This window comes from Lepus europaeus, chromosome 22 (assembly GCF_033115175.1).
Source record: "Lepus europaeus isolate LE1 chromosome 22, mLepTim1.pri, whole genome shotgun sequence".
NCBI lineage: Eukaryota > Metazoa > Chordata > Mammalia > Lagomorpha > Leporidae > Lepus > Lepus europaeus.
Window position 1 is genome coordinate 17,045,565 of NC_084848.1, and position 72,089 is coordinate 17,117,653.

Genomic DNA, 72,089 nt, shown 5'->3' on the forward strand with positions numbered 1-72,089 from the left:
GTAACACTCTGACCTCAGAATCAGCCCTTAAGGTTTCCTGGTCTGGTTGAAAAGTCCATGAGAGCATTTCAGTCATGGAAAGCCAAGATATTGTGGCAAAAAATATTCTACATGAAGGATCTCTTTGAGTGAGATCCCAACAGAAAGAAGTGGCCATCAAAGAAGGATGCATTTTTCTCTAAAGGGAGGAGTGAACTTCCACTTTACTTATGGCCTTGTCTAAATTCTAATGGTGTTTGTGGATCCAAAAGGCTTCCATAGCCTAGGCAGCTCATATCAAGAGCCTCAGATGGTCACTGATATCATACATAAGAGTGTTAATTGTTAAATTAGTAAAAACAATCATTGTGCACTAATTCCCTATGCAGGACCTCTATCCTCAATGAGTTCTATTAAGAGAGTTAAATGTGATGCTTGTTCTCAAACAGTTTTTGTGTGTTTGTGCATGTGTGTGCAAATTGATGAAACATTATGTAGTATAGGTTGGTTTTCTGTGTTCAAAGTTAATTGAAAATGAATCTTAATGGAGAATGGGACTGGGAAGGGGAGAGGGAGGATGAGGAGGGGTAGTAGTGTGGTTTGGAAGGCAAGTATGGTGGAAAGAATAACTGTATTCTTAAGGTTATATATTTGAAATTTATATTTCTTAAAAATTAATTAATTAATAAAATTGTCAGTATGATCATACAAGCAACAATGAATTATCCTTGTTGTTTTTCATCTGGTGATGCCATGTTGAACCTGTATCATCAGACAGGAAAATTCCAACTATTTTATGGATACATCTTTGCTAGCATACCAACTTTTAATTAAATGTTTTCTCTTTTTATGTTCAATATGCTGTAAATATATTTCCAGAAGAAATTTGCAGTTGTATCTTTAGCTCATGCAGTTTATAAAACTTATCTATCATGCAATCAGTAAACCAAGTTCTCATTTGCTAGCCAAGTTTTGGGGAAATTTTGACTTCATTTTTCAGTTTAGACAGTGCTATCAATTCATAACCCTGTGACATCAATTTAACTTCAAATTCTAGTTTATGATAAATAATTATATGCAATACGATTTTGCCCTACGTTTGTTCTTTTGATGAACAAGACACGGCTAGTTTCAGTTTCTTCCAGTCTGCTTCTGTCTCAAGGGGCACTCCTTCAAGAATAAGTTTTTCTTTGACTACAGAAAGGAGAAGGAAGAAGAGAGGTAGTTAGAGAAAAATTTCTAGTACTTTCATCACATCACTTTTTAAAGCATTGCTGTATATCTGGTTCCATACCCTTCCACCATTTGTCAGATCCCTCTAACATCGTGTTTTGTCTTTGACACAATAATATATAAGAGACAAACACAAATATCCCAACAAAGTGTCTTTGTTATAGGAAGATTTTGATTCAAGATTTTGCATTCTAATCTGATCCTTTAGTTGTCACATAATTTTATAAATAGCGCAAAGCACCATACTGAGATTTATGTAGTGTGAGATGAACTTTCTCAAAAGGTAAAGATGATTTTGAAGATGGAATAAGACAAAAACTTGCCTGATGCCTTAATGTTCTTAGATCAATTTAAGGAGGACTACATCTGGAAGATCTGTATCTAGAAATTATCCCATTATAAATATTTAAATCTTGGAAAAGTTTTGTGTAGTCCTTAAAAGATACATTGTCTGGAAGGAAGGGTAAATGACTAGTCTAGGGTCCTGATTCTCAACTCACAATTATTTAAACTCCACTACTCCCAATCCCTCATACATTTGACAACGCCTAGAAACACTTTTGTTATTGAAAACCAGTAATAGGAATGCCAACAAAGGTCCTAAAATGCAGAGAAGAACACCCAAAACAAAAAGTTATCTAATCCAAAATGTCAATAGTAACAAGACTGAGAAACCTTATTCTAGATCTTTATTACTGCATGGGAGTTCCAAAGGCCAGTCTCATCATCACCTGGAAATTCAAATCCTGCGGTCCCAGACAACCCATGTTCATGTTAAACTTTGAGAAGTACTAACCTAGGTAAATGCAGCAGGTTGTCCAACAGCACTGAGGTCCAGATTGCAACTATTTCAGATGCACTGTGGGAAATATATACTCCTAAAAGCCTTATTTTTTTTCTTTTAAATATGTAGGTAATGTAAACAGAAAACATCTGTATTAATTAAAAAATAATATTGTTTATGTTCTCATGTACCTTTAAACAATGATAGTAGGTTACATATATAATAAAGCCTTTTTGCGAAGATTAATTACACTTAAAACTAAGACTTCCATTATAACAAAAAAAAAATAGTAGCCTTCAGTTGCATTTTCATTTAAAGACAACATTGAATTTAAAAATTTTAGGAAACTCAAAAGGCAGACATATCAGCCTCACATCCAATTTACGTGTGAATGTTGCTGTTCATTTTGTTTTGGGTGATTTATTTTCTCACCATTTGACACAAGCCCTCATGGCATAGTAATTATTTTACTTTGCTTTTTAATTTAGACCATTTTTTCAGCTAAAGCAAATGAAGAGGGATATAGCATACAACAGTACAATATTGTACATACTGAAGGATGAAATACTAGTTAGAGCCTAATTTACTAACTCATTTTCACTATCTTTCAAACTATTGATAAAAGTCATGAACTTTCTCATGTAAAAATGGCAATTGAGGGCCAGCACTGTGGCTCACTTAGTTAATCCTCTGCCTGCAGTACCGACATCCCATATGGGTGCCGGTTCTAGTCCCAGCTGCCCCTCTTCCAATCCAGCTCTCTGCTGTGGCCCAGGAGGGCAGTGGAGGATGGCCCAAGTGCTTGGGCCCCCGCACCCACATAGGAGACCAGGAGGAGGCACGTGGCTCCTGGCTTTGGATCGGCGTAGTCCGGTAGTGGCCATTTGGGGAGTGAACCAACGGAAGGAAGACCTTTCTCTCTGTCTCTCTCTCTCCCTGTCTATAACTCTACCTGTCAAATAAAAAATAAATAAATAAATGGCAATTGAAAAATAATAATTTCTGCTTATTAAAATGAGCTCTAAATTCTATCAAGCTAATGGTACCTAACTTTTTCTAGAAATGTCTAATATTCTCAGGGTAGCTTTAATCCTTAAAAAAAACACTCTGGTATAATAAAGAATATTACATTTCAGTGAAAACTGTGATTTCTTGAAACACAAAAAAAGTTCAGCCTATTTGTGTTATTGAGCACTTTATAACTCCAGAGCTACAAGTATTTAAGCTTACTTTCTTTGAAAAAATAGCTACCAGTATTTAAGCTTACTTTCTTAGAAAAATTTTAAGTTAAAATAAGTGTTAAATCCATTTAGAAAATATCTTGTAAAAGTATTCTGCAGTGTAGAGATTTTTTGAAAACTTACTTGAAGTCACCTTTGTCTATATTACCTTATTCTTATGCAAAACCTACATCAACTTATACTCAGTCATTGCAATAAATGGTTAACTGCTTTCTTTGTCTATGGGCCCTCTTTTTCTTTCTCCTCCTTGTTTTGTGTGCGCCTTGGCATTACTCTTCTCAGAACTAGTATGTACTCATTTTTTAATACATCTGTGTTTTGTGGTTACAAGTTATTCATCCAGCTTCCTTAATATTGGATGTTTCCACTCTCTTTTGGAACATGCTATCCTATTACTGTAACCATATCTATAACCTTTCCTATAACCTTTGTTTCCTTCCCTTCAGTCTATAATTACTTGCTTTTCCCTTCTGCTGGTCCAAATCCTAGCTATTGGTAAAAGTCTGGCTCATTGTTCTCCATGATACTTTCACTGAGGGATTTCACAAGAGCTCATAATAGGATTCATCTTTGGCAACCTTCTCCAGCAATAAATACCCATATTACCCAACGCATTGCATAAATATAAAAGAAAAAGAAATCTTGTGGGACTTGTGTTGTGGCATAGCATGTTAAGCTTCTACTTGCAATGTCTACATCCAGTATTGCAGTACCAGTTCAAGTGCTATCTTCTCAGCTTCAGATCCAGCTTCCTGCTAACGTACCCGGGACAACAGTCAAAGGTGGCCAAAGTGCATGAGTCCCTGCCTTTCTTGTAGGAAGAGTTGGATGGAGTTCCTGCCTCCTGGCTTTGCTTAGCCCTGACGTAGCTGTCTCTCTCCCTTTCTCTCTGTCACCCTGTCTTTCAAATAAATAAATAAAATAGTTTTCTTTTTTAAGAACTCAATCATTATTTTTGTTAGTCATTTTGGTATATCTGTGGTTAAGTGCATAAGCTCTCAATTGTACCTAGTGTGAAACGCTGTTCTTACAATCAAGGTATATCAAAGGCATTTATGAGAGTGGAAGGCACTAAGTGTAGATTAGATGTTGAGTATCATCATCACCAGCACCACCATCATCATCATCATTTCCCTAATAGAATATAACCTTATAAAATGCAGAGGTCAATTTTTGTTTTTAAATATATGTATTTATTATGGCGCCATGGCTCACTTGGTTAAATATATGTATTTATTTATTTATTTAATTTCATTTATTTGAAAGGCAGAGTGATGGAAAGGAGTGGGGGAGGCAAAGAAAGAAGTATCTTCCATCTACTGTTCCACTCCCAAAATGCTTGAAAGAGCTGGGTCAGGCCATATCCAGGAGCCAGGTGCCCCATTCAGGTCTGCCACATGGGTGACAGGGACTTAAGAACTGAGCCATCATCTGCTTCTTTACAAAGTGGACTTTAGCAAGGAGTTGGATTGTAAGGGACTTGATCCCCTATATTCTGATATGGGATGTGGGTGTCCCAAGTGGTGGTTAAACTCACTATGCCACAATTCCTGTCCTAGGAGGACAAATTTTATATATGTTCTAGATTCCTGCAGAAATTATTAACTAAGGATATTGTGGATTTTAGTAAATACTCAACTATTAATTAATTTTATTCTTTTCAGTCCTAGCTGCTATTCCACAATCTGCTCAGAAATTGTTCGGTTCTTTCCATTTTACTTCAGGTCATATTAGAATATTTATTTTCCCCAAAGACAATAAACAATTTTATCAGGAAAAAATGTGTGCTGGATACTTTGCTTGTGCTCTTATTAGGTCAGATCTTCTGCAGACAGGTATGAGTAGCAAGTTTCATCTTAATCCTTGCAGAATGAAACGTACTTAGAAGAAGCTTCAGAGCATTATAAAATTCATTTCGGAAATATTTTATTTCATGATAACTATAAATATTGCAAGTTAATTCCCTAGGGCTTTTCCAAACCAAACAATTCAATGAAATTAATTGCCAGTATCTGCATTAACTTACATTTACCTTCTTCTATAGCATGTATAGAATACCACTTTTAACAGGTCTAGGGTTTCTATCTCTGTCTTTCCCTCTTTCTGTGTAACTCTGACTTTCAAATAAATAAATAAATCTTTTAAAAATCACTTTATCTTAAATTGAAAAGAATTTTAGAGCCTCTCTAGTCCAGCTCTATCCCTTTAGAAATGTAGAATTTAATAATATCATTTATTTTTCTGAGTCTCAAAGTCATCTTGTAGTTTTAGACTCCAGAGTATATTTTTCCAGTTATATGTTGTTAATAGCAAAATAGTTTAATCTAACCAGAAAAATATAAGTTCCCTCTGACCACATATTATTCTCTGAATTTGATCATGTCTTAAAAAGTAATCCTCTTGCCAGTGTCATAGCTCATTCAACTAAGGTTTAGTTTTGCCTAAGCTGTTTTGATAGAACAGCTGGCATAGTAAAATATGGAAATAAAGAATTTCATGTGGTAAAAATACCAAAGACTTTAGTAGCAGGCGAGCAAGTTGATTAAAACACATAATAATTTTCCAGATGGGGAAGAATTGATCTGCGCGCACACACACACACACACACGTGCTAACTGCTCACTCATACTAGAAAAGAGCTGGGACAAAGATATCTTTGAAAAATCAGTGAAGATGGATATTCTATTTAGATTTTTTCAAAGTGGGAAACAAGAAGATATATAACAAATAAATGACAGAGGTTTAGCAGAGAGACATTACTGAATGTGAAAAAATAAACAACTGTAACTAGAAAGTCAGAACTATATTAGAAACCAGGAACTGTTTTAGGTGTCAGGAAACTAATACAGCTGATTATTTTGAAAGACTGAATGTAATCTGAGGAAAGAAATGGATTGATGTCATTCTAGGAATATTGTCAGAAGAGATTATGAATACTTTAGGTAGGGTTCATCAAGAATTTGATTCAGCATTTTACCCCAACACCAAAATTTGCGTTAGTCAAGATTGTCCAGAGAGGCACAATAATCAATGGGAATCAATGGGAATCAATAATCACTGTGGAGATATCTGAAATGCCCTCTGCGGGAGAATTTCCTCTTCCTTCAGGAAGGTCATCTTTGGTTACTTTTGTGCCTATGACTGATTGAATGAAGCCCATTCATATTATGGAGGGCAATCTGATACTCAAAGTCTGCTTATTTAAATGAAATTACCCTCCCAGGCACCTTCAGAATAATGTTTGACCAATGACACCATGGCCCAGGAAGTTGATGCATACAACTCACCATCACAGGAATGAACCAATGAACAATTTCAGAAGAAATTGTGGATCGTGATTTCAGGGTTCACCAAGAATGGGATTCAGTCCTCTGAATGTTTGCTTCTGTTTTCTACCCCCACTTCGTGTTCATATTCTTTTCTTTTAAGTCATTTTTTTTCTATTATTATACAATTTTTCTTATCAGGATCATATTATTGGGAATTAGAAAAATGATACAATCTCTATGTAAATGAGTTACATAATTTACTGTCAAGTGATGGGACAAATATTAAAAGAAGTGCTCCATACAAGTGTGAACATATCAATACTAAAATCTTCGCCAGAGGATTTAGCTGCATTTTAGTTTCCTGTGACTTCCCTAGTCCATGATCCCATAGCTTTATCTTCTCACTTCTTCATTGTTTCTGAGTCTTCATAATTTTGGTTTACCGTGTCTTCTCATGACCATGAAGCCACCCTGTTATCGTTTTGCTTTCAACTTCAACTACTAGTTGTTTCATTGTCTTTGCATTTTTCATGAAAATCACAAGAGAGAAGTTAGTCAATCTCATCTTTTTGAGCATTGTTAATGCTATGAATTGGGAGCTCTAGGGTCAACTACTGTTAGAGCTAGATGTGTGGTTATTTGGATTTTTGAAGATTTTTTACTTTATGACCAAAATTTATGACAAAGTTATTTAAGGTCAACAGAAATCCTTATAATGAAACTTCTTTGGGACCTGTTTGGGAAACGAGAGAAAGAAATCCCTGTAATTTATTTATGGAATATTCTTAAGCCTAATCTAGAAGCTTCTCTAATAATCTAATAATACTGAATTCAAGTTGAATACGTACATTTAGGTGGATAATAATTGGGGCCAATGTTGCAAACCTGTGTTGTGGAATAGCTGGTTAAGCCACTGCTGATCACGCCTCTCTCAAGTGGTAGGTGAAGGTTCCAATCCTGGCTGCTCCACTTCTGATCTAGCACCCTGCTAGTATACCTGGAAAAACCAGCAGAAGATGGCCCAAATTCTTGGGCCCCAGCCCCACATGAGAAATCTGGATGGAGTTCCATGCTTCTGGCTTTGGCTTGATCCAGCCATTGTGACCAATTAAGAAGTAAATCAGTGGAAGGAAGCTTCTCTCTCTCTTTTTCTTTCTTTCTCTCTCTCTCTCTTTCTCTCCCTCTCTCCTCTCTCCTCTCTCCTCTCTCTATAACTCTGCCCTCAAATAAATACATCTTCTAAATGGATAACAATTGTGAGTCCTATGTTAGCTTCAGAACTTCGTATTTTAAGACGATTATGCTCTGGCATATAAAAACCAGATTAATTACCATGTAGAACGCATCTTTTAATTCTATAGTGGTACGAAAAAGACTATTCTTTCAGTGAAATTTATCTCAGTTTGTCCTTTAATGGGGGTTTGAACGGACAGCTGTGAATAACATCCCTAGTTTGCAAGCAATTTTCTGGTAGTTAATTCCAATGGACACCAACTAAATGTCCTTTAATTCAATTCAGTTCCAACACTACCTGGAGATAGCCTCAGATCCCCCACATTGTGGGCTAAATCATGTAAGACTGTCCCCACAGCAGATGACAGTCACAAGCCCAGCTTGTAACCCATGCATCTCACAAACTAGCTCTGAGTTGGGGATGCCAGGAGCCCCTATTAGGGTTCACTAAATTTCAGGAGAGTTCACAGAAGTCACAGCATGCTTACTTATAGATATTGGGTTATTGTAAAGGATATTACAAAGGACAGAGATGAATAGCCAGATGGAAGAGAGGCTTCGGGGGAGGTGTGAGGGGAGTGACGTGCTGCTTCCATGCCTTCAGGCACCTTCACCCTCCAGAAACCTCCACCTGTTCAGCTAACTGAGGCTCTCAGAACTTAGCCCTTTGGAGTTTTTATGGGAACTTCATTGCATAAGCATGACTGGTTAAATCATGGGTCATTGGTTCATTAACTCAAGCTTCAGCACCTTTTCCCTCCCAGGAGATCAGGTGTGGGACTGCAAGTGCCAGCCCTGTAATCACATGGTTGGTTTTCCTGGCAAATATCCTCCAGCCCAGAGGCTAAGTACAGGTCCCCAGTCACCACTCATCTTATTAGCATAGAAAAGACAGCCCTCTGGAGAGTCCAAGGATTTTTAGAAACTATACATGGGGACAAAGACCAAATATATTTCAAAATATTGTACTATCAAAGCAAAAAATCAGTTTTCTGATGAATTATGAAAAAGAAACAATAACTGGAGTGAATTTGTCATGAAATTCCAGAAAATCCAGTATTTTCTAGATTTAACTCAAATTGCTTTTGTTTACTTTTATTCAAGATTATAGTCATCACTTCATTGCAGATGAATAGGAAACAGTAATATGTTATTATCTCTTTACTCTTTCTAATCCTCAGAACCACTTTGAAATGTGTTGGAATTATTCCCATTTTCTAGAGGAGGGAAATGAAAATCTAATTAACTTTGCCACGATGTACAAATAATAGATTCAGGCACAACTCTAACTTCCAAGTTATATTCCTTCCCTAAATCATGTTATCTTCACTTTTCATGTCTTTAAAATGAAAAAGAAGAAGCACAGGTTGGGGAAATTGATACATATGGTGTGAAGTATGTGTCCACGACAGACTTGAGTTTAACATAAAATTACTTCCTCACTCTTCCATCCCTGCCCCCCCAAATAGGAGAAGAACATATCTTTGTACTTTCCAACTACTATCAGGAAGTATAAGCCTTAAAAAATGTGATTAACATGCACTTGCTGGAAAAAAAAAATCTTGCGATTGCCTGTCTTCTATAGACAAGAATCTTTAAGAAAACTATTTGATGGAAAATGTCCTAAATGAATTCAGGAACTTCAATATGAAGGAAAGATGTGAATAAGAAATGAAAATATGCTCCAAAGGCTTTTTTAAGACTGACTAGGCTTTTCCATTTGTGTACTGTATAAGATTTTACTAGAATGTTCAAAATTAAACCACATTAAAGTAATCAAAGCACTCTCAGAATTGACTCCATAATAATGATTGGGACTTGAAGAGACAGCTGGTTTTGGTTAAAGACTAGCTCTTGAAAATTACTTGAACTAAAATGAAGAGAAAAAAAAAATCTCCTTTTTAATTGTCTATGTTTTAGAACATTAATATTAAGTGTGATCAATCAAGAAATATGATATACAGATAAATGCTGTGGTCTCTTCAGTGTTACCTGGAATTAGCAGCTATTGAAAGGTCCAATAATTTGGCAAAGCTATTTATAGCAACCAAATATTACCAGGTTTTGCTCTCTATATGCCAGCACACTTTGCCCTCATTTTGCTCCTGGCTATTCAGGCAGCCAAATTACATATAATTTCCTTCTCCTCTCCCCTACCCCATTTCTAACCTTTCATTCACTCAGATGGTTTTGTTGACCAAGTTCCAGTTCCCATATGAGGGAAGGTTAGACATTTTATATCATAAATGGACTGGTTTTAAAAAGCTAGGCCTTAAGTCAAGTTGGTCCATGACTGTTTCGCTGAGAAATATACCTATACTGCTCTAAGATTTGCCAGCCTGCTGATGATGATGTTAGCAGATTCTAATGAAGATACTATGCAGTCGGTCAAGAATATTAACTTCACCTTGACCATGAAATTAATGCTATATTGGTTAATGCATTTTATTATATATATGGCATGATTCAGAAAACATCTCAAAACACAGAGATGACTCACTTGGTGTATTCACCCCGATGATGAAGACAACAACAACTAGTGTTTAAAAATCTGCAACATATTAGTTGCAACTTTCTTGAAGTATTTTCCAATTGTTAGGGACAAAATTGAATAAAAAAACAAAATGTCACACCCATTCTTTGTCTTCTTTTTGGACTGACCAATAACTGTAGTTTACCCAAAGCAATGTATCCTTTTTTAAGTATTTGTTCTGTCCTTTCCCTTTAACTGCAAGACTTTTCCTCCCACAACAGCCTACATTCCTTGATCAGAAATCCATGTATGTCAAAATGGATCTATGTTCTCATTCCTGCAGGAGCCTTCAACTTTCTTAATTTCTTGGTGGAAATACTCTCCCCTTCATATTCAATTGCTCAAGTTCACTCTGATCTCTCTCCAACAATCCTTCTCCCTCCTGCTCCATAATGTGATTGCTCTTGATTTGTGAACTTTCATCCTGTGGTATGCCATGTGTTTTGCATGGGGAGGTCAACTTGTTGACTAATGGATGTAATGCATTGAGTGAAACTCTCAGTTGGAGCTTTTCGTTTCCTTTTCCAGATATTGAAACTTTGTGGAAAACTTGTAGAGAATAGAGACCCTGTTTTCTCCATTTGTAATCTGGCACACAATTTGCAAAGGTCCCAAGAAAAGAGCAATTTTTGGATATTTACACCCAAGGAAAGGAATTCCTGTTCAGATTAACATCAAAATTTCTGCCTGAATTGAAATAAAATTGGCATAACTTCAGCTTAATTCCCCATTTATCATTCCTTACTTGATCTAGCATTCTCTCATCATGCTCGCATTCTCTCATCACGCTCAAACATGCTAAAACTATGTAAGAAGATGGGATTCCTATAACTTCTTCAGAATTACAGGTTGGACAGCATTTTGATCTTTCAGCACTTCAGGTTATACTATAATTCCTTAATACTGAATAATGTTTAGATATGGCCTCTCTCTGTCCCTCTCTATGTGTTTGTGTGCTTCTGTTAAGATTGTATGCAAAATTACATTGAGATTTATATTGTGCATATTGTATAAAGACACTCTAAAGAATTATTTGTTATTTCTGTAAAAAAAAAAAAAAAGACCCACAAGAACCATACATTCTTAGATAGCAAGGTGTTAAATGTTCCGACAAAAAGTGGAAAATTAAATTTAATTCACATCTTGAAATATTTCTGAATATCTAGTCATTACAGAACACATAGAATTATATAGTTCATCTGATTTTTCATTTTGTCTCTGAGGATTTTGTCTTGAGTAGATTTCATTCCTCAAAAACCAATTTATGATCTTCATACACATATATTCATTGCTCTTGTATTCTTGGCATTTTCATCATTCTTTTAAGGACAGCATGTGAATAGTAAATGTAGAAAGCAGAGAAGGAATTATAACCTGTGTTATCCAAAGGATTTTTTAATGTTTTGGGTCTTAAAAAGAAAAGGCTATTCTAATATTAGGAGAATAGGTTAATGTGTAAAATATTAAGAACATCACTTACTTGCAATAAAGAACTAGAGGTTTCTTTTTACGTTTAGGTTTTAAAACCAATTTAAAGTATAATTTTCACCTAAAATAAAAATAATAAATTTTCTATTTTCATGAACATCATAAAAATAGGAATGCTAATTACATTTTTGTACTTTCAATTCTACAAAACAGTAATTCTCTTTACTCTGAAGATATGCCAAGACCACAGGAATTTGGATGCCATAGAACACCTGCAAACCAGGCAAAAAGGAAATGACGAATGCCAAAAGTCAAAATTTTCCTTATTTGTCTTTTCTCTCTAAGGAATATGTGAGTAATGTTAGTTTATTTCCTCAAATGGAAACATTTTAAAATGTAAATGCATTAAAATAATTTAAAACTATACATTTTAACTACAAAAACACTAGGATTATGCTAATGTTAAATGTCAGTAAATATAGAATAAAAGATAGAATTATGTGTATATTCTGAGGTCTCTCTTTAAACTGTTGTTTGAAATAAAAAAAGTTCATTTAACTTGTGCATTGTGATAGAAAAGCTTTCAGTGAGTTTTTGGAATAATTCTGCATAGGAAGAATTCTGGTTAAATGCCACAGCTCTGAGAGTAATAGCAGGGGTAAGAATTGGAGCTAAGTATTAATATTTGATTATGTGTGCTTGTGTGTACATACGTGAACACACACAAAAATGAGAAAACAGCAGAGAGGAGTTTTCTTTTTTATAATAATCATTTTGTTAGACATATATTGTCCCTTATCTCATCCCCAAAACTTGGTAAAATAATTTTCCCCTTTTGAGCAGCAATTGTCAATCAAACTAAGAAAATAGGTAAGGGGTCTCAACTGTTAATCAAAGGAAATATTAGCCAATTAATTCCAAGTAATTCACAGGATCTCAGAAGACAATGATAAAAGTAAATCTTTAAAATTCTAGACAATTCACAAGCACTTTAATTCTCAGGCCTGATTATTTCTTGCAAAATGTATATAATAAAATTAGAATTCAACATATGGGTGAAGACTTAACCCCGTGTCTGGTCCACAGTAAGTGCTCCATAATTGATCTCTATTATGACAATTATTCTCACTAGCCAAATGCTGTAACTTTATTCATATCTCCATGTCGTTATTACTTCCAAAGAGATTTTTGAAACACATATTACTTCAAAATATTTGTGGAGGTGCCAGTGTTGTAGCGTGCTTGGTTAAGCTGCTGCTCGTAAAGCTGGCATTCCTTATGTATGTTGATTGGACTCCCGGGTGCTCCACTTCCAATCCAGCTCAATATTGATCTGCCTGGGAAAGCAGCAGGATATGGCCAAAGTCCTTGAGCCCCTGCACCCATGTGGAGACCTGAATGAAACTCCTGGATCTTGGCTTCAGCCTGGCCCAGCCTCTGACTTTGCAGCCATTTGGGGGGTGAACCAGTGGAGGGAATATCTGTTTCTCTCTCTCTCTGTAACTCTGCCTTTTGAATAAATAAGTAAAAGTTTTATAGAATATGGGGTTATAAGGTAATGTTATAAGGTAATACTTTTTCTGAGAGGTTTTTTAAGACTACTGTTTTTTTTTTATTTTGAATGTGAAAAAATGAACACAAGGTGACTTGAACAAAAATTATAAATCTATTCATTATATACTATACTTATAAATTACATTTATTTATTAAAGCATACAAAAATAAAATATAGTTTTTTTGCGTGCAAATTCCATTCCCTGGCTCGATAAATGGGGCTACTGGTTATTTGGCCTTGATGTCAATTTTGAGGCCCTTAGGCTACTGCTACTTAGCATATACCCTCATTCCAGAGTAAACATAACTAGGATCCTGTCAGGAAAGCACATCTCAGGCCCTCCCCACACCTGCCAAATCAATGTTTACATTTTACCAAGGTGTATAGGTAATCCTCATGCATATTAGATTTTGAGAAGTGCTTCTCTAGACCACTTGTTCTCAAACTTGTCTCTAAGTGTATAAGGCAATGTTCTCCAAAATACAAACCAAGACTATACCAATACATATATAAATTTGGATATATATTCATACAGATGTATAGAATGAGATTTATTATAAGGAATAGTCACACAGCAATGGCAGCTGAGGAATCCTGTGGTATGTTCTGCATTACTATCCAGGGGAGTTTGTGATATAGTTTCAAGGCTTAAGAGTTAGAGAACCAATACATAGACTTTGTTTGAAGATCTGAGAAGTACTAGAACTGAGAGCAGAAGATGCTGATGTCCCAACCCAAGTAGTCGGGCAAACAGTGAATTCAAATTTTCTCTACCATATTCATCTATTTACATCCTCAATGGATTGGGTGATACCCAACCACATTGGGGAGGGTCATGTACCTTACTATATGTATTCATTCATGTACTAATCTCACTAGGAATCCCTCACACACATATCCAGAAGTAAAGTTTATCCAGGTATCTAGACATCTTGTCATGGTCAAGTTGATACCACTATAGCTAGGAACTTTTGAAAAAATGCTGAAATTCTGGTTAATTCAGAATGTATGGATATTGGCCAAATTATCAAAAAATTTTAAGAAATCTCCATGGTTGTATATGCAATCATAGCTTTTGCAAATACTTGACATGAAAGAAACCATAAACATGGAAAAGGTGCAGAGAGCTTTTAAGATAATTGTCTATTTAATCGAGATCAGGATTCCAATGTTGCAGGAAAGAATAATAAAAAACTGATATATGAAGTACACAATAAGTAAAGTACAATTACAAAGCTCTGCATGACGAATCTACTCCCCTCTTCTTCATTTCCCAGTGCTCTATTTAGGTTGCATTATGCTCTAAGTATACATGTCTCACCATTCTCTGTTCAGATTATCCAGTCACCTGTGCAGAGGAAATGACCCTGCATCCCCCACAAATCTCAGCCTTACACAGCTAAATGTTACAGCTTTCTCAGCTTCAAAGAGGTTGTCCCTGACCTATTGCACATGTTGTGATCAGCCTCCCTGTCTTACAAAGTGCTTTGTGTTCCTTCAGAACACCTTAATAACTCATTAATTATAAATTTAATCATATAAATTTATAACATATTAAACTAAGATTTCTGTAAGAGCACAGGCAATGTCTTTGTATTCAGTACATTTATTAATCAGAGCCTGACTCTGTCTTACTGGGCTGCTATAAAAGAATGTCATAGTCTGGGGAGCTTAAACAATAGAAACTTACTCCTCACAGTTCAGGTGGCTGGAAAATCCAGGATCTGATGTTTCTTGAAGGCTTGCTTTCTGGTTTGCATATGCCTGCCCTTTTCTAGTTTCCTTGGTGGTCCCTTACCAATGGGAGGAAGCAGAGTATAAGTAAGATCTTTCCTATCTCTTCTTAAAAGAGTACTAATCCCATTGATGAGGCTTTATCTTCATGACCTCCCTCACTCCCAAAGTCCCCATTCATGAATACCAGCATATTGAGGATTAGGATTTCAACAGGTGAATTTGAGGGACATAAATATTTGGCCTGTAGTGAACCTTCGGAATTTATTTTCTCGAGAAGCTGCATAATTTTAAAACAGTTCAATTAGGAACTTGTGATTTGCCAAAGTCCATGGTTCTGATGAAATGCTTTGTTTGGGAGAAAGCATTCTCACCTAGGAAAGGAATTCAAGCTTGTTCATTTCCTTGACAGGCAGTAATGATCTCAAATTAAAAAACTGAAAAATCACTCTTCCTAGAATTGAAGCAAAAATTGGATTATAAATGTACTAATAATTGAGTCCTCTTTAGCATTCATTACCCTTAGATTTGATCTATCAAGAAGGTCTGAGCAGGAAATAGTATGAAGAAATAAAGACAGACATTTAAAACAAGAGCATTATACCATTTCTAAGTCTGGTAGAAATACTGCATTTTATTTTTTTGAGAAAGGAATGATATATAAATATCAGTAAGATTTTCACACTCACCCTTGTCTCCCTAAATGCACACAAACAACACACACACACACAGGCTTAGCAAAAAGATCATTAAAATTCGAATGTAAAATAATTTGAAAAAAATTCAGTTTTAGTTTCTTTTTTTTTTTTTTCTTTTTTTTGACAGGCAGAGTGGACAGTGAGAGAGAGAGACAGAGAGAAAGGTCTTCCTTTTGCCGTTGGCTCACCCTCCAATGGCCGCCGCGGTAGGCGCGCTGCGACCTGCGCATCGCGCTGATCCGATGGCAGGAGCCAGGTGCTTCTCCTGGTCTCCCATGGGGTGCAGGGCCCAAGGACTTGGGCCATCCTCCACTGCACTCCCTGGCCACAGCGAAGAGCTGGCCTGGAAGAGGGGCAACCGGGACAGGATCGGTGCCCCGACCAGGACTAGAACCCGGTGTGCCGGCGCCGCAAGGCGGAGGATTAGCCTAGTGAGCCGCGGCGCCGGCCCAGTTTTAGTTTCAAAACATTTTATATTGACTGTCTATGAAATTATATTAATATTACATGATTATAGGCAAACCATACTAAATATTTAAAAATGAATTATATGAGTAGATGAAATTGCTAAGAAAATCTTCAGTGATTTCCTTTGCATATTTATTGTTACAAAAAATCAATTCCAGGAGTGGGCATTTGGTTCATCCGTAAAGCCATTGCTTGAGAAGTGCATATCCTATATTCAAGTGGTGAGTTTGAGTACTGGAGACTTTGCCCCACCAACCCCATGGGAGACTCAGAAGGAAACCCAGGCACATGGCCTTCACCTGGCCCAGCCTCAGCTGTAATTTTTTTTTTTTTTTTTGACAGGCAGAGTGGACAGTGAGAGAGAGAGACAGAGACAGAGAGAAAGGTCTTCCTTTGCCGTTGGTTCACCCTCCAATGGCCTCTGTGGTAGGCTCGCTGCGGCCAGAGCGCTGCGGCCAGCGCACTGTGCCGATCCAAAGCCAGGAGCCAGGTGCTTATCCTGGTCTCCCATGGGGTGCAGGGCCCAAGCACTTGGGCCATCCTCCACTGCACTCCCTGGCCACAGCAGAGAGCTGGCCTGGAAGAGGGGCAACCTGGACAGAATCCGGCGCCCCGACTGGGACTAGAACCCGCTGTGCCGGCGCCGCAAGGCTGAGGATTAGCCTAGTGAGCCGCAGTGCCGGCCCTCAGCTGTAATTATATGAGCTTTTTGTAGTGAACCACCAGACAAAAAATTATCTCTTTCCATCTCTCCTCTTTGTTTTTATTTCTCTGTTACCTGTCTTTCAAATAAAATCAAATAAATACATATTTTAAAAAATCAATTCCAACCATAAAGTTTAATCTGTCAATCAGTATATTTATCTTCATATGCACACACATACATATTTGAGAAATAGAGACATACATACACAATATGTGTGCTTGTAATTGTTTCCCTATAAGGATTTCTTTAAAATGCCATTATTTTGCAATGGAAAGAACTGAACTTTGAAACAGAGAACTAGCCTCTTCTCTTGGGTCTTGCTAAAAGTTGAAAGGCCACCCTGGAGAAAGCTGTCATCTGTTTTCCTGCTTTTTTTGCCTCATTCACTGGATAATTGAGGGTATAGAATTAAGTGACTCATCAGTTCTGATATTCTCTAGGTTCTCTCCCACCCCACCCCCCCCCCGCCAAAACACACACCCCTTTCTGACTCTTTCTCTCCATAGAGTACATTTAAATTTTTTTTTTTTCCCTCTGCGCTTCAACTTCATTTAGATCTTATGAGAAGGCAGTTTTGCCTATAATTAGTTAAGAGTATTATTCTGTGCTGGATCAACAGAATACCAGAGAGATACCCAACTGTCTTTCATAGATAACCTTCTCTTGTATCTAGACATTTTGATGAGTTAAAGTATAAATGAATCAAAGGTAGACTTTGCATTGCTAAAGACTCACATGGGGATGAATACAGAATCAGATGTGTTTTAGTTTGATATTCTTAAAACATTTAGAAAAATAATATGACATCTGTCAAATATCAAGAGGATCATCATTTGAGTGTGTGTATATATAGACAAGGCTGCATTTATATGCATATATAATAATAAAATTACAAAATGAACTTTTTAACAAAAGTATAAGCAATTTTATGTCCAAGAAATGTTTGATCCCTTAAAGTAGTCACCCTGGGGAGCACAAAACTTATTCCAATCAGGTTGTCATCACACAAAACAGCTCAGGGATTTCTTTTTAGTATTGCTTACAGTGTTTTCTTTTGAATATCCTCAGTGGTGGTAAAGCTTTGTTGCAGAAAATCAATTCCATCCCTAAAGGTTCTCTCAAATATGATTTGAATTGGTGTGAAATTTGGCATAATTCCTTTCTGTTTAGTCCTTCTGAGAAACATCCCTGGCTGCAGAAGTACCTCATTATAAAGCCTCTTCACCTAGAAGATGGGCCCATGGCATGAATCCCAAATGTCATGTTTAGATAAGCCTCATTCGGCACATTGGTAATAAAATTAAATACACTTTATAGCTTGAATATGAAATGGGAATGCAGTGGAATGTGAGAAATAGTTCTTCTAGATTTGGAAAGCAAACTCATCAATCACCCATTAGATAAATGATACATTTACTTTGGGTCTGTCAATAAAAAATCAATTGACATAACCAGTCGTCTCCATAAGAACACAACTGGATGACACATTTTTTTCCTTATTCAAAATTCAGAATTTTCTCTCTTTCCATTCTCATTTTAAGACAAATTTTGATTGATAATTTTGATTGAATCCTGACATTTAAATACATTGTTTCTGACTATTTTTCTGTGTAAATTACTTCTCTTGGCTTGCTTAAAAATGGAATCTGTTATTTTCCATTCCATTTTTGACAGATTTCTCCTGATCTTCTGTTCGTAGTCATGGCAGTAGCACTATTCCAATCAACTAGAGGAGAAAAATCAATCATTTGTCACCCTGTTGCTCTTGTCTTGACATCCAGTCAGTACCCAAATGCGTTTGATTTGACCCAAACAACAGTAGTCAATGCATCCTCCCTGCATTCTTCCCACTGCTGGTGTGTACAGGGTGCCTTTGTCCTGGATCATTACAGTCACTTCCAGTGTACAGCAGGATCTCCAATTCCAGTGCATTTGAATTCTCCAATCTGAAACAATATTTGGGTACCATTATTTCTTATCTTAACGAGGCAATATGATTATTTAGCTCCTATAAAAAACTCAAGTCCTTCTAAACTTGATTAACTAAATTTATCTTGATATTCAAAGCTAGCCACACTGTCATCAGTGTTTCCAATTTTACTTTACCATTGTTCATCTTCAGCTATGCTATGTTCCATGCCAAAAGGCCTTCAAGTATTCCTGATTTCACAGTTTTTCTAACTGCAAACAGGCTTATTATATTTCTATATTTTATTTTATTTCATTTCAATATTTAGAAGTCATGATTACAGAGAGAGGGAGAGACAAAAAGAGTGAGATCTTCCATCTGCTGGTGCACTCCCCAAGTGTTCTCAATAGCCATGGTGGAGCCAGGCCGAACCAGGAGCCAGGAGCTTCTTTCAAGTCTCCCATATGGGTGCAGAGGCCTGAACATTTGAGTCATCTTTCCTTGCCTTTCCCAGGCCACTAGCAGGGAGCTAGATCAGAAGTAGAGCAGCCAGAACTTGGACCAGTGCCCATACGGGATGCTGACATTCCAGGTGGTGACTTTACCTGCAATGCCACAATGCAGGCCCCTACTTTCTATTTTTTAAAACTCAGATGTGATGACTTTTCACAATAAAATTATCTTCCTTAATTGGAGGTTCTCTCTTCCTCCTCTGGTCCCCAGAGTGAATGGATTTGCCTTTTGTTTTTACTCTCTAGTCTACATTATTCTATTTTTCTTTTATGTTTCATGATCTGTTATTTCCCCATCAGAGACTGAGATCTTGTGGAGGGCAGAAACAACTCTTACCCATTATCTTGCTCAGCATGGATTATCAGGCAGTATCTGTCTTATTCACTCAAGTAGATATGTATGAGAAACACAATGATTGTGTTCTTAGCAAGTTACTGAAGTAGTAGTCAATGCCATCAGAGTTCAAAACATGTAGGAAAGAGAATATTTTGGTGCTTAGCCAGTCATACTGCTATCATGGTCATACCCTGAATAGGACTTCTATTCAGTTCTCCAAACTTCACACCTGATCAACATCACCAAACAACCATCATAATATCTCAAGTATCAGTTATTCTTTGGAAAATAGAGATGACAAGAGATACTACATGTACTGTGATTCTACACTGTCTTCTCACAGAGTTCTTGTAAAATTTACGCCAAAAGGGATAACATCCAACAGCAATTTATAAACTTTGAGGTGCTATGCAAATGGAAGACTTTCAAGAAACTGGTAGATAATAAACATCCATCATACCTAATTTATAATATTATAAATGCCAAATGATCTCCTATTAACACCTTGTCTGGTATGATATTGACCATGTATGTCATCATCTCTTCCTCCTCCCCTTCCTTTTTTTCTCATTTTATTGGTAATTTATCTGTCATTGGTAGCATTTTTATGTGTCATAAAGTTTTAAAGGCCATTATCATTTTAAAATGAGACTAAATGGGAAATTTTTTTAGGACAAGTATGCTTCCTTCATACTCATTTTTCCCTCCTAATCAGTGTGAGCTGGAAACACGTCATTTCTCTCCAGATGCCACTGTGTGTCAATCACCAAAGCATGAATTTTATTTGAAGCTATGTCTTTATCCAGAATATAATTTTATTTCATATTTTCCCTTCAGTTTGGCTCCCCAAAGTGGAACTAATAAATAAGCAGAAAGAAAATATTTTAAAAATTAGTGAATTAAAATCCATAAAACAGGGACATGCATTTGACTTAGGGGATAAACTGACAAGATGGTTGTGTCCCACACTGGAGTACAGGCATTCAGATCCCAGCTGCAGCTCCGGATTTCAGCTCATGCTAATGCAGACTCTGTGAGACAGTGGTGACTGAGCTCCTGCCTTCCATTTGGGAGACCTTGATTGAGTCCCTGATTCATGGCTTTGGATCCTGATCATTGTGGCCATTTGGGGAGTGAGCCTGCAGATGGGAGCTTGCTCACACGTGCTCTCTTTCCCTCTCTTTTTTCAAAGAAATAAATGTTTTAAAAACAGCAAAACAAAATATTTAACATTTTTATATTCAGATAGTGTCATTCTTTTTTAGATATTTAGGAGACTCATCCTCAAAAATCTTATCTGGTGGAAAAATAAAGGAAAGGAGATATTTTAAAGACAGTCATTCTATTTAGGAAAGTCTGTTTGCACAAAACTTGTCCAAATTATTTTCAAGGAAATTTCAGCTTCTACTGGTAGAATATTAATATTTTCTATTCATTAAGCAACTGCTAGAAGCCATGCTCTATTTCTCTCCCTTGTCCCTTTTAATGTGGAGCTGGGTCCGAATTTTACAAATTTTGAAGATAAAAAATAGTAGATGAACTAGTTCAGTAAAAGCATGCTCCTGTGGAACACAAAGTATGTCACTTAACCTTTAACAAGAAAGTCCCTGAATTGTCACTAATATTCTTACATGTTCCCAGTCTTATATCTGTTTTCATTTCTAAATATTCTTCTCTTTCTTCTATGTCTTGGGGGATCGTTCCTGCTCACATTTTTCTTCACCTACGCCTAGAAGGAAGGGCTAGAATAGAAAACACCATTCAGCCAAAGCACAGATGTTACTTATAACAATAACATTAATGAGGAGAGTCATGTGCATTTCCATTTTATCCTCTCAGCAATATTGCCCAAGAATGTATATGAAATGCAGCTTATTACTCCTTGGAAAATAGTAATGGGCTGCCACAAATTTCAGTTAGTAGACTGAAACTAAAGAGGAAGAAGGAAACTTTAATTGTTTGTATCTGTCTGTCTTTATCAATCTATGTTTCAGTTTATCTACATTCACACACAAACATTCATAGATTGTTACAGACCTGCATGCACACATATACACACAAATAAAAGATATCACTCACTGGGGCAGCACTTCTATCATTTTATGATTTCCTCATAAAAACCAATCTATGTATTTTATGTTTGTCTTTGCTACAAGAAGTTTCTCTTAAATATGCTGGGTACAAAATCCGTATTTGCAGTGTCATACTTTTGCTCCTATGAGTAGCAAACTCCACAAGATATTTCTTATTGAAACGAATTAGTCAAGATAGATATATTCAGAATAAATAAGATTTACTCATTATAATTTCTCATGACTTTACATGAATATAGATTGATTTCCAGGTTTAAGTTTATGCATAAAGCAATGTCAGATGGTACCAAGTTAGCTTAGCTACTCTCACTAAATTTTCTTAATTCTCTATATTCGCTGAACAAATCTAATTAAGTTAGCTTTTGTTTTTCTGCAATCTATTTCATTCATGTGTTCATTAAAGTAAATATGATGACTAATTACAGATAGTATCCAACTTACAGTGGTTGAAATTACATTTTTTTAACTTTATGATGGTGTGAAAGTGATATTGATTCAGCAGGAATCACACTTTGAATTTTTACTATTTCCCAATCTTCTGATGTCCAGCACTTTACTCACTGGCTAGTCTAGCAACAGCAGCAACCACAGTTCCCAGTCAGCCCTGTTATCATGAAGAGAGAAACCACTGACAAGCTAAGCTATGCTGTTCAGTAGTTGAAGTATAGTCAATGCATATCAGACATGCACAATGTTTTCAACTTTCAATGGCTTTATTCAGCTGTTATGCCACTGTAGTCAAGTCAAGGGGCATGTGTATTTCTTAAAGTACGTTTATAAAAAGGGGAACAGAAGCTCTAGGAAAAGGACATAGAATAAGTGCCTGAGGCAGGTAAATGGGTATGTGGGAGGACAGAAAGAATATAAATTATATCATTAATATTTCAGCCTAGGAAATACAGGCTCTTTCAGTATTTTCAACACATTTGTAGTTCCAGTGCGAATAAATTCTAAACAATAAGACATGGTGAAAATTCTGAGAAACATTTCCACTGCTGTCTCCACCTCTAAATGAGACGGAGAGACAAAGCTGCAAGGGGATGTGTCCTGCACTCTTTGGCTTTCTTCTTCACATGGACATAATTTGTGGAGATAGGTTGTGAAATACTACTGCCATTTTGGACACATGAATAATGGTGGGGAGAGTCAAGAGAACTTGTCACTGCAGGGACAGTGAGCATGCCGGGAAAAGTCTACCTGCAGCTATCTGAAGTTGTGAGAAAAATGTATTATTGGTATCTGCTGTGGGTTTTATATGATTTGTGTGCAATCCACAATAGTTTATATGCTTAAGCAAGAACCTCAATGTGGCAGTTTTGAGGGTTGGTGGAGCTCTATGATGTGGAACTTAGAGGAATATAAGTCGTTGGGGGATGGTAACCTTGGGAGGAATTAACAAAGATCTCACATAGTCCAAATAAGTTCTCATAAGAGCGAGCCAATATAAAGCAAAGGGAACTCATATACTTGCCCCCTTTAGGTATGCAGCCAGTTTCTTCTAAGATTTCTTACAATGTTGTGGCACAGCCAGGGGGCCAATACCATGCTATTTGGGCCTTCCAGCCACCAGATTCACAACGCAAATAAACCTCTTTTCTTTATAAAGTATACATACTCAGGCATTTGGTTATAGCCACAGTGAACACACTAAGACAGTATGCAAGTCATCTTCAGAGTTAGCTATTCTGTTACTACAACCCAAAGCATTCACAATTATTTTTAAAGATAAACTGAGTAATGTATGATTCTATCCTTTGAAATTATTGTTATCTACTTTGTCCAAGTAAGTTAAAGAAATATCTTACTTTCCTCTCCCAGCATAATATATATATATATGTACATATATATATATATATGATTTCTTCAAAATGTTCATAGAAATTAGAATCAAAAGATAAGTTTATTGGGGGCATATAAAACTTGAAGTCTTTGTGTATTTTTTTACAACATGCATTTTCCATAAATTTTAATGCAACACATTTTTATTTTGCAATTACTCTTTGCTACTCATTGGACTAGGAGGTTGAAAAGATGATATTCATGATGATAATGATGGCATGGATAAGAAAGAGCAGAGAGAAGGGGAGGAGGAGGCGTCAGCTGCATAGGAAATGAGAAAGATGTTATCCCTTCTCAAGTCGGCTATTGTTTTGTGAGGACGATAAACACTTGAACAAAGAAACACATTTTCATTCAACATTAAGAGTACTATTAATAGTGATGTATGTAATGAGTATCCTGAGAATATGGATCAACTAACATCACACAAGTTTATTTGCTCTCTTTTCTCCCTACAACACTCTTTTCATTTTTTTCTCTTTATCATAAGTCTTTGAACCAATTCAAGTCAGAGAATGCAAAGTGAGAATATGAAAATGTTATTTTACTTCAGAGATACCAAATAAGCACAAGTATTTTAACCAAATCAATTAAGTTAAATTTGGAAGCAAGCTTGGCATTCTTTAAAACCACCATTAGTATAAAAATGCCATGATCAAATTTTAAAGATTTATGATATAACAATGTCACTCATTATAGAAATTCCATTAAATGTCTTATTATTTGAAGGAAAGAGAAAGAGAGGGAAAGGAAGAGAGAGAGATCCCATCAGCTTGTTCACTATCAAAATGCCTGCAACTACCAGTGCTGAGTCAGGCAAAACCCAAGAAACCAGGAACTCCATTTGGATTAAGAGTCCAAGTACTTGCGCCATCACCTGCTGCTCCCAGGGTGTGTATTAGCAGGAAGCTAGATCTGAAGTGGAGGCAAGGTTCTATCCCAGACTTACTGATGATCACTCCGGATGAGAGCAGCCCACATGGAGGCATTTTTCCACATTGCCATAAGGCCTGACACTGAAAACTGTGCTAAAAAAAATCTTAAAAATAAAACTGTTTTATTAATAAAAAGTTGAAGGCATATACATAACAATAGAGAAGATAGCTAGAAAACCTTCAAAGCTACAAAGCAGGTGGATGAATGACAACTATCTTAGTACAACAGCAATAGGAACAGAATAGTGGCAACCTGAGTTATTGAGTTACCTGAGTTGGCGGTTTCAGTTTTCTTAGAAAGATGTTTTAAAGATAAGACTGGTGCTTTAAATAAGTCGGCTGAAAGTCAACTTGAGAAGCAATTTGACCTGGGAAAAAGACTAGGGGCTTTTTCCTTTGGAGAAAGTAAAGCAGAGTTTCCCAAGAAACACAGCTGAGGATGGATTAAACACAGAAATCATGGGAATTAATTAAATGTTAAAATTTTGAAAGATCAAAAAACCCAGGCTTATTTTCCCACTTGACTATAGACCATACAAATGGGTTAAAAAAAAAAAAAACTTGATATAATCTAAATAATTTTTTTTAAAATTCCTAACGATATTAACTTCAGAGATTCAGTACAGAACTACATGCGTGCTCATCCCTCCAGAGTGGGCACTGCTAGGGCCAGCCCACTTATATGCAGTGAGCTTCCCATCAGCATCTTACTGATCCTTCCTTAAACATAAGCACACAGCCAAGGATCAAATTCCCTTGGAGAAAATCTTAAAACATCATACAAAAAAATTTAAAAATAGATAGACAAGAATTTCTGAGAAAAGTAAAGATTTCATCAATATACCTCTGAAAAACATATGATAACTTGTGGAAAAGAACAATGAGAGGAATGTTTAGGAGGCCAATGTTTTGGCACAGTGAGCTAAGCTACTACGGCCTGCAATGCCGGTGACCCATTTAAATACTGATTCAAGTCCAGGCTGCATTACTTCTTGTCTAGCTCCCTGTTAATGTGCTTGGGAAAGCAGCAGAAGATGGCCCAAATACTTGGGCCCCTGACACCCACATGGGAGACATGGATGGAATTCCAGGTTCTTGACTTTCATCTGTCTCAGGCCCAGCCAGTGTGGCCATTTGAGTACTGAACCAGTGGATGGAAGATTCTCTCTCTCTCTCTCTCTTGCTCTCACTCTCTGTGTTTGTGTGTAAGTGTGTGTGTGTTTCCCTCTGTCTCTGTAACTCTGCCTTTGAAATAAAAAAAAATCTTTAAAAAAAAGAAAAAAAATTAAAAAGCTTACAAAAACCCAAAACATGGTAGCAGAAATAAAAACCTTGAAAACTGTTGAAGATAAGGTTGAGAAAATATAGAATACTTAGTATAAGAGTACATAAAGAGATATAAATTGGCTATAAATGCTTTAAAAAAAGCAGATAAACAGGAATCCTGTCGCAGGAGATTTAATATTGAAATGGAAAAAAATTCACCAAAAGAAAGATCAGTGAATGAAATTGAAAAATAAAAATGGACTAAGATCTGAAGATCATACATTTTCAGACTAAAAAGAGACTGGGAATCCTAAATCCAATAGATGAAAATCAATTTAAATGAAGACAATCATGAAAATGTATAGCATTAGGTCTAGAGGAAAGAGCTTCTAGTTTCTGGAGGTGAGAAAAAGTTACACACAAAGATAAGAAGTAGTATTGATAGGTGGACATATAGCAGACCTTCAAATATTTATAGGAAGAGCTATTTTCAAAATGGAATTTTATGTCACAAACACAAACAACTAAATATAAGGTTAAAATTAAGATACTGTAGATGTTCAGAGACTGTGATAATGAATGTGCCATGCATTATTTTTCAAAAACACTGTTGAGGCATCTATTCTAGCAAAATCAGATTGTAGACTAAGAAACAAAACAAAGACCTTAAGCACTGAAAATAGGAGATTTTAAAGAGGATAGAATTGAAGGGATTAACATACTCAAAGGACAAGCAGTGAGACAAGTTTGGAAAAGAGTTAGCACGTAAATTTGGGATTTTTTTTTTTCTAAAGGGATAAAATTAATGTGTTGTCCAATGTGAAGTAATGCTATAACTAGTACTGAAACAGTATTTTTACACTTTGTGTTTCTGTGTGGGTGCAAACTGATGAAATCTTTACTTAGTATATACTGAATCGATCTTCAGTATATAAAGATAATTGAAAATGAAAAAAAACAAACTTGGTTTTAAATTGGACATTGCATAGAAAATTAATCAATTTTTAAAAAATATCATGTAGGATCTCTGTCCTTAATGTGCTGTACATTGTGATTTAATGCTATAACTAGTACTCCAACAGTATTTTTCTTTTTGTGTTGCTATGTGGGGGCAAATTGTTGAAATCTTTACTTGATATATACTAAACTGATCTTCTGTATATAAAGAGAATTGAAAATGAATCTTGATGTGAATGGAAGGGGAGAGGGAGTGGGAAAGGGGAGGGTTGCGGGTAGGAGGAAAGTTATGGTGGAGGGGAAGCCATTGTAATCCATAAGTTGTACTTTGGTAATTTATATTCATTAAATAAAAGTTTAAAAAAATTGGTAGCATTCATAATGTGTTGGAGCATGTTAAGAGATCTGGACAATTCCATAAAGTTTGACATAAGGATGAAAAAAAAGAATGGAATAAATAAGAAAATTATTTACTCTAGGGAAAATAGAATGTTGTGCATGGATAAAACAATGGTGAATGATTTTAAATATTCATAATAGAAGAATACTGAGTATAGTCCATAATTACTATAATTGTTATAATGGAAGTTATTGGACAGGAAAGTGCATGTATGATGACAATCAGGAAGCTCCTTCTTGTAGTAGAAAATTGACAGTTTCCTGAATTGAGAGAAAGAGATAGGGAGAGAGATGAGGAAGGAAGGGAGGGGGAGGGAGAGAAGAGTATTCTCATCTACTGGTTGACTCTTCAAATCCCTGAAACAGCCAGAGTGCACCAGGCTGAAAGCAGGAGCCAGCAATTCAGCCCAGGACTTACTGATGTGTGGCAGAAACTCAAACATTTGAGCCATCTCCACTGCCTTCTGGGTTCTGCGTGAATAGGAAACTGGAGTTAGGAGCTAGAGCTGGGCGTTGGATTTAGGTACTCAAATGGAGGAAGTAGGGGTCTTATCCAGAACCTTAACCATGTGGCTCAATGCCAAACCTAAAAAGAAATCTTGAGCAATTATTTTTAGATGACCCATGTACATTCACTTCATTATGAAGGTGTAGTTCTTATCTCTTGAGAATTTGCATGACCATTAAGTGATGAAAATTAATAATTACCGAGTTTCAGTCCTATAATACATGCAGCATAAACAAGCCAATGTGTGAACCAATGAAAGACATTCCACGGATACTCAGTCCCAGAAAGTGAGTATGTAAATAACTGAATGAGAATCCCAGGACATACAGTATCACTGACAAAATATTATGTATTTAATTTCAGGAAAATAGTCATTTCCAGCCAGTGATATTGATCATTCTCTCCCTCCCCTTTGTTTTCACTTTGCCCCCTCCCGCTCCCCTTCAACTCCATCTCTCTGACTTCACATCTAATATACATAAAGCCTTTCAGGCTGTAGGATTCTTAAGTGGGTAAGTTGTTGAGCTCAGTAAAACTGTGGAAAGAATTGTTGAAATATTTATTGCCAAATTGGTTCAGCTTGTAAGCAATAAGAGACAGTGGATAGTTTCTGGAGTGCTGAGTAGATCATTACGTCTTACACATGCATCATTTATTACTGGGAGAATCTGATGAAGTCTACTCTGATGAAGGCACAAAGAGGGATTTAATGACAGACTCACCCAACAGTATTTCCTATGGACAAAATGCCCCTATTCCAAGTTAGACAAGAGCCTAGGTGATAGAACTTTGTCATTTTAATCTTTATTTTGAATTCAAGGAGAAATTGTGAATCAAAATTTTGGGCATAGAATTTCACCCATTCCCTTTATTTCATGCTTAATGTGTTTTGCTCATTTAGGCAAAGGGTTTTCTGTTTAAATTCTAAGTATTTTGGACAAATATCATGTGGGATAAAGCTGACAGTTGGTTCAGAAATTTCAAAATTAAGATCTTTTGTCTTAAGTTGAATTCATAGTTGGCATATTTCTATGTGTTTTTAAATACAAGATCCTAGCCATCAATGGAAAAAAAATGACACTGCTGATCTATTAATTTTTAAAGATTTATCTTATTTTAGTGGGAAAGAGAGTACTCTGATTCCACTGGTTCACTCCTAAAATGCCTGCAATGGCTGAGAATGGGCCACAACTGGAGCTAAGAGCAGGGAACTCAATGCAAGTCCCCTCTGTGGGAGACAGGAACACAATAACATGAACCATCACTGTTGCCTCCCAGAGTCTGCATCAGTCCGGAATCAACAACTGGAGGTGTATGATGAAGACACTTCTGGTATGGGATGTCAATCATTAGGCAAAACTCATCCTGCTGACCTGTTATAAATGTCTGAGATTCTGCTAGTAAATACTCTACCCTTCCCTACATTTAGAGGGTGGAGGGTGAATCAAAATTGCTGAGAGGGTAGGTGAATTATAAAATATACTGATGACATAAGACAGGTGATACCTGTAAGTTCTTGTTTTTCAATATCTTTATTAGCATTAATATAATTAGTAATGAAATATGTAATAAAAAGAGCATAGTATCTGCAAAGAGATCTATATATACTGCTTTGATTTCCCTTTTTTAGCTGTGGAATCTTAAAATAATTTACTGTTGGGGTTGGCGCTGTGGCGTAGCAGGTTAATACTCTACCCGTTGTGCCGGAATCCCATGTGGGTGTCCGTTCTAGTCCCAGCTGCTCCTTTTCCAATCCACCTCTCTGCTGTAGCTTGGGAAAGTGGTGGATGATGGCCCAGGTGCTTGGGCCCCTGCACCCACATGTGAGACCAGGAAGAAGCACCTGGCTCCTGGCTTCGGATCAGCACAGCTCTGGCCATTGCAGCCTGTTGGGGAGTGAATCAACGGAAGGAAGACCTTTCTCTGTGTCTATCCTTCTCACCATCTGTAACTCTACCTGTCAGATAAATAAAAAATTAAAAAATAATTTACTCTTTTGGGGGCCAGCACTGTGGTACAGTGGGTTAAAGCCCCAGCCTGCAGTGCCCACATCACATATGGGCGCTGGTTCTAGTCCTGGCTGTTCCACTTTGGATCCAACTCAGCTATGGCCTGGGAAAGCAGTGGGAAATGGCCCAACTTCTTAGGCCCCTGCACCCACATGGGAGACCTGGAATAAGCTCCTGGCTCCTGGCTTCAAATCAGAACAGCCCTGGCCACCATTGGGGTCATTTGGGGAGTGAACCAGCAGAATAGAAGACTTCTCTCTCTCTCTCTCTCTCTCTCTCTCTCTCTCTCTCTCTCTGGCTCTACCGCTCTCTGTAACTCTATCTATCAAATAAATAAAATAAATCTTTAAAAAATGTACCTTTTATGAACATTTTTAACCTAATCTAAGGATAATAATGGCCACTCACAAATCTATGCAGGTATTATATGCATTAGAAGAGTAAAGATGGGGGTCTGCATTGTGGTGTAGCAGGTTAAGTCTCCACCTATAAAGCCTCATTAGAGGTGCCAGTTTGAGACCCAGCTGCCCCACTTCTGATCCAGCTCCCTGCTAATGTGCCTGGGAAAGCATCAGAAAATGACCCAAGTGCTTAGGCCCCTGCCCCCACATAGGAGACCTGGATGGAGCTCCTGGTTCTTGGCTACAGCTTAGCCCAGCCCTGGCCATTGCAGCCATATGGGAAGTGAACTAGTGAACGGAAGATCTGTCTCTCCTCTTCTGTCTGTAACTTCGCCTTTAAAATAAATAAAAAATAAATATTAAAAATGAAAAACAGAGATAAAATTTTCAGATTTAGAAATTTTAACACAAGGGTAGTTACTTTCTTCCGTAAAGAGCAATGGAAAAGGTAAATTTGAAATATCCATGGGGCATGCATTTGGTGCAGTAGTTAAGATGCTGCTGGAGATGCTTGCATCTCCTTTTGAAGTGGCTGTCTTTGAGTCTTAGCCCCCTTCCTACTCATCCAGCTTTGCTGATTTACATCAGGGGAGGCAGCAGATGATAGCTGAAGTACCTGGGTCTCTATCACCCACACAGAAGATTCAGATGGAGTTCTAGGCTCTTGACTTCAGGATCATCTGGCCATGATTGTTGTGAGCATTTGAGGAGTGAACCAGCAGGTGGAAGATCTCTCTCTTTCTCCTCTCTCTTCTCCCCCCCCTCTCTCTTTCTCTCTTTCTCATCTCTCTCTCCTGTCTCCATTTTAAATAAAGGAAAAAGTAAATAAATAGTGGCTGACGTTGTGTCACAGTTGGTTAGTGATGCTAGCATTTGATTTCACAGTACTAGTTGTGACACCAGCATCTGATTTCAGAGTGCCAGTGGGAGTCCTGGTTATTTTGCTTCTGATCCAGCTTCTTGAGTGTGTGTCTGGTAAAGCAGCAGATAATAGCTCAAGCACTTGGGCCCCTGCCACCCATGTCAGAGACCAAAATGGAATTCCTGGCATCTGGCTTCCGACTGGTCCATACCTGACTCCAGTAGCCATTTGTAAAGTGAACCAGCAGATGGAAGATACATCTGTCTCTCTGTCTCTCTCTGTCACTCTGCCTTTTAAATAAATTAATCATTTTTTTAAAAAATAGAAAATAAGATAAAATAAAGATGCAAATGTGGGAAAAAAAAAAAACATTGTGGGGCCAGTGCTGTAGTGCAGCAGGTTAACGCCCTGGCCTGAAGCGCCAGCATCCCATATGGGCTCTGGGAAAGCACTGGAAGATGGCCCAAGACCCTGGGCCCCTGCACCTACGTGGGAGACCCGGAAGAAGTTCCTAGCTTCTGGCTTTGGATTGTCACAGCTCCGGCCGGTTGCTGCCAATTGAGGAGTGAACCAGCAGATGGAATCTCTCTCTCTCTCTCTCTCTCTCTCTCTCTCTCTCTCTTTGCTTCTCCACTCTGTGTAACTCTGACTTTCAAATAAATAAATAAAATCTTTTAAAAAAATCCATTGTATGTGATGGGAAGTATCAAAAGAAGGAAGATTGATGGAACCATCCAAGGAAGGGAAGCCTGCTGTGGGTTTCCCATTCCAGGATAGAGGTGATGTTCCATAGTTAAAAATAAACAGTGAAAAATTTTGTGATTTTATCTGTGATCATCCTCAGAGTCCTTCTCATTTTCTAAATGGTAAAGAAAATATGGTGGTTTCTTTCTATTTTTAAAAGATTTATTTTACTGTTTGAAAGGCAGAGTGACACAGCAAGGAGAGAGAGAGAGAGAGAGAGAGAGAGAGAGAGAGAGAGAGAGAGAGAGAGATTTTCCATCTACTGTTTTACTCCTCAGTTGGTCATAATGTTTGCAGTGGCTGCAACTGGGCCAAACCAAATACGGGAGTTTTGAACTCCATTCCAGTTTCCCACATGGGTGGCAAGGGGCCCAGGTACTTGGGCCACCTTGTGTTGATTTCCCAGGTGAATTAGCAGGGAGCTGGATCAGTAATGGAGCAGTTGGGACTCACACCGGTACTCTGATGAGAGCCAATGTCATGGATGGAAGCTTAACCCCCTGAACAACAATGCTGACCTCAAAATTCAGGTACTACTTTTGGTGGCCTGTGTACTAAGGAGGAATTTCTAAGAGAATGGATGCTAAACATCATATATACTATCTTATATTAGATCTGCATATATTTCTCTTTTTATGCTTTTTTTTTAAAACTTTTATTTGATGAATATAAATTTCCAAAGTACAACTTATGGATTACAATGGCTTCCCCCCCACCATAACTTCCCTCCCACCCACAACCCTCCCCTTTCCCGCTCCCTCTCCCCTTCCATTCACATCAAGATTCATTTTCAATTCTCTTTATATACAGAAGATCAGTTTAGTATAAATTAAGTAAAGATTTCAACAGTTTGCCCCACATAGCAACACAAAGTGAAAAAATACTGTTGGAGTACTAGTTATAGCATTAAATAACAGTGTACAGCACATTAAAGACAGAGATCCTACATGATATTTTTATGTACCCAATTCACTTTAAATTTCAAAATTATTGACTATGATTAATTTTCAGAAACCTGTTCCTATGAGATGGAATACAGGGTAAGACTCTAGGAATTGGTAATCCATTAATATCAGTGGAAGAAGTCTAAATAGAACTGGAAAACCATGAGCTAATTTGGAGTAACATGGCTATGGGGTAAAAATGGGGGCATCGTTAAGGAATGAGGAAATCTATCAATGGAGGAATTCTCAATACCAGGGTTATGCCTTAATACCATCAATACTCACCATTAGCTAATGTCATTGTCCTGCAAATGTAATTCTACATCAAGAATTTAATTCATTTGCTTAAAAGTAAATTTTATCTCAACTCTTTTCATTTAACACACACATTTTAGTTGTAGGTGAATGTGTGAAATTTTATAATACTTTATTTTTATATAATTTTTAAATATAGGAAACATAACCTGAAGCTAAAAAATAGGTACAATAAACTTGACATTAGTATTAGAGGTTTACATTAAAACCAGAACAAAAATATATGAAATGGAAATAAAGAAAGTGGGGGGACTGCTGTGTAACAGTTTATATTTCTTTTCATTTTTTATGTATTTATAAAAAATGACTTGTGGGGGTCAGAGTTGTGGCAGAACAGGCAAAGCTGCCACCTATGATGCTAAAAAACATTATCAAAATGTTATGGGTGCCAGTTGGAGTCCTGGCTGCTTCATTTCTGATCCAACTCCCTGCTACCATGCCTAAGATTTCACTGGAACATGGTCCAAGTGCTTGGATCCCTGCCACCTACATAGAAGACCTGTAAGAAGCTCCTGTTTCCTTCAGCCTGGCCCAGTCCTAGCTGTTGCAGCCATTTAGAGTGAACCAGCATATGGAAGATTTTCTCTTTCTGTTACTTGGCTTTTCAAATAAATAAATAAATGTTTAAAAAATGACTTATGAACAATGGATTTCCTCCATTGATAATGTTTTTACCATGCTATATAATCAAATAATTTTCTAATTATTAATTAATAAGTATGAAGAGGGCAGGTATTTGGGCTTTTGGTTAGGATATCCACTTCTCATATCAGAGTGCTTGGGTTTGATTCTTGTCTCAAGCTCCTGACTCCAGTTCCTGCTATTGCAAAGTCTGGATAACAGTGGTGATGGCTTAAGTAAATGGATACTGCTACCCATGTAGGGAATGTGGGTTGAGTTCTTGACTCCTGGCTTTGGCCTGGAACATCCGTGACTGTTGCTGGCAATTGGGGACTGAACTAGCAGATTGAATTTGTGTGTGTGTGTATGTGTGTGTTGCTACGCCTTACAAATGACAAATAAATAATATCATAAAATGTAAAATGAATAGTTGAATGAAGTAATTTAAATCAATTAAATAGATAAATCATTTCCAACAAAATAGTTAATCTGGGAGTCGTTGAATGAATATTTCATGGAAAGCAAGCTTTCATATTTAAACCAGAACACTGCTATACACCTTTTGTGGTTCCAAGTTGTAATTTTCTTTTGTCTCTCTTTTCTCCTTAGCCTGAGTAAATTAGATCATTGATCAAATATATCTTAGGTATATCACTATTTATGTAATCAATGAACTAGAATCTCACTTGATAGACAATAGATATTCCCCTCAGGATACCTCATAATCAACATTCAAAAATTCAGCTGGAGACAATGCTGTAAACATTGTTGACTTCTTCAAGGGAGCAGGCTATTTTACAGCAGCTTGTTGAATAACAGGAACTTTATTATTTTTCTTTTTTCTTCTTGTATTCATTGACTGTTAGAAAGTAAAACATGCAGAACATTAATGTTTGTACATTTTCAGTCTCTTCTGAAACATACTGAGTCAGATTTCAGGAGCAAGCCCTATGGGCATTTCTGAGTCTGTGTGCTCTATTCTGATAGTGTTAGAACCCCTGCAGCCGTGCATAAGCATATCCCCAAATTTTACCCATGAAAACAACTGTGGTCCTTTCACTATCAAGTGCCTAAACTGTCAACACCTTCCAAAGAATGTCCTGAATCACCAGGCATCCAGTCCTCCCTCAACATCCTGTTCAAAACTTATCTGTTTTGAGTGCTGTGGCTTCAGAGCTAATTTTGACAAATTATGCCATAGTGTCATATTTTGGCCCACTTATGTTTGTATTTTATCTTTGTGAAAATCATTTATTTTAAGTGAGTCTCTTGAGAACATAGAGTATTATAACCCCAAGGGCTCTTAATTCAAAGATGGATATTAAACCTCTTGGCTTGTTTTATTTCTTTTCATTTTTATCTACTTGTAAGTCTGAATAGTCAGGATAGAAGTATGGGAAGGAGACAGATGGAGGTGGAGAGGAAGAGGGAGAGAAGAATAGGGAAGAGACGGGGTGGAGAGAGAGGGAGAGAGGGAGAGTGGGAGAAGGGGAGGGAGATAGGCAAAGGAAGACAGGGAGAGGGAGAGAGGGGGGAGGTGGGGGAAAAGGAGAGAGAGCGGGAAACAGATCTTCCATCTGCTGGTTTGCTCTCCAAATGTCAACAGCCAGGGATGACTAGGCCAAAGCCAGGAGCCTAAAACTCCATGTGTTTCTCCCGCATGGCTGTCAGGTGTCCAGTGTCCGGGTCATCACCTGCTGTCTCCCAGGATGTATCAGTAGAAAGGTGGATTGGACGTAGAGTAGCCAAGGGTTCATTCTGCACTCCAATATGAACTACAGACTTTGGAAGAGGAGGCTTAACTATCTCTGCCACAATTCCTGTCCAGGACTATTTTAGATTGTTCTCTATGCTTTGGGCCAAATATACATAACCTACCACTTTTGTGAGTTGTTACATGTATTAATATTAAGAAATGTTTCTCAAACTGAAAAATTCAATAAATCTTCAAGGAATTTGGAAAAAATATGATATCTTCCTAGAAACTATTAATCTGAAATTTCACAGGGCACAAAGGTTTGATACAGTTGTAATATAGTAGACAAAAATATATCCTGGCAGGGAAGTGAATGTTTTCATGAATCTCTAAAGTTAAGTCTAAGTTGTTGCAGAGATATCTGAACAGGTTTGTGGATATAGATTTTTCTCTTCCATAGGTGTAATGGAATTCAAAAGTTCTAGAAAACCTCATGGGCTTGGATTAGATGTTCTGCAAGGCCCCCTTTAATTTGGACCATAGAATTCCATTTTGCAGAAGCAGGGACTGTGTTGAATGACTAACAGGGACTGAAGAGAATAGATGTCATAAAGAAGAATTTACCGTTTACAAAAGGGGAGATGGGAAGCTAGATTTCAGTGAAATTCTTTCAGAGAAGTATATTAAGATTTATACAATGCATTTTGTTACCACAGAGGAAATACCATTTAGAGATCTCTAAAGACTCCCAAGTAAGAAGACAGAATGTGAAGCGTCTTCAGTTCAGCTCATGGAAAATGCATACAATGAACAAACCACACATGAATTTCAATTCTTTTTTGTACGAAAATAAGCTTATCTTTTAATTCCATTTTCCACAAATTTTTGAGATGCCACTGTGCATGTCTATACTTTTTCTTTGAAATTTCTTCTGTGAAATGTAGTAAATCAAAGAAGACGAATTAAAATGAATTTTCAATCAAAATACAAAATGAAAGGAAAAGCCAAATTTATTGCTAAGCTCGTTTCTGCATTGGACCCAGATGGTGCACTGCTGTGGTCAGTGGCTTTGGTTGTCATTCTTGACAGGAGGAGTTATTGATAAGGTTTGATTTCTCTAGCAACAGGTGCTAGGAATTCCAGCTGGTGGCTCGCTCTCATTGAAACAGTTATAATTTAACCTGAAAGCTAGCTGCTATTGAATATGCATCTGGGTAGCAATGGGCTAATGAGCTCCTAACTTGTTTTATTTTTTTTGGAATGAATTGAGTGTGAACAATTAGAGACGAAGTCTGACCTGTCACATAACCTAAAAAAAAAAAAAAAAAAAAAAAGCAAGACTTAGAATACTAAAGCTTCAATATAGACTACTTTTTACATGCAAATACTGTGAAAAGGCTCAATATATAATATACAAGATATAATATACAAGCTAATAAAGAACTACTCAGAAATCACTTAATTAAAGGTGCAGTACTAGTATTTGTTTGCTATTGAAGTGGTAATCAATGGGAAAGTTTAAAAGCACAAATGTATTATCACATGATAGAGGAAGGTAGAAACCCACCATCCATCTCACAGAGCTAAAATCAAGATGTCAGCAGATAGTTTCTTTGACTCAGGATCCTTTTCTGTACTTTGACAACCAGCAACCTTTCTCTCACTCTCATTCTCTGTCTCTCTGTCTCTGTCTCTGTCTCTGTCTCTCTCTGTCTCTCTCTCTTTCTTTGTTGTGAAGTGATGTTTCCTCTGACTTTTCCTCTGCATTTATGTTAGGAACATCTGTAAGTGCATGAGATGGATCCTAATATTAAAGGACAAGCTCTGCATAACAAAGTCCCTGCCTCTAGTCACATCTGCAAAGTCCATTTTGCTATATGAGGCAGCATTTCACGGACTCCAAGGATCAGACATGGATGTTGTTTTGAACATCAGACATGTCTATACAGACATTGATGGAACTGTCAGAGTTTTTAATCTGCTTTACTCCCCTATTATTTGCCTCTTGTTGACAGCTCGGCTCTTATAAATATGAAAACATTTATTTTGCCTTTTTATTTTTTAGATAATGTAAATAAATTATTTAACTTAATGATAATTTTATATTAAATATATTTCTCATTCAAATGACCATATTGAAGCAATAGCATTATTTATAGTATAATTAATGCATTTCATTAATTTACATTGTTATTTTTAATTGGCACAAACATGTTAGACAAATTTCCCCCCTTATATTCAATAATGAGTAATAAATGACTAGGGCCTTGGATAAAAGATAATCCCACCCCTCACTGCATAGCTTATGAAATGCACTCAATATCCTTGAATAAATGGCATTTCTTCTACATGTACAAGACCACTGATTTCCAGGCACATGCTCTGTCTACTGTTTTATAGGCTCTCTCTGGTCCTAGACAATGTTTCTTTGTTGAAATACTATGTGTCTTTTAAAAATTTGAGCTAACAATAAAAATTGATGACTCTACCTACGGTGCTCCATCTGTCTTTCTAGATAGCCACATCATCTACCGCAGCTCCATCATTAACAGCAAGCTTGTGAGTAGGGGTGAAAGGCAAATCCCTATCAGCATGTCTCTAAAGATCTGACCAAGCAGATGAAAAGCTTGCTTCCCACAACCAGTATGGCCACACCAGCATTTTCTGACTTCACTGTGGTTGACTTAAGCACAGAAGGGCTTACTGCAAAGTTAAAGTAGCACCTGGTCACTGGGAGACTACAAAAACAGGCTTGGAGACTGAAGGAACCAAATGATCTTGGAAGGGCTAAGTGACAGAAGAATAGTGTGTTTAGAGGCCAGCTTCCTGGCTGATGCAAAGTTTAGCACAGGGGAACCCAGCCCCACCATTTTCAAGTTACCAATACTCAGATATTGTGAGTTCAAAAGTGTAGAAAAGGAGCATCCAGTTGCTCCATCACCTCCTGCCAGGAGAGCACAAGTTCCCCTAAAGGAGATCAAAGTGCAGCTCTAAGGGGGATTAGGTCCTGAATAGGAACAAAATGACACATTTTTATTTCTGTTCAATATAATGAAAGACATAGTACATCAGAGCTAGTCTTGAAACTTAAAACTTAAGTTTTACATGTCATGCTCTTTCCCTTGCACTTTGATTTCTAGTAGTCTATTCTGTAAGAACTGTAGAATGAATATAAATGTGCATGTGTGTGTGAGTATATATGAATATATGTATAAATATGAATATTCATACTGCTTTACCTACAAGATGAGGGGGGAAGAAAGAAAAAGAACTAACATTGCAAGTGATTGTTTTTTTTTAAGCACCCATGGTTAGCTGTGTGGCTTTAAATACCAGAGAATTTCAGAGAAAGGGTCATCAAGATAGATGAGAAGGCAGTATATTACAAATAGAAATTGGATGCCAGAAATACCTAGACCACATTTCCAACTTTGTGCAACAACTATGTGTGTTAATGACAAGTCAATTTACCTATTTTAACCTCAGGCCTGATATCTTTCAAGTAAGGATATTCATATAAAGTAACTCACAGGATTAAGTTATGTTATATGCAACATGATGAACATAGTGCCTGGTATATGATAGATACTCAAAACTGAGTGCTGTTTTCATTAATATTAAGTGTTGTTAGTAGTAGTATGGTTTAGGCAATGAAGTTCAGTTGCAGCAAAAATTTCCCAAGAGCTGCCACAAAAATAGCCCAGAAATAATCAGCAGAGTACCTCTGTACTAATGGTAATTGGTGCTGTGGGAAATTGCAAACAGGAAACCTCAAACTCATTATAGTATGTTGTTTCTCAGTACTGAACATGGAAAACGGTGAGCTCTCTAATCTGGAATAAAAACAATTTGACCTTCAGTTTCTAGTGCAATCTTTGTTACAGTTGCTCAAAGTCTCTTCTCCATAGTAGTTGCTACGGGAAATGTTCCTTTGTTTGCAAGTAAGCTGAGAGAGATAGCATTACTTAGTCAACCCATTTCATATTTTATGACTTGTCACCCAAAGTGTTCAGGTTCAATGCCCCAAATTAGGAAGGTGGAAAGGAAATTCAGCAGAGACTAAGAATGGTACCTTCCCATTATTAGTTCCCTGAAATGCCATCGTTCAGCTTAATGACAGAAAACTTACTTTGATGAAAACCAGGAGACATTTCATAGAAATATTTAAATGTAACTTCCATTGGATTTGAAATGGGAATTTTAAAGAAAAAAATTTTAAGCATTCCTTGTGAAGATGATCATTTTGGAAACAATTATACAACAGCTTTTCTTTTTCTGAAGACAAATTCCTTCATCTTGAAATGTTTTTAATGTCATGACCTTCCATGACCATTTAACTTTATCTGGAAAAGATCTACATTTACTAGATTTTGTGTTAGCCCACCTTTTCCTCTGCAATGCTGAATGTTTCATTAAGTATGTACTGAGTACAGCACATGCAGGACAAGGGTAGAGGCACATAAAGATATAAAAAACCGAAATTCACACTCTGTTTATTAAATGACTTCTAAATATTGTAGAGGTTTTTTTTTTTTTTTCCCCAGAGGTTTTCTTTTCTGGATATTTACAAACATCTTTCTGCAAGTAGCAAATCCATAATAGGAAAATAATATTTATTCTTTAGTTTTATATCTTAAAATAAAGTTGTAGGGTTTTTTTTCTGTAGTAAATCATGATAATTTAAAATACATTTTCTTCAGCTAATTGCTTCATAAATTTCATCTAGGAGTTTTTGGTGTGCACAGTATTATTTTCCCAGAAAATATTCTCGTAGAACTTTCTTACGTTTTCCTCACCTTCTAAAATATGCATCTCATTGAAAATCAAGTTTCTTTCTCTTGGAAATCAGTAAAGGCTTTGGCAAAAAACAAATTTAGAAGATTAATTCTCAGTGGAAGATTAATTCTCAGTTTCTCTTTTACCCCTGTATAATTTAACAGGGAATATACCTTGTTATTATTCACTTTTAAAATTGCAAATTGCTTTCCATTTTTCTTGAATATTATTCAACAAGCAAAATAAAGATGGACAGGGACTGTTTCTGATTAGAGATAATGCATAAAATGAAAAGGTATGTAAAATTTATTTCTTGTAGATCAGAGCTTTGTGATTAAAAAAAATCTGTCTTGCCAGTATGATGGTAATAAGTTTGATTTCTAAGAGGTAATTTACAATTAAGTACATTCTAAAAATATAATTCTACAAAAAAATCTTTGAAAACATCACCATTCCTACAATAATAAGACTCCATTGAAAGACACCTGTCAGCACTTCTCAAAGAGATTGTGCAAATATATTAAAGTTTTGTGAGGCATTTTTTAAATAGAACTGCAATATTTCTGAGTTCTGTTCTCCTGAGATTTCTTTTAACACTTTAAATTCTTGTTCATAAATGCCAGGTTGAGATTTCAAGTTCTAAAAATTGTTATATCTACTCAGTGCCACCAAAGGAGACTAAAAGTTTCCTCAGCAATGAAGACAAAGAAAAGTCTAGTGTGCAAATCATCCAGTATTAGCATGAAGAGCTGGAAGGTTGTATCAGTTGAATTAATCCCATCAACCACATCTTTTGCATTTGTCAACTTTATTTGTATTGTTCCCATGGTTTTTACCAAGATACTCTACTACCACTGTACTATTTGATACAGTTGTTTTATGCATTAATATTTTAACTTAAAATTTTTATTAAATGCTTATATTTTTAATTAAAAAGGTATCATAAAAGATTTTAAAATGAGTTAAAAGATAAAAAACTAAGAAATAAAAATTAGAAAAATGAAATGAATATAAAATTGAATATACAGATACCTACTTTATTCCTTAGTAGATGTGTAGTTTTAGGATGTGTAGTTTTAGGAATATCTTTTAATCTACTCCAAATCTCTGTCTTCTGCATACTATCCAATACTGAGAATTGTAGGGAATCACTGAAATAAAGGTATCATATAGCAGAGAGCACATAATATACTAAACCAATGTTCTATGATATTCCCCTTGTCCCTTATATTAGGAAAGCAAATCTGGGTGATACAATTTGCCATTTTAAATGGGAGGAAATACAGTAGTTGTGAACAAAATGCAATTCAGAGGGATATGATATGAACCTAAAGGCTGTTTCATCTGGGGTATAAGATGGTAATACACAGAAATAGAAACAATCAGTATACAATACCTCTTCTTTTCCTTCATCAAATTCAGCAAAATGATGATAAAATATCATCTTTTTTTAGAGTTTTTTAACTTTTATTTAATAAATATAGATTTCCAAAGTACAGCTTTTGGATTACAGTGACTTTTTCCCCCCCATAACCTCCTTCCTACCCGCAAGCATCCCATCTCCTGCTCCCTCTCCCATCCCATTCACATCAAGATTCATTTTCAATTATCTTTATATACAGAAGCTCAATTTAGTATATACTAAGTAAAGATTTCAACAGTTTGCACCCACACAGAAACACAAAGTATAAAGTACTGTTTGAATACTACTTATACCATTAATTCACATAGTACAACACATTAAGGACAGAGATCCTACATGGGGAGTAAGTGCACAGTGACTCCTGTTGTTGATTTAACAATTTGACACTCTTGTTTATGGCATCAGTAATCACCCTATGCTCTTGTTATGAGTTGCCAAGCCTATGGAAGCCTTTTGAGTTTGCCGACTCTGATCATATTTAGACAAGGTCATAGTCAAAGTGGAAGTTCTCTCTTCCCTTCAGAGAAAGGTACCTCCTTTTTTGATGACCCCTTTTTTCCACTGGGATTTCACTCACAGAGATCTTTCATTTAGTTGGGTTTTTTTGTTTGTTTGTTTTTTTGTTTTGTTTTGTTTTGTTTTTTTCCAGAGTGTCTTGGCTTTCCATGCCTGAAATACGCTAATGGATTTTTAGCCAGGTCTGAATGCCTTAAGGGCTGATTCTGAGGCCAGAGTGCTGTCTGGGACATCTGTCATTCAGAACTAGAGATTTTTAACAAAAATAAATAATAAGCTTGGAAGAGAAGACAGTAACATTCCCTTTAAGATACAAGATATTTTCTAAATACTTAAGATGCTGAAAGCAGAAGCATTAAGTCAGTGCAATGGTGATTTAGAGAAACAAGCATAAGGAGAAGCCCAGAAAAAGATACTGTTTTATGTAGAAGTTTAAATCTGAAAAATTAGCAAAATGAAGCAGTACATATTTTTCAACTTTGCATGGTGAAAGCATTTTTTACAACATTTAAACAAGCAAATATTTAATTATCAAAAAATCCAAAATGCTACTTAATAAATCTCACAAACAAATCAGAAAAATAAATCTGGCTATAATATTTAAAGTTGTAATGATTAATAATTACTATTCTTAATATTTCAACTATTGTAAGTATAAAAAAATTAAAACTTCTAAAAGCTTCTTAGCTAAGTGTATAAGATACAAATAAGAAAAACAAACAACTAGGTAGCATATGGAAAATGTCTGATCTCAACTGGAATAAAAGAACTTCAAATTAAAACAACCAATCATTTTTATCTACGAAGTTAGCACAATTACAGGCAGATGAACATTTGTACACTTTTAGGGGGCATATGATTTGACGTGAAAATATCATCTTTTCATTCCTTGTTTTCTTTTTTAATGGACTTATTTATTTATCGGAAAGGCAGAGTGGTAGAGAGAGAGAGAGAGAGAGAAATAGAGATGTTCCATCCTCTTGTTTATTCTCCAAGTCTTTACAAGTGGCAACAGCCAGAGCTAGTCACAGCAAAGACAGGAGCCCAAGTCTCCAATGTGGATGGCAGGGGCCCAGGGATATTTTCCACTGTTTTCCCAGGCACATTAGCAGGGAGCTGGATCAGAAGCAAAGCAGCCAGGACTGAAGAAGTGCTCTGGTATGGGATGATAGTGTTGCAATGGAGGGTTTAATCTGTCATGCCAGAGCGCTGCCCTTCCTTCCTTTCCTTTTCCAGACTATTTTTTTTTTTAGATGATTTCATAGAAGTACAGCTGTGAGTAGGCGGAAGGAACAGGATGTGGAAGGCATATAACTCGTTTTGTTTGACTTCCCTGGTCTCCTGCCAAAGGCCCGTAGCAGTGTCCCAGTAGGAAAGTTTTGTTTGGGGCCAGCATTACAGCGTGGTGGGCAAAGATGCTGCCTGTGATGCCAGCATTCCACACGGGCACCAGTTTGAGTCCTGGATATTTCACTTCCTATCCATCCAGCTGCTAATGTGCCTGGAAAAGCAGTGGAAGATGGCACAAGTTCTTGGGTCCCTACACCCACATGGAAGATCCAGATGAAGCTCCTGGCTCCTAGGTTCAGCTTGGCCTCGCCCTGGCTAATGAGGCCATTTGGGGAGTGAACCAATGGATGGAAGAGCTCTCTTTCTTTGTTGCTTTCTCTCTTTGTGGCTCTGACTTTCAAATAAATAAACAATAAAATTTAAAAAAAAAAGAAATAAAAAGAAATTCTTCTTCCTGGTCTGGGCATTTGTTGCAATAGTAAGACACCCTTTGCAATGCTTGCATTCCACTTCAGAGTACCCTGGTTCAATTCCTGAGTCTGTGCCTTATTCTAACTTCTCGCTATGTGCTCCTTGGGAGGCAGCACTTGATGGCCATGTGGGAAAGGCAGATTGAGTTCTGGACTCTTGGTTTTGTCCTGGCCTAGCATCGGCTGTTGCAAGCATTTGGGGAGAGAATGGTTGGGAGATCTCTAGCTGTCTGTCTGTCTTCCAAATAAATCAAATAAATACAATAATAATAATAATAATAACAATAAAAAATTGTTCTTCCTCAAGAGATTTATTTGGGAAGGCGGCAATGATGGTCAATTATCAAATGTCAGTTCATTAATTCATGTAGCCATACATTACATGTGTATTTGTCATTAATTCACATACATATGCATTAAACTTGAAGCACCTATTCTTTCCATGTCCTGTCCTGTAGGTTGGAAACATAATGATGAAAAAAGATGTAGACTGATTCTTTCCTTCAGACTCCTGCAATACAGAGGAGGAAGTAAAAGATTCATGGTGGCAAAGATAAGGCGAAAAACAGTAGCAGTACCATGGGGGCACCTGAGGGTCATCTCACTCAGAGCTGGGAAGGAAGCAGAGTGTTCCACTGCAGTGACAACCTAGAAAATGCCAACTTACGAAGGCAAAGGTACTTCAAAGACAGGAAGCAACTCTGTAATGGCTTTGAAGATATATTTGGGAAATTCCAGAGACTTGCTGTGACTGGAGTGTATATTCCAGCATGATTTTGAGGAAGTATGATTCTAGAAATTGGTCAGGAGTAAGATAATACGAGCCTGCATTTGCAAATGCAGAAAGAAATGGCTTAGAGTGAAAGATACCTAGCATACATGCAAAATTACAGTACTTTATTTGGAAAAGGAAATTTTCAGAGTAAAGAGCTCATGGAAATTCAAATGTTTTAAATCAATATTTTAATTTTTAAAATTTTATCTATTTTTATTTATTTAAAAGGTGAACACATACAAATAAAGAAACAAGATAGACACAGAGACACAGGGAGTTTCCATCTGCTGCTTCACTGCCTAAAAACCTGTAATCGCTGAACCAGGATGCATTCAGGAGCCCAGAACTCCATCCAGGCCTCCCACATGAATGTTAAAGGCACCAAAATTTGAACTATCACAGACTACTTCCAGTATATATGCCTTAGCAAGAATCTGGAGTTGAAAGTGGAGCCAGGCACTCTGATATGGAATACAGGCATCTCAAGAGGTGACTTAACTGCTCTGACAAACACACAACCTGATATACTCAAGTTCTGTAGTTTAGATACTGATAGATAAGCAAAATAAACCCTCCACTAAGAATTTAAGGTTGATAAATACCTAGATCACACAAATGCTGGTTGTAAACAAGTATTCTATAAAAAGCAATACATTAATAGCAATATATCTTCACTGTGATCATTTTGCTTGTTTGACAGTTTGTTAAAGTATGCAGTTTTCTAAATACTGAGTTACTATTTCATCTTCTCTCTTAACCAGATTAGGTGTTTTCAAATGAATGTTTTATTTTAAGTATAATACATTTTTAAAAATTCTTAATAACTGTAATAATATTTTGTTTGTTTTTGCTACCTCATTTGAGGCTTTGGTTTTCCCTGACATGTTCTCTGATGAAACTGGAAGGACTAAAGATATGCAGAATGGATATTGATACCACTTCCCATGGATCAGTAGCCTTACTATCAACTGGGAGCTTATTATAAATGCATGTCTTCAGCTTCAAACCCAAATTCACTGCATTAGAATTTCTAGGGATAGAAAGTTAGTCTTTCAAGAAATGATACTGAATATGTTGAGGTCTAGGAAGTCATGGTCCATAAACTACTTTAAAAATGCCTTCTCAGGAGTATGTATTTGGTCAGCAGTAAAGACATTGCTTGGACACTTGTATCCCCCATATCAGAGTACCTGGTTTGAGTCCCAGCTCTGCCTTTAATACAAATTCCTGCTAATGAGCATCCTGGGATACAGCAATGACACCAATCTGGGAGACCCAAACTGAGTTCCCCTGGAATGGCTCAGTCTTGGCTGCTCTGAGTATCTGGGTATAAACTGGCAGATGTCATATCTTAAAACCCTCCTATTTCAATGATCAAATGATTAAATAAAAATTCTTTATATTAGAGGGATAAAACTACTAACAGTGAAAAGCACTTGATTGGACCCTATAACCATACTCATGAAAGAAAAGATTGAAAAATTGATTCCACCAAAGTAAAAAAAAAAAAAAAAAAAAAAAGTTTGCTTTCCAAAACCCCGTATGAAAAATGAAAAGGATGGGAAGATAAGGAAACAAGGTACACATTGAGAGAAAAATGTCAGACAAAGGTCTAGTATCTAGAACATAGAAAGAAATCTCAAAATTCACATTTTTAAAAGGCCGGCGCCGCAGCTCAATAGGCTAATCCTCCACCTGTGGCGCCGGCACACCGGGTTCTAGTCCCCATCGGGGTGCCGGATTCTGTCCCGGTTGCCCCTCTTCCAGGCCAGCTCTCTGCTGTGGCCCGGAAGTGCAGTGGAGGATGGCCCAAGTGCTTGGGCCCTGCACCCCATAGGAGACCAGGAGAAGCACCTGGCTCTTGCCTTCAGATCAGTGCGGTGTGTCGGCCGCAGCGCGCCGGCCGTAGCGGCCATTGTGGGGTGAACCAACAGAAAAAGAAGACCTTTCCTTTCTCTCTGTCTCTCTCTCACTGTCCACTCTGCCTGTCAAAAAAAAAAGTTCATTTAGAAATGTGACAAAAGATTGCACGGATATTTTACTGAAAGAATTACAGATGGCAAACACACTTGTGAAAATATATCAGTGACATTAACTGCCAGGTCTGTGTGAAAACCAAATACAGCAACATATGCATCTCCAGAATGGTTAAAATTAAAAAACAAAAATGATAGCATCAGTTGCTGATGAGGATGAGGAGAGACCATTCCACTCATGCCTTCCTGATGGGATTGCAAACTGTTACAGCCACTCTGGAAACTGGACAATTTCTTATTTAACTAACTATACAAATATCATGGAACCCAGTAACTATACATTTGAGTAGTTATCCCAGAAAAATAAAGCTATATTTATGTAAACACCTGTGCATGGATGTTCACAGCAACTGTTTTTGAAATAACCAAAAACTGGAAACAAGCCAAAGTACTTCAATAGGTAAATTATTAAACTATGGTATAGATATTCCATGTAATATTACTCCATGAAATAACAGGAAATTATTGATACCTAAAATGTTTTGCATTAAATTCTAGGAAGTTACATTGAATGAAAAAATATATTACCCAAAGTGTAATATTGCATAATCCCACTTGTAGAATATTCTTGAAATTACATTTTAAGAATGGAGAATGAATTAGTGGCTGCCTTAAATTATAGGTGTTGGAAGGTGTTTGTCAAAGGAACATGGCTATTGCCATACAAGGACAGTATGGGGGAGTATTGTATTGGAATTTTTCAGTATCCTGACTTGGTGATGAATTCATGTGATAATACAAAAATGTGACAAATTTGTACATAACATAATTTACACATATAAACAAAAGTAAATATTAAAACTGGAGAAATCTAAATGAGGATCAGTATATCACTAATATCATGTTTATGTAAAGTGTAAATGGATATCTATATTGTTTCTGACAGCTGCATGTGAAGGTAGGACTATCTCAGCAAATCAATTAAAAATTAAAAGTGCTTATTATTGCTCTTCAATTATCTCAAAGGCTTCCTCTTCACTTTGCCATAAAATTTTATGAACATAACTGTTATATGGATTGCGTTCCAGCCATCTCATCAATTTATTGAGTTGTTGTGCATGTTTCTATGTAATTACTGTTATCTAATTGATCATAGAGCTATGAAAATTCATCAAATCCTTTTATGTAAGTTAAACACTTAGATGCATCCTAAATCTTTCAGATAATATTATCATACTGTACAATAACAGTCACTGAATCATTATGAACATCCCCACCTTAAATTTTGGTTGAGCTCATCTAATATAATTGCAAGTTAATTGGTCCTGGTGATTGATGCATTCCTTTTGGTCTCTGTTTTTTATATCACTTAATAGATAAACTATGCTCAACTCTGATCATAAATCATAAAGATAAGAATTTAATGTTATATGTAGAAAAGTGAAGATATTAATCTTAGATTCCAGGAGAGAATAGTTAATCTTCACTTATGTATGATTCTGTGAATTATCATTTTCATGTTATTGTCTTTCTTATTATGATAACATGAACTGATAGCAATGAATAATTCATTAGCAAAAATGTTATCTGTACATATAATACTCCTAACAATCACTAAGGAAATATAAGACTGGATAATCATATTGTTAATTAGAGTGATATAGAAAATTATATGAGTGGTTTACTACATAAATAACTCATTTATAGAAATTGCAAAAAAAATAATTCAAATATCAGAACAAAATATCCAGAAATATTTTTGTCTTCATCTTATTTACTGATACTTCATTTTTTTCAAAAATTATTGCTTTGGGGCAGGCATTCAGAGCAGCAGTAAAGGTATACCTTGGGTCCCCACATTCCATATTGTAGTGCCTGGGTTCAAGTACCCAATTTCCAGTCCAGCTCCCTACCAATGAGCATCCTGAGAGGCAGTATGTTATTGTTTAAGTACTTGGGTTCCTGATTCCCATGTAGGAGACCTGGTTTTAGCTCAGTTCCTTATCTTTAGCTTTCACTACCCCAGCTCTTGCCAGCATTTGTGAAGTGAACCAGCAGAGGGGACATATCTGTCTGTCTCTCATATATATATATAATATATATATATATATATATCCCTCTGCCTTTAACATAAATAAAAACAAGTAAATAAATCTTAAAAGATATTGATTTCATTGAAATTAGCAGTTTTCTTGTTAATCAACAAAACTTACACACGATAATAATGTTTAAGCATAGATGGACAAAAATTGATTCTGTTCTTTTTCTCTGAAGTAATATTTGAATTTAAGGAAAATACCTTGCCACGGTATTGGTAGGAGTAGTTGAAAAGGTAATCTGAAACATCCCATAAGTCAATATTAATCAGATCCAATGAAATTTGTAGTTCACTTTTTCCTTAACCCACCAAAATTGATTGCTTTTATTTTCTGGCTAATGTTAAATGTAATTTGAATGTCAATCAACATTTTGTCTTCTAATTACTTTTTTGCATGTAGCATTGCATGAAACTTAAAGGTGGCAAAAGCTGAAACTTAAAGGTGGCAAAAACTAAAAGATGACAAAAGGCAGAAAAAGGCTGTTGTGTTTCCACTTAAAATATCTTGTCTGCTGACTCTAAAAGGGCTCACTCAGTGGAAGACACTTTGTCTCAAAGAATAAATGGATCACGTGTTTTTCTTGACATTCTGAATACTTCATCCTTGCCTTGTATATGGATCAGTCGAGAGGACGCAAGATTGGTGATTGATTTGGTATCTTGTTAACTGGCAAAAGTTACCACATGAGTACTTGGCAGACAAAACAGATGACATGACATCCAACAAATAAACCAAAAAGGCACTGTGCATACGCCAAAACATTTCATGATACTTAGCATGTTGAATTCACCCTGTGAAATATTTTCTATGGAACTCTATTGTCAATATTGTGAGATAGGACTTAATGATAAATTTCTTGCTAAAAAAAGAAATACATACAAAGGAATGTTTTCTAATGATGAAGATTTATGAATGAAAAAAAAAGTTCTTGGCATCTTAAACTATCCTCAATGATGTTTTATTCAGCATATATGTTGAATGTCACTCCCACTGAGAGGTTGAGGCTGAGTTTACCTTGCTTTTTCCATTAAACAAGTATGAGGACTGTGAGAACATTAAAGTAAAAGCTGCCCAATAAAAGAAAAGAAAAGCTTAAGAATTGGGGACAGTACAGCCAAAATCTTATAGAAGTTGGTTTCTTGCTTTGGGTACATATACTGATTTTTTATTTTATCTGTAAGAACTCCAGTTTCATCTGAATATAACAACAGAATCTTTATCATAGTATATTAAAATCTTGAGAGAAAACTTTTTATGGCCCCAGGGATGGGAGACTAGTGTGAGGAACTTACTAGAACAAGTTTTTCATATTCATGTGGATTCAGAAGACTGAAGATCATAATGTATTAAATGAGTTTGGTTAAAGACCAAAGGTAATATGAACATGAACTGGAGTTGATCATATTGAAGACAGTTTCCATACTGAATCTAGGCTTGGTACCTTGGGCAACTTTCATTATTCTCCCTGAACTGAAAGAGTAGCTGAAATATCCCAAGGCAATTTGCTCCATTCTCCCCTAAAACCCTGGACATCAATCAAATCAGCAACTCCAATCTCAAACAGTAGCCATTAGCAAATACAACTCTGGGCATTTTTCTTAGGCCTAAAGGACTATTCCCACTTAGGAATTATACTAGAATCTCATTTAAATTCATTTAACTTTTACCACATTATATAGTAGTCAAAGTTTTGAGATATGGACACCAACACAATGGGATAGACTCTTTAGTTCGGCATCCAGCCTTAAACCAACTAGAGCATAATATTCTACAGGTTACAGCAAATTTTTCAGGGTCAAATTTTGATCACCTAGATATAAGGGAGTTTTCCTAAGAATTTTGTTTCCTCTTTTATGTGAGAAAGTCACATTCCAGGATGGCCTTTTTTCCTCTGGTTACTTCAAGCACACATTTGTTCCTAGAATTGTTAAAATAATTTCATCTAAGAAGCCAACAGTACTTATCGAGGAGCCAAGAGAGCTGCATAAAAAAATTTTGTTCTAGATTATTTCAACTCTGAAGCCTTCCCTGCTCTGAATGTTCCATTATTGGGATATTGCCTTTTTGTTTATTTTTTATTTATTTATTTATTTGAGAGGCAGAGGCAGAGAGAGAGAGAGAGAGAGAGAGAGAGAGAGAGACTCTTCCATCTGCTGGTTTACTTCCCAGATAGCCGCAATGGCCAGGGTTGTGCTGATCTGAAGCCAGGAGCCTGGAGCTTCTTCCTGGTCTCCCACAAAGGTGCAGGAGTCCAAGGGGCCATCTTCCCTGCTTTCCCAGGCCATAGCAGACAGCTAGATCAGAAGTGGAGCAGCCAGGACTCCAACCGGCGGCCATAAGGAATTCTGGCCTGCAGGCGGTGACTTCACCTGCTAGAACACGGCACTGACCCTACCTTTTTGTTTAAAGGCTTTGGTTTTGGTTTTCTGTTAATTGCAACCAAAGTCATTGCAACTAATAAATTTTCTTATTCATTCTTCAAAGTTCAAGTCAACTAGGCACCTTTATATTAATAAGCACTAACATTTATGGAATTTTTTTGAAACACCACATACTGTTCTGAGTACTTTCTATGTATTAACCAATTAAATTCATTATCCTTGTGAAATCATTCTATTGAAGTCTAAAATTTGTAAGATCACAGAGTTAAGTAACTTATCTAATTGCCCACAAGAAGTAGGAATAATAAGCAATGCTCACACACCATTGCTCCAGAAGTCTCATCTTCAGCCACTATGTATGTGCTTTACTATGTGCCTATGCATATATTAGTGCTATTTCAACTTTCTGTTTTGGATTGTTTTGTACTATCTGAATTTTCATAATTAATACCTGCTATTAAATCATCCTGGGATTTCCCATTCTGCAATTTCTAAATTATTTTATGCATATTATTTTATATATTACTTTTACCCCAGTTCCTTTGAAAAGGTTGTGGTTTTCAATTATCTCATATTTTACAATGTTTTATATAAGCGCAAGGAATTTTATATTCATAGCAATATTTATACAATCTCAAAATTATAACAAGGTTTTTGTTACATTGCTGTGTACTTAAATCATGGAATAATATTGGAACAACTGTCTTCTATGCAACCTCCTCTCATTTGATGTTCCTACATAGTCACTGAATTCCCATAAAGCTTTGGGAATCATATAATAAAACTTTCTTCAATATTGTCATTTCCTCTAATTATTATCTAAATTCAACTATCCTAACCATCCTTGTGTCCTTGCATTCATTTTGTATAAAGCAAATCCTTCAGTCTTTGCTGTTTCTCATCCCTTCTTGGCTGTCAGATAACCTTGGCTCATTGACTCTCCCTCTTTTTTTTCTTATATATTCAGCTTATTTCTCCTGGTGAACAATGTTTTAACCCCATCTTGTGAAAACTAAAAGGTGCACTGTATCCTATAGTACACGCCCAATTCACTCAGCTTCCTTTGTACAGCTCATCTCCTTTTATAGCCAAGTTCCTTGAAAATGTCTTCTTTCTCATTTTCCATTCACATTATTTCTGAATATAACCCAAAGAAAACTAGGTCATTGTTGCTGAAGTCAATGCAGTATCTTTTAAAATGACTGGGATTTTGACTTCATTTATTTCTGTTAACTGTTTCTCCTGGAGTTTTCCTTTGCCTTTCAACATTCCTCCTATTTCTTATTGACGTTCTGTTCATCTACTTCAAGATATAACTCATAGTATTCTCTCCCTTTATCAATACTTTAAATGCTAGTGTTTCTCATGTTGTATCTAGAGGTTTCATTTATTTTCACTTCATGTTCAGATTTTGTTGCTAATCAGTAGTGGTGTTTTTTTCATCCCTCCAATGTAGGCCTTTACATGATTCTTAGCTAACTGATACCTGAAATTTCAACATTAGTGCTAGACTAATGAACAAAATATTCTGAATTCTGTAAGGATAAAAAATACTCTTTAATTTGCCCTCCAATAAAAAATAGTTCTGAGAAATTAGAGCTCTCTGTGATGAATATTGGAATAGTGAAGAAAGGAGATTGCAAAATTATATATTAGGGGTGAGAGGGGCATTTCTCACATTCTGAGTAATTTTGTTGAGGATTTTTACTATCCAAATAATAATAAATGTTTCTATCACAGATGTCTCAAGTTGACTTTTCAATGTGTACACTTAGGCTAAATCCAAGTAATGCTAGCTAGCTAAAAGTTCAAGATTTCCTGGTTCGATGTAAAGTATTATATACTATGATACTTGATAAAAATTTTAAAAAAGATTTAGAAAGTTTGATGAGCATTCACATTGCTACCTGTGTTGTCATATATACTCTGATTTTGCATTTGGACCATTAAAATGACTATAAATGATATGTGAGGGAAGGAAAAATGCAGAAAAGAAAGAGTGAGGGAGAAGGGAGAAAGGGAGAAAGAGAGTTATAGGAGGAGGTAGAGAAGAAAAGAAGAAAGAAAGAAAAAATAAAATACACACATGGGAGTTTAAATGTCTTTAATGGTCTTACCTTAGAAGCCTACAAGAGGGTAAAAGAAAGATGGAGAGAAAAAAATGTTATTCATTTAAAGTGGAGTAACAAGTGTTTGTTTATTGTACAAAAGGAATCCAAATTACCTTTAAGTTATGCCTTTCCCATGGCCTAAGTTGTTTAACTTTGCACTGCATTTAATCAAGTTTGATGGGCTGCATAACAAAATAAGAATTTCACATAGTATTTACTCTCATACTTTTATTCCCTAAGCAGGGACATGGAAAAGGCAAAAACAAGTATCTAAGGAATGAAGAAATTCCATCATAGTATGGTAAACTCTAGTGCAAACTCCTTCCACGTGAAACCATTGATGTTATAAAAAGGTTAACATCATTAATTCCATGATATCTTGTTTTGGCAGCCAAGATGAATCTATTTTCTTAAGCATTCTATCTCATTTCCTTAATAGAGATCATATCCACTGTCATGGCAGAGAGTCAGTTAATACAATTTTTGGAAGGAGATAGATAGATAGATAGGTAAATTTAATGATGATATATATCATTAATTTGATAGAATATCAAAGGCATTAATAATGTCTTTATAATATTTTATAAATATCTGCCAGAAATGCCAAGTCTTGTCCTATGTATATATCTAATTTGAAATCTCTCAGAAATCATTAATAGGAGAATCATTGTAAAATATCATACAAAGAGAACCACAATGAAAAAGGAGCTGTATTCTCCTCATGATTCAGTGTAAATTTAAAAATTGTTTCTGGATTGATTGTAACCTTGGATGAGTATGTTTTCACTTCTAGAGCTATCCAGATGTGAAGAGCTAATGAACTCTTACATCGTTTAGCTAAACAGCTAGGTGTCTATAACTGTGAGCACCAATAATACTTTATTAAATGATTTCTTACAGCTATAGAACTCAAGAGGTCATTTCCCAAAGATCAGGAGGAATTAGATGGTAAGGAGGGATGGACTGTGAATTGAATGCCCCCTCATTTTATTGGCGTGTCTAGATCTAGTTCAGATATTGAGGGGCATAAAAAAAGAATGCATTTAAATCCATGAGCTAAAGGTTTCTTGGAAAGACAGGCTATAAAACCCAGATATAGGGGCCGGCGCCGTGGCTCACTTGGTTAATCCTCCGCCTGTAGCACCACCATCCCATATGGGCACCGGGTTCTAGTCCCGGTTGCGCCTCTTCCAGTCCAGCTCTCTGCTGCGGCCTGGTAAGGCAGTGGAGGATGGCCCAAGTGCTTGGGCCCCTGCACCTGCATGGGAGACCAAGAGGAAGCACCTGGTTCCTGGCTTCAGATCGTGTAGCTCCGGGCGTAGTGGCCATTTTGGGGGTAAACCAAAGGAAGGAAGACCTTTCTCTCTGTCTCTCTCTCGCTAACTCTATCTGTCAAATTAAAAAAAAAAAAACCTCAGATATAGATATATAGAAAAAGATACAATCTATGACGCAAAGAAGAGGTGAGGGCATCTAAAATGGACTACATGCATTTTCTAATTTAATATAAGGTCAATCCCAATGTAAAAACATATTTCCTTGAAAAAATTCAAATCACATACCAACTTTTGAAATCTAGCTTCAGATTCTCAGCCAGTTTAATTTTTTTTTTAAGATTTGTTTTGTTTCTTTGAAAGGCAGAGATATATGGGGGGGGGTAGAATGCGAGAGAGAAATAGAGAGAGAGAGAGAGAGAGAGAGAGAGAGAGAGATGGATCTTCTATCCACTGTTTTATTCCCTGAATGGCCAAGCTGCAACAGCCAAGGCTGGGCCAGGTCGAAGCCAGGAACCAGGAGCTACTTCCAGGTCTCCCATGTGGGTTCAGGGCCCCAGGTCTTGGGCCATCCCCTGCTACTTTTCCCAGGTCTATTAGCAGGGAGCTGGGTTGGTAGTGGAGCAGCTACGACTTGAACCACTGCTCACATGGGATGCTGTCGTCGCAGGCGGCAACTTTAACTGCTTGCCACAATGCTGGCCCCTCAACCACAGATTTAATCAGAGCAAGCCTGGGTTTTCCTCTACTTTGGTGTTAGATTCTCTTAACTAACTAGAGAAAAGATATTTCCAAACTCCTGTTTTACCACCTTCATAAAGAGGGATTAAAAAGCCAAATAGTTTTCTTTTCCGTGAATCTTTTCTGATGTTGTAATTAATCCAGTTCCAGCCTCTGAGAAATAAGCAGAACTCTGCTGATGAAGGATTGGTTTAAAAAACATTGTTTTCCTAATAACAAAAGGCATGGTAGCTTTTCTGCATTTATCTATTCTTATGCTTTCAGAATATTGGTATATCCATATGGGCTGCTTGTCTGTAGAGCCGCAAGGAAATAGGCAAGTGGGGAAAGGTTTCATTGTGATAAAGCCGGAAGACAGGAAGAGCCAACAACTCTGATTCAATTCTTAATTACTCAATTGACATCCAGGATAAACCACTCCAAGATTAGTTAAATACACAATGTAACTCATATTTGTGTAAGCCACTGTATTCTACCTCCCCTTCCCTCCCCCCACTTCCCTTCGCTTCCCTTCCCTTCCTTTCCCTTCCCTTCCCTTCCTTTCCCTTCCCTTCCCTTCCCTTCCCTTCCCTTCCCTTCCCTTCCCTTCCCTTCCCTTCCCTCCTCTCACCTCCCCTTCCTTCCCCTCCCTCCCCATCCCCTCTGCTTTTCTGTGTTCTACATTTGTGAGACAGAGAAAAAGAGAGAAAGCACACTCATTCATTTTTTTACTCCCCTAAAACCCAGGATGGCATGGGTGGCAGGGACCCAAGTACCAGCACCAACATTGCTACTTTCCAGAGTCTACATTAGGAGGAACCTGAAATCAGGAGCCAGAGCCAAGTACTTAATTGAGGCACATAGGCATCTTACTCATCATCTTAACTGGTAGGTCAAACTCAAACCCCTGTGGTCTGATTTTCTATTTTTTTAAAAGATTTATTTATTTATTTGAAAGAGTTACACGGCGAGAGAAGAGAGAAAAAGAGAGAGATCTTCCATCCATTGGTTCATTCCCCAGTTGGCCCCGCAACAGCCGGAGCTGTGCTGACCCTAAGCCAGGAGCCAGGACCCAGGAGCCTCTTCCGGGTCTCCCACGAGGGTGCACTGGCCAAGGACTTGAGCTATCCTCTACTGCTTTCCCAGGCCATAGCAGAGAGCTGGATGGGAGGTGGAGCAGTCAGGTCTCAAACCAGTGCCCGAATGGGATGCTGGCACTTCAGGCCAGGACATCAAACCTCTGCACCACAGCACCAGCCCCCTGCCTTTCTAATTTTTAAAGTTCAATATATGATGCTGTCTTCAGTAACTTCCTAGAAATCGCACATTATGTGACTTGATCAGCTCTTGTCCTGACTGTTGATGTACAATGTAATACTTTATCCATTTTAGTATTTTTGTTTTGTTTTGTTCTAGTACTATTGGTTGAACTCTGTAATTAACACACAATTATTCTTAGGTGTTTAAATTTTAACTGAAAAGTGATCCTTGTTAAATATAAGAGTGGGAATAAGAGAGGGAGGAGATGTACAATTTGGGACATGCTCAATCAGACTTGCCCCAAATGGTGGAGTTAGAAACGTGCCAGGGGATTCCAATACAATCCCATCAAGGTGGCATGTACCAATGCCATCTCACTAGTCCAAGTGATCAATTTCAGTTCACAATTGATCACACTGATAGGTCTATGAGTCAAAGGGATCACACAAACAAGACCAGTGTCTGCTAATATTAACTGACAGAATCAAAAAGGGAGAGAATGATCCATCATGGGAAGCGGGATACACAGCAGACTCATAGAATGGCAGATGTCCTAAATAGTACTCTGGCCTCAGAATCAGCCCTTAAGGCATTTGGATCTGGCTGAAGAGCCCATGAGAGTATTTTAGGCATGGAAAGCCAAGACACTCTGGAAAAAAAAAAAAAAAAAAACTAAATGAAACATCTCTGCGAGTGAGTTCCCAGTGGAAAGAATGGGGCCATCAAAGAAGGAGGTACCTTTCTCTGAAGGGAGGAGAGAACTTCCACTTTGACTATGACCCTGTCAGAATAAGATCAAAGTTGGCGAATTCAAAAGGCTTCCATAGCCTTGGCAACTCATGACTAGAGCCTAGGGAGATTACTAACGTCATAAACAAGAGTGTCAAATTGTTAAGTCACTGTGTACTTACGTCTCATGTGCGATCTGTCCTTAATGTGTTGTCCAATGTGAAGTAATGCTATAGCTAGTACTGAAACAGTATTTTTACATTTTGTGTTTCTGTGTGGGTGCAAACTGATGCAATCTTTACTTAATATATACTAAATCGATCTTCTGTATATAAAGATAACTGAAAATGTATCTTGATGTGAATGGAATGGGAGAGGGAGCGGGAGATGGGAGGGGTGCAAGTGGGAGGGAAATTATGGGAGGTGAAGCCATTGTAATCCATAAACTGTACTTTGGAAATCTATATTTACTAAATAAAAAAAAAAGATGTTAAAAAAAAAAGAAATTGCACATTATGAAAAGTTTATGCATGGATTGGATTTCTTTTCTTTTTCTTTTTTTCTTTTCATTTTTTTTTTTTTTTTTTTGGATAGGCAGAATAGACATTGAGAGAGAGAGAAAGGTCTTCCTTTTCTGTTGGTTCACCCCACAATGGCCAGCGCACCGCACTGATCCGAAGCCAGGAGCCAGGCGCTTCTCCTGGTCTCCCATGCAGGTGCAGGGCTCAAGGACTTGGCCATCCTCCACTGCACTCCTGGGCTACAGCAGAGAGCTAGACTGGAAGAGGAGCAACCGGGACAGAATCTGGTGCCCCGACTGACACTAGAACCCGGGGTGCTGGCGCCACAGGTGGAGGATTAGCCTATTGAGCTGTAGCCCTGGCCATGCGTGGATTTCAAACATATTTTGCACCTGAAACTTGAAGTTTTAATTCTATTTTCACAAACTTTCTGAAGTACCTCTCATCTATTTCATTCCCTATATTTTCCAAAGATGTATCTTTAGTAGTTAATAAACTATAAGCATATCTGGTTTTATTAGTAGAAAACTCTACAAAATATACTTTTTGATAGAATTGTCTAACTAATCCTATTTTCAAGAGTCTAGGATATTTGAAAGCATTTAGGAATCTCCTGTTATACAATTAAAACATTTTTATCCTGTTAACACAGATTCAACTCTGGTGGAGTTTTATTTATCTTCCGTTTGTGTGTTGTCTCACATATTACCCATTTTATCAATTCTTTAGCTTCACTGTGTAAGCCTCTTTGCTCTCCCATCATTCCCAGTAGTGATAATAAAAGGACATTGCATGTTTCATGAGTTGTACCACAAGAAAAGGCAAGTAGAATTTTAAAAAGTGTGACTCCAAATTGTCATGCAATAAATCATTTTAATGAGGATATTTTTTATGGCCCAGCATTTGATAGACATCTACAATTATACAGTGTCAGCACCCATGGCCAGCTCAACTTTTTTTCACTGCTCTTGTGGCAAATCGATGAAGCACAGCCCAATGCAATAAAACGAACATGACAGTGTGAAATGTGAGTTTCAAATCTGTATTATCTCCTATGTTACTTCAGATAGTTTTATTATTCTATGCTTAACTTCATCCTGTAACACAAGGATAATCTTGTGTGTTCTTGTTTCACAAGTAAATAAGAATCTTAAAAATGTCCTACTGTAAAATTTGGCAGGTGTGATTATTATGTGTTCAGGATAACTTCTTGACTTTCTTTACTTCAATAATGTATTTATTTTGTTGCTGTGCTGTATGTTGGGCACTCTCTTATGACTACATGTGGATTATTTTTGTTTAAACCTTTTAAAAGCGCTGTGCGCTTACTACTATTTTGATATTAAAGATTGTGCAAATGAAGGTTGAGTGATTCAGAAACTTTTCAGTCTTTCCCAAAATCCAACAGCTCATCAGTGGTAAAGTTTGGTGGTTTTGGGATTTGAATAAAAAATCTCTGTAAGTATAGTTTCAAAACTGCAATTCTCCTTCGTATCTTGTCTTAAGGAGGGTTGATAACATACAATTGGTTGAATGCCAGAAAATTGAGAAAATTCTTGCTATTCCACAGCAATTTTATTTTTTTAACTACAACTACCCATTTTCATATTCTTTTCACTCTCTTAATCCTCACAAGTAGGTGATTACATCATTTTATGATCCATACAGTACCTAAATTAATTTCTAAAGAAATATTTAAAATGTAACAATTTTGATAGATTTAAAATTCAAGATGCAACCTTTAATTCAGCAGTTTTTACACTGTGTCAGAATTTAGGATCAGATCAATAGATCAATCTACCAAGAAACAGCAAAGCTGGAAATCAGAATTATGTTCTGCTGACTTTAAATAAATATTTTATTCCACATACTCAGGGATTTTCATAAGTGACAAAAATTTAGATAAATTACTTAGCTTTGTTTATTCATATCCTTAGGAGATAAACATAAGCAGATTTAAAGTATTGCTTAACTTTTAATGTATTTTTCATAAAAGATGTGAATTGTGAGTAGGCTGTTTAAAGGAACCTTATTAATCACCTAACTGTCCCACTATTGGCATGTCTTAGAGTCATTACGTATAATTCGTTAATGGTATATTTATTCTCACATTATTGGATCAGCTCCAGGGATAATCACTGATGAGTTTCAAAACTCCAGGAGGATCTCTGTGCAAAGGTAAATGAATTAAAACACAAGATAAAACTAATTACTTTTATTTAAATTCAATTTGGGGGGTAATCATTCTGTCTTGGGGGTCTTGTAGCAGTTTTCAGAAGTGATAAATTTGCTTTAGGTTTTCTAACTTGCATTCCTCTAGAGCTGAAAATTAAATCATTGGGATGAAAACCAGAAAAGAAGTCAATCAAACTAAGTTTCATAGTAAAAGATCCTACCTTAACTCCTCATATTTTCCTCCTTTTAATTAACTTGGCCTTTGGAAGTTAGATAAGTAGGAAAAAAATAACAACACTTACAGAACCAAAATCAAACTCACCTCACATGAAGGAGTTAGGATGTCCAGAAATTTTAACACAATTGAAAGAGGTTCTTATATATGTTGATGAAGGCATTTGTAGTACTGGAAAAGATCCAGATAATACATATTATTTAGAACTATAGTTTGCATGTAAAACTACTGGATACAGCTAAGTGATTTTTAAAAAATCAAAGATTTTTTAAATTCTATATTCATTTTGGTTGGATTAGCATTTTTAAGTGTCCAATATGACGCTGTTAGACTATGTGCTTTGACATAAGGCTGAATTTTTTTACCATGGAATTGTGACTTTCCTTGAATTAGATCCATAAACTAAATATTATGCCTAATGTAAGCTTTATGAGATAAGTAGAAGCTTTCCTGACATATGACCTATGACCTAGTATGAGGGAAGTGTTGCAGTGAGAAAAGAATGACATAAAGCTTTGGTGAATGTATCAATTAAAACCGATTCAACTACCTTTAAAAGAAGACCTAAATCAAAGCGATTGAACAAGAAGTAACTTCTCTCACAAGAGAACTATGCAATTACACTGCAAGGTGTTGCCAAGTTTGTGTACTCTATCATCATTACAGATCAAGGGATTTTCTCTTTTTCTGTTTATATACTTGCTCCTTCCTCTTTTTCTTCACCTCACGTATCTGTTGAAGCAATAAATATCACTGATTGAAGGAGTGTAGGAAACGACATGAAGAATTAATTTTGAGAACTATTGTTGTTATAACTATAATCATTGTTACATGACACTGTTATATGATAACTCTTGTTATCATATTCACGATGAGTTTGGCACAGCTGTTGAGATACCATTTGTGATGCTTACATACCATCTTACAATACCTGAGTTCAAGATCTAGCTCTGTTCCTTATTCCAGCTTCCTGATGATGTGCACTTCTGGCAGGCAGCAATTATGGCTCAAGTGTTTGTTCCCTGCTACCCAATGTGGTGGAAAATCTGGACTGGGGTTACTGGCTCCTGGTTTCAGCCCCAGTCCTGTCATGGCTGTTGTGGACAATTGCAAAGTGAACTGATGGATGAAAACTCTCTATGAAATAAAAGTATATAAAGAAATAAAACTTTATTTAACTATTGGTATGTAGTAGCAGCCTTGAAAAGCCAAACCCCTTGATCTCATAATGGTCAACCAGAACATGGAATAAGGCCTACATGAGAAACAACAGAGAGATTGTTAGAATTTCAGGAAGCTCTGGGCACCTGGAAACTTTACTGTAAATTCATTTCTTTATCATTAGAAGATAAAGTTTAAGTTTCATCATCATCAGTGTTTATAAGCTACTGTTTGTTTTATACCTTGATGTGTACTCTAGGCAACAAAAAGACTGGTTACAACAAAAGAATCTAGGTTACAACAAAACCACATCTAATCTTTACATATCTGCCTTCTTAGGGATCGTATGACTGCTGAATAATGAAAATCCTTTGATTTTTCTTCCTTTCTGTCAAAAGGTGTTAATGTAAATGAAATACATTTTTAAAAAATGTGTGTACCATATGAGAATGACTTATGATCTTGCCCTCTTTGAAAAGCCCAACTATGTGAAGATCAGATATAGTATGGAGGTGCAAGATCAAGAATGGCATACTCCTTTGAAATCCTATGTAAATTTCTTTTCTTTTTTTTATGATTCCTGTAGAGAGTAAAAAAAAAAAAGCAAATATTTTGAAAAGATGCCAATTCCTGGGTCTTTTAGTTTGTTTTATTCATGGTTCTACTTTGGAACTTGATAAGCTATAACTTATCTATAAGCTTTATAGTTAGAGACCTTACTTTAGTTAGTGGCAGAGAAATGATTCACAAGTCATGGCTGTAGAAATGGGCAGATGGTAAAAGGTCAAGAGAACTTTCTGTTTGGATTTATAATAAGTTTACTATCCACTGAAATCACCGTTGCCATTAAGGTCAGAGGGACAGAAAGGATAGATAAAGAGAACTATAGAAGAGCACTATGACCATTATGCCTACTATTTCTCACATTCCTTAATTTTATCTTGGGAAATAGATGACTGGAAGATATAGTGGGGTACCTTTCCTTTTGGTCCTACCTATTTAGAAAGATTATTAAGCTTTATTATGAATAAATATCATCTATAGAACCTGAAAAATAGTTTCCTACTCAAATGAATCTGATTCAGCTTGTCTGGAATGAAGCTCAAAAAATTATGTTTACAACAACACCCACAGAGTATTTTCATATAGACACTTCTTGCAATACATTTTGGAAAACACTTGTATAGGGGAATATAAATATTTTCATTTTTTATAATTTGAGTGTAGAAGTTCATTAAATTTGCATGTTGATAATGAAACAATAGATTGTCAATCTTATCCCACATGGCCTGCAAAGTCCCATATACAAAGGCTTAAATGCTAACTTGCTATAATGTGGCATGAGTTTATGAGAAATTCATTCTTTAAATGCATTTGTAATGAAATTTCTAAGGAATGTACACTAATAATATTATTTCACTGCAGGCAGTCTGGAAGTACTACTTTTCTGATTGTTTTCTGCTTTGGTTCCCACTGAATGTTTGAATAAATTTACTGGCTTTTAAAATACCTACAAAATAAATACAACTGATATCAAGATATCTAAATGTAGTACATCTACATCCTTTGCCATGTTTACTCTCATTATTTTGAGTAATCATTCACGAATAACTTCAGAAATTTAGTTGATGTTTATTCTCTCCAGGGGTTCAGTGTAAATGGGAAAGCTAAGTTTCAATCCCAGGTTTTATCAGTGATAACTTAAATCACTAGAGTTGAGTACATTCTAGAGCAATACTTCCCATAGGAACACAAGGCAGTCTTTTTCAGGCTCCCACACTCCCCATGTACTGCCATTCATAGGAACTGGCCTTTAACCTGAACTGTGCTTTCACCAAAGCAGCTCCCCTGGCTCCATCCAATCACATCCATTTTCACGTATAGAACAATTTCGTTTCTAGCTCCAATTTCCAGTCTCACATCCTTCAACTAACAATTTGTTTACATATTTTAAATATGTACATGTTTAAAATTTCACACAGAAAAGATGAAAAATATAACCAATATTTTGATAGAAAGCCAGCTGTCATTTTTTATTATCCTGAAAAAAGTCTCAAGGTCAAGGAAAAAGATAAGGTCATGAAGAGCTGAGGTGGATCCTCTAGGACAGGCTTCTAGTTTAATACAAAAAAGCATTCTTAGGGTCCAGCAAAATCAGATGCTGAGTTTTTTCATCAGATTATCCCAGGTTTGAATCCTGATCTTTTCACATACAGGCTGGATGGCCTTTGACAAGTTATTTTAGTTTTCTAGATCAGTTATCTCATTTGTTAAAAAGTGGATTATTATGGATATTGTTAGACTTTACATGTAAAATAATAATTGTCGTGAAACTTAGCTATGTATATATATACATATATATATAAAAAAAACTTATATTCCAGTTTTTGACATATTTGTATTAGCAGAAATTGAAATCAGAAGCATAGCTGGGACTTGAACCTGGGCTCTCCAGTATGGGATGTGGGCATCTCAAGCTGGGTCTTTACCACTATGCCACGTACCCACCCCCTATTTTCCGTTTTCATGTAGAATCTTTCAGACAAGGTATATAATGAGATCAGAAATGAAAATCATTAGTAATATTTGTAGCGTGAGAGGAAATTTCAAACTGCAAGAAAATATTTAAAGTAATCAAAAATAGTTTTGTAAATTGTCAGGCATGTCCACATGCAAGGAAAAAGGCAAGATAAAAACTTGCTATGACCGTACTCAAGTTTCTAACACACTTGACAATACATCCACATCTGTCTGTCTCTGTTGCACAAATGCACAAATATCCCCACCACACAGCCCATAGAAAAGCTTTTCAGCATGTCAGGAGGTTGTTCTACCTATCTGGATAGGTGTGTGTGTGTGTGTGTGCTATACAATATAGTAGCTACCTCATGGAATTCTCAGAATACCTGCCAGATACCCTGAGGAGTTTTCTCACGTCCTCCTGAGAATCATTAAGTAGGAAAACAATTCTTGTGACACGTGGTCTGAGATGTTTATAGTCCCCATTAAAATTAGCAGCCATAGGAGTGATTTGTAGGCCTGTGAAATCCATGCTTGTCAAGGAACAGAATGTGTTATCGTGGGTCTGCCACAGTCTACTCAGAGTCTAGGAGCTGAAGTTCATGTTATATTTGATTCATTTTCCTTGGTTTACTACAATAGAATGCTTATGGGAGGATAGAAAAAAAAGCAGCTTGTGTCATAAGAATAAATTATGTCATCAAGACCAGGCCATATTTTTTACATTCACGTAATTATTTGTGGTTCTGTTACAGGGAAGTAAGCTCTAAAACTAGTTACTGCTTCCAGCAGGGAAGACAAATTTGCAGATTCACAAATCACTTATGTTACACTTTTGTTGAAAAAGATATTAATTTGTTGGCTTAAGTAAAACATTTAATCTTAAGTATGGATGCTGGTATGTAAGAGTAGGACTGCTATCACTTATTGTTCATGCTTCTAATTATGCCATACTTGCTATCAGCCACTGATAGAACTAACAGAATATGAAGTATTGAAGTACTTATTACAATTTTATGAAATCAGGTTGTATTGTTAAGCAAATAAGAACATGTGTTTTTACATAAATATTTACCTTAAATAGGATACTAAGCTGTTAATATAATTTCTATTCTTTCATGTCAAAATTGAATGTCATGGCCACATTGACAATAGACAATATTGTCATGCTTGTATTGGATGCTCATGTATTTCCTGCCTTCTGCATCTCTGTTCTGGGTGTCATGGTTAGAGGTATGAGAACATCTTGTGATGACTGCAGATAACCCAAGAATCTTCTACTTTGTGTTAGGATGCAGTGCTGGTTGGCCAGCGCCGCGGCTCACTAGGCTAATCCTCCACCTTGTGGCGCCGGCACACCGGGTTCTAGTCCTGGTCGGGGCACCGATCCTGTCCCGGTTGCCCCTCTTCCAGGCCAGCTCTCTGCTGTGGCCAGGGAGTGCAGTGGAGGATGGCCCAAGTCCTTGGGCCCTGCACCCCATGGGAGACCAGGAGAAGCACCTGGCTCCTGCCATCGGATCAGCACAGCGCGCCTACCGCGGCGGCCATTGGAGGGTGAACCAATGGCAAAAGGAAGACCTTTCTCTCTGTCTCTCTCTCACTGTCCACTCTGCCTGTCAAAAAAAAAAAAAAAAAAAATCAAGGATGCAGTGCTGGCAACACAGGGCAGGGAGAGGAAGTTAGATTCCATGTGCCATTTTGTATCCCATCTCTACCTGGCAAGTGGCTGTGAAGTTTGAATACAGTAGTTTATAAAAAAAAAAAAAAAATACAGACAGTGCATCTGGAACAGAAGAATCCATATCTGTTAGTCCTCTCATTTTGAAAATAATGGTATGTGATTTCTGAATCAGCAGTTAAAAATAAAACATTCCATGTATTTTACTTTTCTCTCATTTTTTTTATTTATTTTTTTTTTTTTTGACAGGCAGAGTGGACAGTGAGAGAGAGACAGAGAGAAAGGTCTTCCTTTGCCGTTGGTTCATCCTCCAATGGCCGCCGCGGTAGGCGTGCTGCGGCCGGCGCACCGCGCTGATCCGATGGCAGGAGCCAGGTACTTATCCTGGTCTCCCATGGGGTGCAGGGCCCAAGGACTTGGGCCATCCTCCACTGCACTCCCTGGCCACAGCAGAGAGCTGGCCTGGAAGAGGGGCAACCGGGACAGGATCGGTGCCCTACTTTTCTCTCATTTTTAAAAGAAGATTCTATTTGTGCATGTATATGGTTACAAAATATGTGCGTGCACACACACACACCCGTGACATTTTATCTAAAATACAATTCAGTAGGATTCTGTTTCCTAACCTAATCATTGATTGGACTACATGGAATTATCTCTGAAGTTCCCTTATAGGTCTAAAAATCTACTACCCTTCTAAAATAAATCTCTAGTAATATGTGAAAAAAATTTTAAAAACCTGGATAAAGAAAAAACAGTAAGTTTAAGAGGAGAGTGTTGGGACAGGGTTAAGACGATGCTTATGATGCCTACATCTCATACTGGTGTTCATGGGATTGTGTCCGATATCTGCTCCCGATTCCAGCTCTCTGCTAATGCACGCTCAGGGAGACAACTCAAATAACTTGGTGTCTAACACAAACATGGGAGATGTGGTTTGAGTTCCAGCCTCCATCTTGATGTTTGCTGGCATATAGGGAGTGGACTTACAAAAGGAATCCCACTCTCTGTATCTGTCTCTGTTTCTCTTTTTTTTTCTCTCCATTTCTCTGTCACATAAATAAACTTTAAATAAAAATAGCTATAATGAGACAATATTTTTAAAAAGGAATAGAATTTGAATTTTTATGATACTTACTCTCCTACCATTACCATTTAACTGAAGTTTTTGTTTCTCTCACAAGTCATTGAATGAAAGAGAGTGTGAATCTGTGACTGAACTATTCTGACAATATTTGTCTTGCCAGTTTAGATAGTTCAAAGCTTGCCACTTAAATGTAAATGTACTGATTAGCTTTCTCTGTTCCCTAATTCCTCCAAACCTTAGTAACTTAAGACAACAAACTTTATTATCTACCATGATTCTATGTATTCTTTGGGCAGTTTTTTTTTTCCCCTCTGGGATAAGTCATGTGATCTTTGTCATTAAGACAGTGATTGTATTGTTTTCTTCACAGGTTATAAGCTGGCATGAAGTCAACTCAGACATTATCAATGACTTGTCCAACTGTCTCTCATCATCCAACAGGCTAGCTTGAGCTCCTTCCCTGTTGGTGGTCCAACAGAAATAAAAAAAAAAAAAAAGCAGAACTCACTTAGGAAACACTCACTTCATGCTTCTAATTAAGCCATACTTGCTAAATACCCATTCAACAATGCAAGTCACATGTCAAAGATAAGATTCACAGTAGAAAATGACACTTTACCACTTACAAGTCAATGAGTCATCCATACAAGGATAAGAATTTGTACTGCTTGGAGTATTTTAATATGCTACATTCAACTTAAGAACTACTCAACCTTTAAACTAACCCATTCAACTACACACTAATCCTATTCAAACTACACACTTAGCCTTCAGTGATATACATAAGTGTAGTTAGTTGCTCGTGGTAGTTATTTATTATACTTAATTGAATAAATTTTTACTAAGGAGAAAGAATTTAAATTTCATCAAACAGCATTTCCTTTTTAATTCATATATTTAATTAAAAATATGTGTTTCAATTAATATTATTAAGGTACTAACTGTATCCTATTTTTCAAATGTATAGGAAGATTATTATACAGAGTAAATAGTGAATTTTATTCAAAAGTGCTTGGCATTTTCACTCTAGGAAGTTATTTAAACTCACAAATCTGGTTCTAGAGAATGGGAAACTAATTTGATTTCTTAACCTCTGTGTTATGTAAGACAGCACAGGTGAGAATGTAGCATCATTATAAGATGAGATATAATTTCTTAATAATAAATAATCAAACAATATCTTTGAATCTAATTATTTTAAAAATTAAAGCTAGTTGGTCAAGCTAACTATATATACATATATTAAAATGCTTATAATAGAGATCAAGAAACTCCACAACAACAAAACAAACAACCCACTTAAGAGATGGGCCAAGGACCTCAATAGACATTTTTCAAGAGAGGAAATCCAAATGGCCAACAGACACATGAAAAAATGTTCAGGATCACTAGCCATCAGGGAAATGCAAATCAAAACCAAATAAGGGTTCACCTCAACCCGGTTAGAATGTCTTACATACAGAAATCAATTAACAACAGATGCTGGCGAGAATGGTGGGAAAAAGGGACACTCATCCACTGTTGGTGGAATGCAAACTGGTAAAGCCACTGTGGAAGTCAGTTTGGAGATGTCTCAGAAACATGAACATAGCCCTACCATACAACCCAGCCATCCCACTCCTTGGAATTGACCCAAAGGAAATTAAATTGGCAAATAAAAGAGCTGTCTGTACCACAATGTTTATTGCAGCTCAATTCACTGTAGCTAAGACATGGAATTAACCTAAATACCCATCAACAGAAAACTGGATAAAGAAATTATGGGATATGAACTACATAGAATACTATACGGTAGTAAAAAAAAAAAAGAAAAGAAAAGAAAAGAAAAGAAAAGAAAAGAAAAGAAATCCAGTCATTTGCAACAAAATGGAGAAATCTGGAAAACATTTTGCTGAGTGAAATGAGCCAGTCCCAAAGGGACAAATATATGTTCTTCCTGATCGGTGACAACTAAGCGAGCACCAAAAAGGAAACCTGTTGAAGTGAAATGGACACTATGAGAAACAATGTCTTGATCATCTCTTTTCCTATGGAGGAACAACTTACTATTTTATTCCTTTTAGTATTTTTTGTTCTACTTAATACCATTGGTTGAACTCTTTAATTAACACACAATTATTCTTAGTCATTTAAATTTAACTGGAAAGTGATCCTTGTTAAATATAAGACTGGGAATAAGAGAGGGAAGAGATGTACAGTTCGGCACATGCTCAATCGGACTTATCCCTAATGCTAGAGCTAGAAATGTGCCAGGGGATTCCAATTCAAAAACTAATGGAATTTTAATTAATTGCTTTAAAAATGCAGATAGTTTAGGTATATACTCAGTTTTTTCAAAGTATGAATTTTCTCCTAGTCTTCTAATTTTTTTTTGTTTTTTTTTTTGTTTTTTTTTTAGAGTGGAGGACTTGAAAAATTTGTGATTGTCACAGCTTGAAGGGAGTGGGGGAGTGGAGTATTAACATGTAGGAATAGAGGTTAGAGATGCAGCTAAACTAATGTGCAGAGAATAGTCCCTCCACCTCCCCAGTGCAATATATGAATAGTGCCAAGGTGAGAAATCCTTGCTTGCCCAAGTGAAGAATTTACATTGGCATTGTTCTACACTTAAAGTAGTGGATGACGAGACTGTTGATGGAAGAGGTGTAGGGGATGAGGTGGAGGGAAGGTTCTTTCCTTTTTCCACTCTTCAAAAGTGGCCACTTTCCCCACAACAGATGCAATGGTGAAAAGCAAACTAAGATGTCTATGCCTAGTACATGAACCCTTTCCTTCTGGTGTTTCCAAGTGCTGACTCCTCATCTTGGTGGCCTCTTCCTCATCCACTTTTAACTAGTATTTTCCTGTTGTTGTTTTCCTGAACCATTATCTGAGCTACTGACTGGGTCTTTAAAATGGATGAAGTACCATCAGCCATTTCAGTTTTTATCAAGGGAGCTGAGGTGAAAGGGAGTTAAGTTCTGGCATGTGTTTGGGAGGTGTTTGTTTTGACTGTCTGATGGCTGCATACCAGCCTGAGGGAGTCACAAATGTCACTGGTGTGTGATGGTATAATTTTCCTGCTGCTCTAAAGAGTCTTCTGTGTTAATCTCCTGGCATGTCTGGCAACTTTCAAAATAGAAGTAAAAGGCAATTCCATGGTGCAGTGGAAAAAAGATTCAAAGTCCCCATCCGTCTTTATAAGGACAGAAAATTGCTCGTGTGCAGTTGGCCTTTTTCATTATTGAGAACATACAGCAGCTCAGTTTTCACCAAGGCTAATTGATTTTCACAGCTGGTGCAAGAAAGTCTAAGGATGATATGAGACTAGAAAAGTTCCTTTGTCCAGACTTCAAAGCTCATAGATGGTTTCTGCAGGGACTGAAATTTGGTCTTGAATACAAAATGCTGAAAACTTCTGTAATAACTTTGACACCAGTCAGAAAAGAGTCTTTTTTTTTTTTTATGTAAGCCATAGTGTGAGGTAGTTATATCCTGCAAAGTAGCATCACTGGGAATTCATTATTTTCCACTTTACATGGAGTAACAATATGTTTCATGTTGCAAATATGATTTTCACACCTGACACCATATGTAACTCTTTAGCTAACATGGTGTGTTAGATGATGTAGATATTTATCTTTGCTTTGCCTTATGTTGAGAAAGGGCACTATCTACAGACTAGTATGTGTTCTACATCATAGACAACTTATTTTCCTTATTACATGCTGGACAGGCAGAGGCAGTCTGAAGCAGGGCTTCCTTATAGGCACACAGAGTAGGGATGAAGTTACTGAAATGTAGGGGAACTGGAAGGATTTCATCATATGAATTCATAATAATGTGGGCAGCTTCAACAGAAGTATCCCAGTCTAGTAAACACCATGACACCATGTCCCACATCAGAATATCTAGGTTTGGTTGCCAGCTTTGGCTCCTGCCTCCAGCTTCTTGCTAATGCAGTCACTGGAAGTCAATGGTGATGGTTTATAATTTAGTGCCTGCTATCCATATGAGAGACCTAACTGTATTTTTAGTTCCCAGCTTCGAATTCAGCCCAGTCTCAGTCACTGCAGACATTTGTGGAGTGAAGCAGCAGATGGGAACTCTGTTTTCTTTTTCTCTGGCCCTCAAATAAATTAATTAATTAAGAAAAGCATCAATATTGGTTCAGGTAACTCTATCATCCCACCCAAACACCATCATTGATAATGTGAGTTACATTTGCCTCGTTCTAGGGTTGTGAGGTCTGAAGTGTATGAAAAAGGGCCAAGAATACTGTGGCACTCTGTGCTTTCTCTTCTGTTTTCCACTTGTGTTTTTGGCAGTTTGGTTCAAAGTCAGAGTTTTACTGAACAAAATGTACTTAATGTTGAGTCCTGAGCCATGGTGCAGGCCTTGTATTTTCAACAATGACAGAATCAGTCATATATTTTGGGACATGACAGGAGTTCTATTTTATCTGGAGAATGTCTATAAAACACTAAAACTAGCAGTAAAATATAACACTAAATCCAATAAAGACTATTATCTGAAGTAGCAGCCAGCTAACATTTGAGGAGGCAACACACAATGCTGGTTGTCATTTACTCAACTGATTCCACTTAAATTTGGAAAAAAAGAACTTAATTAAAAAAAAAAAACTATTTCTGGTGGCTAATAGGCATAGCAAATTATGTATTTCATAAAAGAAATACAAAATAATTTTAGTTATGTGATATTTGATTAGATGACAATGCTTATAAGTTTATTTTGTCATTTAACTTGATAACAAACTAACTTTTGGCAAAATATCTCCAAAGGAATGTAAGCTGGCAAGCAAATGAGGGTGGTGGTTGGTAGATAGCATATATCCACTTAGCTACAAAAAATATGTTAGGAATAAGAGTACAAATAATTGTAATGCAAGCTGTCATAAGGTCTAGTTATTATAAAAACATTCATCAAAAGTAGTGAAGACTCAAATAAATAAAAGTACACAATTGTTGCTTGTGTATACAAAATAAAAGGAATACATAATGGTGACACTAAAGGAATGTAGTGTTTAAATGAAATAAAAATGCTCAGAAATTGTACAGTACATACAACTTCACACACTATTTATCCTATATTGGTAGAAAGCATCCTCACTGAAAACTGTATACTTTTAAAACTTAATGGGTGTATTTGCATAGTAGGAATTTTACAGCATTATGCAAAAGACTAGATTATAAAAAAGTAACTCTAGGCCGGCGCCGTGGCTTAACAGGCTAATCCTCCGCCTTGCGGCGCCGGCACACCAGGTTCTAGTCCCGGTTGGGGCGCCGGATTCTATCCCGGTTGCCCCTCTTCCACGCCAGCTCTCTGCTATGGCCCGGAAAGGCAGTGGAGGATGGCCCAAGTGCTTGGGCCCTGCACCCGCATGGGAGACCAGGAGAAGCACCTGGCTCCTGGCTCCTGGCTTCGGATCAGCGAGATGCGCTGGCCGCAGCGGCCATTGGAGGGTGAACCAACGGCAAAAAGGAAGACCTTTCTCTCTGTCTCTCTCTCTCACTATCCACTCTGCCTGTAAAAAAAAAAAAAAAAAAAAAAAGTAACTCTAATTGCCATTAAGTATATTGAATTATAATTTTGTACTTTTATGCCCAAGGTGCTTCCTCATTTTGGTATTCTCTATGTATATCTATATTATCTTTGAAATACTTTAATACTGTGTAAAAATAACACATAAAATTAATGAAAAATT